The sequence below is a fragment of the Schistocerca serialis genome, chromosome 1 (genome assembly GCF_023864345.2).
Source record: "Schistocerca serialis cubense isolate TAMUIC-IGC-003099 chromosome 1, iqSchSeri2.2, whole genome shotgun sequence".
Classification (NCBI taxonomy): domain Eukaryota; kingdom Metazoa; phylum Arthropoda; class Insecta; order Orthoptera; family Acrididae; genus Schistocerca; species Schistocerca serialis.
The window spans coordinates 305,103,198-305,175,286 of record NC_064638.1 but is presented as its reverse complement, the minus strand read 5'-3'; positions in this window follow the sequence as shown (position 1 = coordinate 305,175,286).

Sequence of the window (72,089 nt, the reverse complement as noted above, 5' to 3'; positions counted from 1 at the left end):
TTAAGTGCACGAGTGGGCTAAGACATCAGCACAACATGATATGTGTTTTATATTTGTGGTATTTTATATTTGAGATGCTGACGTTCCTTGCTACTTTTTGTTGTAAAGTGACGCAACATCACCACGTGGTTTTCAGGTTTGTAAAGATCATATACTTCCGTTAATACGTTACAAGGTACATTCTAATGCTTCGGTAACGCACACGTTTACATGAACTCATGTATGTATTAGTCACGTTGACTTATGGTTGTTTATTGAACTTTCAGATAGGATGATGACACTACAGGTATGTCTAAAACGGTAATCAATAAAATTATTTACACGGCAGTCTTGCCGAAACTGGTTTTTTAAAGAATAATGTAACAGTTCCAATAGTCTCCAACAATTATCATCTCTGCTAGAATTTCTCAATCAGGTATCAAATCGTCTAGTTTGTCACACCTTATCGTCAAAGGGTATCCATTAACAAGCTGCTCATGAAGTTGATAGAAATTTACGGTGTAGGATGTTGCCGATGGACCGGTAGACCAGTTAATCCAGTGTCAAAATGGGAACATTTACAGAGACATCTGTGAACGTAAATCACTAATTGCAAGAGTACGGTGGCAATTCTGTTTATCGGTGGTACTTGAATCACATATCGAAAAGTTCGGAGGAAGGGCGCAAATTAATGGTTGGATACGAAACAAATGTGAAAGGAAAGAGAGCGGTCGGATAATATGTGTCAAATAGGGAAGGAACGAGAAAATTGCTCGGTCATAAGTAATGTGGATGATATTTAATGTCATCCCCTACCTCTATTGTATATAATTAATTGTAAATTTTGTATTTATTCAGTTCGACTAACGATTGTAGGCGATGTTTGTATGAACAAATTTAAATCTCTGCGTAGCAGAAGAGCATAATGTAGAGTTTAAATGTTCATATGAAAAGGTTAGAATCTGACACTGCTGGACGTGGCTGAAACTATAGCAGATACATTATATGGAGGAGGTAATACGGTTTCCAAATTCGTTTTAAAAAGCAACTATGAGCTGAATTTAAAGGTAATATTGATTACAAACTCTAACTATATAACCGATGTGGTGTTGATCTTATGTAGGCTCCACGTCGACATTTTATCTATACTCTCCAAATCACTGTGAAAAGCAGCCATCAGCTGCGTCATCGAAGGAGAAAGCGCTGCACGTTTTAAACACTTAAGCTTCAAGTTTCGGGCTTTTTTCCTTTGTTTTCGCCAACATTTATAACTCAAAATATTTTCTTATAAAAACATGTGTCTGAGAATTGGGTAAATAAAAGAAACTGAAATATGCTAAATTATCGATTAGTGTTATCACTAAAATGTGATAATAAGATTTATTCACCAACTTTTTACGGAACTGTACTAATTAGACACATCAGTTTCTTTGATAAGGAACTCCATTCCTTCAGAGAGGTATAAATTTGTCCGAATTCCAAACCTAGCACAACCAACATGCAATTTCCTTATGTAACACTGCCAATTTCTATTAAAAAAGTTCTGCCTCTTCAGGCGTTGTTTATGGTATTACGGCGTACAGTCAAGCGCCGGCACGCCAGTCAAGAGCGATAGAGCAGAGAGAGCTGTGAGAAGACGTCAGACGATTCCACACTGACCGACCCCTCTCCAGGACGACAACGCGAAGAGGACCAGGCGAAGAGAAGCTTCAAGACCCAACAGAGCCTGTATTAGGATTGTTTGTAATGAAGAACTTTGCCTATTTTACATGTCGCCCTTTGCTTGCGACACATCTATGTATTTCACAAAGTATTGTAATTTCTTCAATTTTGTAATAAAACTCGTTAATACGATTTGTTTGAATGTTGTCTAGCTATCCTAGACACCCCATGTTTGACGAGCAGGCAGGATTTACAACTGGTCGTAAATATATCTGTTGTGGCGTAACAAGACAGCTACGCCACACTGAAGTAGCCGAAAGGCACGCGTAATCTCACGTAGGCTAGATAGAGGTCTGAAACAGGATACGTAATGAATGGTAGCAAGAAAAGTACGTAGCTGCTTTAATACTTAACTTTTAATCCTTCATGTGAATACAGCATTCCTTGATGATACAAGTGAGACTCTATCTTAAAATGGTTAATGGCGCCTTGCTAGGTCGTAGCCATTGACTTAGCTGAAGGCTATTCTAACTATCTGCTCGACTAATGAGCGATGCTTCGTCAGTGTAGTCGCTAGCAATGTCGTCCGTACAACTGGGGCGAGTGCTATTCCGTATCTCGAGACCTGCCTTGTGGTGGAGCTCGGTCTGCGATCACACAGTGGCGACACGCGGGTCCGACATGTACTAAATGGACCGCGGCCGATTTAAGCTACCACCTAGCAAGTGTGGTGTCTGGCGGTGACACCACAATATCCTCCTCTCTGTCAGACCGTACTGGTGCCAACGACCTAATGTCACTCTCAATGTCCTTGTTCCCATCACGACTTATAATTAAAGGGTATGTTGCGATGCAATCTCTGTATCTCAAGTCCACTCTTCGACGCACTATTCAATGTGAATCCTGTTGTTGTTGCTGTTGTTATTGTGGTCTTCAGTTCGAAGACTGGTTTGAAGCAGCTCCGCACGCTAGTCTATGCTGTGCAAGTCTGTTATTTTCTGAATAACATCTGCAACCTACTGTACATCCATGTGAACTGTATTCATGCTGAGGCCTCTGTACATAATTTTTACCCTTTATTTGATTCTCTCTTGCTTCAAAATGTAATGCTTCATGATGGTGAACTTGAGCCGAGGATAGATCAAGTTTAAGAGAGGGGGGATGAGACGTGTCGAAGGATCGACCTCGCTAGATCGGGGTCGAGCCATAGTTTTATGGTAGTTTTTCGGAGGGAAAAGCTAAGCAGCTGGTCTGTATAATCTATATGTGAATGTTGTAGAGGAGAAGCAAAGGGAGCTGATTTGGGGAGCGGAGTTGCGGATAGAATGGCGAGCACGAGCGTGACTTGACTGCCTGCAGGTAACTGTGGTTACCAGGAGACGGCTCACCGAGCTGGGCAGTACTAAAGCTCTGTATAGGGAAAGTATGGCCAACTTGCCAGTGGCGGCCATTTTGGGTCCGCTGCGCCGCTGGTGATACATTGACTTCTGCAGCATATTTAGCTGTGTGTGTTGAAGAAGTGCACTGAACTGTCTAATGCACTGCTAAAACTGATCAGAGTCTTCAAACGGAACATGTCGGGTATTTAGCAACAAAAAATGTCCACACATTTAAGCTAAATGCGTCGAAAAGCATTTTTTGTGGGGAGCATGACACAGTTTTTTCCTTGCTATCCTTTATTAATAGTGAAAGCAGATTTCACAGTTCTTATTGCGATATCGAGTTTGAACACCTGTTTTCGTAATTAGCGTTAAATTGATCCTATCCAATAGTCAGCAGCACAAAATGGAACCAATATTAGCTCGCTAGTGCAAGGAAAAATCCATCGCTAATTTAAAGCTCTACATCGACTCACTTTTCTTTCTGCTACTCGGTACTACGAAAATTCGCCATATGTCTCTTTTGTTATACGACATAAAGCATTGGATTCAAATATATATGCACTGTACCTTAGTAAATAGAGTTGATAAACGTGCCTATATGATTACACATGCTTTATATTTTTGTCAGATCTGTCCCATAAAGTTTTGTCTGCGGATTACGAAAGTACAAAAAAATGGTTCAAATGGCTCTGAGCACTATGGGACTTAACTTCTAAGGTCATCAGTCCCCTAGAACTTAGAACTACTTAAACCTAACTAACCTAAGGACATCACACACATCTATGCCCGAGGCAGGATTCGAACCTGCGACCGTAGCGGTCGCGCGGTTCGAGACTGTAGCGCCTTTAACCGCTTGGCCACCCCGGCCGGCTACGAAAGTACAAGAGAATACAATTTTTTTAAAACGTGTTCTAATAATACAAAGTCCACGATCAAAAGTAGGCTGTAGGAAACAGTAACAACTATATTCGTGTTAACACAATATAGATTAGTGGCCAGGTTGCACCGTAGTGATAGTCTCCTGGTAACGTTACTGGTTATTGAATGAAAGGTCGTTGATTTGGTACACGCATAGTGCAACTTCTTTTTCATTTTGTACCTTATACTGTGTGGAACAAAGTACACTGCTGGCCACCGTAAATGCAACACCAAGAAAGACAAGAGGTAGCACAACAAAATTTATTTTGTAGATAACATGTTGACCAAGTATCAAATGATTACGTTTACAGATGTCTGTGACATGTGGTTCCTGCCAGAATCAGTAGCCAGAGTAGCCGCCATTGTTGGAGATCACCACTGCCACACGTCTCGGCATTGAATCAAAGAGACGTTGGATGTGTTCCTGGGGTACAGCAGCCCAAGCAGCTTCCACACGTTGCCAAAGATCATCTGGTGTGGCAGCTGGGGATGTAATCTGGGTCACTCGTTGAGCAACCATGGACAACATGTTTTCTATTGGCGAAAGATCCGGAGAGCGAGCCGGCCAGGGAAGCAATTCAATCTGGTTATTGACGAAGAACCTTTGGACAATGCGTGCCACGTGTGGTCGCGCATTATCCTGTTGAAATATGGCTGTGGCCGAGCCCTGAAGGTAAGGAAGGACAACTGGCTCCAGCACCTCGGATATGTAGCGCCGGCTATTTAAGGTACCGGCAATGCGTACTAGAGGCGTGCGAGAGTAATATCCCATACCGCCTCATACCATAATACCCGGTGCAAGACCAGTGTGGCGGTGTATAATGCAGCTGTCCAGCATCCTCTCTCCACGGCGTCTCCACACTTGAATCCTACCATCGTGGTGCTGCAGACAGAAGCGTGCCTCGTCAGTAAAGACAACGTCATTCCATTCTGCCGTCCACATCCATCTGTCATCACACCATTGGCGACGGAGACGTCTGCGGTTCTGCGTCAATGGTAGACGAAGCAATGGACGTCTTGCGGACAGACCACTCTGCTGTAAACGGCGTCGAATGGTACGCGCAGACACTGGATGATGCATTACAGACGCAATGTGTTGTACTATGGTTCGGGATGTCACTGAGCGATCCGTCACTGCCATGCGCACAATTTGCCTATCAGCACGTGCAGTGGTGCACCGCGGTGAATGCGATCGACCACGTCGGTCCGTCGTACCCACCTGCATCCAACGGTCACATATCCGCATTACAGTTGTTTGGTTTCGTCCAACACGACTAGCGATTTCTCTGTATGATAATCCACAATCTCGGTAAGCCACTATCCTTCCTCTGTCGAACTCGGATACTTGATCAAACGATGTTGGCTGTTGTCTACGAGGCATAACTGATCGTCTTGTGAAACAACCACAAGGTAAACACACCTGCCGAACGTACACTCGTCGAAATCGCCAAGCCTTAAATGGCGCTATGAGGTGGCGCCACAGGCGCGCGTGATGTGCGTCTGCGCTGAAATTCTAATCAGTTGCACATCTCATCGCTGCAAACCCATGGTGTAGTAAATTTCACTTGATTCGGATGCTTCCTTCAGGGTGTTGCATTTACGGTGGCCAGCAGTGTACAATCTATTATTGTGTGCATCCTAATATAAGTTTAAACCATATTGTACAGTCAATCCGGGCAAATTTTTCACCCGTCATGATAACGTTGTAGGTACCACTCACTATTTTTTGTTTTATTTACTCACAGTGACAGTTTTATCTCTAAGATTTCTATTTTTAATTCAATTACCATTAAACCATCCTAAGCCGGCCGAGCGGTTCTAGGCGCTTCAGTCTAGAACAGCGCGACCGCTACGATCGCAGGTTCGAATCTTGCCTCGGGCATGCATGTGTGTGATGTCCTTAGGTTAGTTAGGTTTAAGTTGTTCTAGGTTATAGGGGACTGATGACCTCCGATGTTAAGTCCCATAGTGCTCAGAGCCATTTGAACCAAAACCATCCTATTAGCTCTCCTGACCTTTTCTGCTGTTCGAATGGATTGAAAATTACGTAAGAGAAATGTAAAAAGGAGACAAAGACAAAAGGCCAGAAATGAGTAAATTTAACTGAGTGGGCTACATGTTGGCTCTGCTGATTTTCATCAGTATCAGCCACATTTTCCTTCTTGTTGCATCTCTCCCTTCGGAAGGAATTCTGTACAGCTTTTCTCCCTTTTCGCCTCGAAACGAACAGCCAAAAGCACAGCACTGAGACATTATTTGCTTAAAACTTCGAAAATTCACACTTCGTGTGCTTCACATGTAATGCCTGGACCCACAATGGCTGCTAAGGTCACGTTATTCGGTTTCAGCCAATGCTGAACTGCGGACGGCGGCAAACGCTGGGGAATAGAAGGCCATACTTTCCTTTATACAGAGCTTTAAGCAGTACGCTATCCCCGGCAGCTGACACAAGGCAGCTTGCAGAACGGTGTACTCGGCAGCCGGTGGCGATGTGAACAACGGGGGGACGGAAGTTTTATCCGTTAGCTGCTACTAGACTATCCTTCATCACCGTACGTGGATTGGCAGCAGCAAGGACAGAGGAACGTGCAGCTGATGTTCGACTGCGAGCTGAGACAGATAGTACGTGAATCTGGGAAATCGGCAGATTTAATAAGCAGTGAAGCGACGTTTTTGCCACGCGATTGTGCTAATAACATAATGAAAGTGTGTTACAGTTCTGTTTAATACAGGTAGAATCCGTCTGTGAAGGAAGTAGGACTCTTGCCTTACTACAGCTGACAATTGTCAATTTGATAAACAATGTTTAAGTTTGTAGTTGATGTAAAGTCAGAGAGAAAGAGTAACGTCTGAAGTCTTGAGAAACAGACGAGTCAAAGGAGTGGGTAGCGCTTAAGAAGTTTGAAGTTGAATGTTGAGTGAATATTTTATGTGGTTTTTAAATGAGTGAATACGCATGCTGATGACAAGAAAAGCTTTATAAATTTTCTGCCTTATCGTAAAACTAATGTGTTTAGAGTGTAGTTGTTCAAAGCACAGAGTGTTCTGTAAAAGCCTAGTAAGACAGTTAACAGTATATGAAGTTTCCATTTTATGAAATTGTATTTTTTTAAACTGATGTTCAACATAAAATTGAAAAGAGCATTTACTTGTGTAGACAATATTTCTAGAGTTAGTCTTATTGCTAAGAACTGAGTAATACGATAGAACATGGTACAACTCAAATAAATGTTTTTAAAAGTTTCTCTTGATATTCAGTAAACCTCCAATATGTTCCACTTCCGTAAATTCGTGTCCCGTTATAGTTCAATTCTTACACCAAGTGTTAGCGATTATTAAATTATGTTCTGTGCAAAACTCTGTCATGCCCCTTCCTCTCCCATTCCTTTTCCACACTCCATGTTCACCTACTATTTTTCCTTGTATACGTTTTCCTAATATCGAATTTCAATCCCCCATCACAACCAAATTTTCGTCTCCCGGAATAACACCTTTTATCAGATCACACATTCTTTCAGTCTCTTTAGCATCTGCGGAGCTGGATGACACATAAACATGTACTGCTGTAGTGGGTATTGGCTCTGTGTCTATCTTGGCTACGAAAATGCGTTCACTACGCTGTTCATAGTAGGTTACCCACATCCTATTTTCTTGTTCATTATTAGTCCAATTCCTGCATTACTCTCCATCGATTTTGAGTTGATAACCTTGTAGTAATCTGACCAGAAGTCCTGTTCCTTCTATCACCGAACTTTGCCAATTCCTACTATATCTCAATTCGCCTTGCCCATTTCCCTTTTTAAATTCACAATCAAGTGCTCTACACCTACCCTCGAAAGGTAAAGATCCTAATTTCGAATATCGGACCGGCACACGGTTTTAATCTGCCAGGATTCCCGCATCTCGTGGTCGTGCGGTAGCGTTCTCGCTTCCCACGCCCGGGTTCCCGGGTTCGATTCCCGGCGGGGTCAGGGATTTTCTCTGCCTCGTGATGGCTGGGTGTTGTGTGCTGTCTTTAGGTTAGTTAGGTTTAAGTAGTTCTAAGTTCTAGGGAACTGATGACCATAGATGTTAAGTCCCATAGTGCTCAGAGCCATTTGAACCATTTGCCAGGATGTTTCATATCAGTGCACACTCCGCTGCAGAGTGAGAATTTCATTCTGGCGTTTTCTTTTTATTGGTAACGACGTCCTCCTGAGTAGTCCCCGGCCGGAGATCCGAATGCGGGACTGTATTACCTTCGGAATATTTTACCCAAGAGGATTCCATCATCACTAACCCATACATCAATGCCACATGCCTTCGGGGGAAAAATTAACGACTGTAGTTTCCCCTTGCTTCCAGCTCCTCGCAGTATCAGCACAGGAAGGCCATATTGGCTTATGTTATAAGGCAAGATATGTCAATCATCCAGACTGTTGCCCCTGCAACTACTGAAAAGGCTGCTGCCTCTCTTCAGGAACGACACTTTGTCTTTTCTATTTACAGATACTCGTTTGTTACAGTTGCACCTATAGTATGGCTATCTGTATCGCTGACACGCCCAAGCTACTGCACCTCGTCAAGGTCCAGGATTCAATGGGGTTGGGCAAATAATGTACCTCTATTAAAATTGTTGACAAGTGTTCTAATGTGCTCGTCCTCTTTGGTGATAAGTGTCCCGGCTGCCTTACGGATGTTCTGAAACTGTTTGCTCAAACAAGATTTTGTGCTTATTTGTAAGGCTATGTTTAGGAATAGCAGGTTGTTCTAGGTTCCTGTACTTGATGTTCGACTAATATTCGGCACAGCGCAGGGGAACGGTTCGACTAGACCGTCTCACGTAGATAGTGTCACACTCAGACTGAATGCGATAAATCTCAGTGAGACCGGCCATGACTACCTTTTACAGAGCACAACATCTGATTTCCTTAGGAGGCCCAAAGTCAGTTTCAATCCCATATCTGTTTAAGATTCGTCCAGTTTCCCTTGATTTTGCTCCGCAGAACGGATGGAACGTCGAGTGTTATCTTGTTGTTTTGATTGGCTGTACTTGGATTTTCATTTTCCGCAGAAAGCTGATTTTACTTAGTGTTCCTGATATTTCTGGACAGTTCTCTGGGTTCACCACCTGTAATTTCAGCTTCCCAATCATTTATTACTTTTCCAAACAACGTTTACTTGCAGGCCAAGTACTTAGTTATTAATATTCGTAATGTAAAACCTGGGTAAGGATACCTCACTGGGTCGGTGTACCCTCTCTCCTCCACCGTTTTTTACAATAAGTTCAAAAGAATCGTGGAACTTGATTGAGCTATTATCATATGAAGGGCTTATTTCAATAGTGGTACAAGTCCATTTTTGTTCATTGTGAGATACAGAGTCCTAAAGTTAAATGAGCGCTGAAAAATATGCAATTGAGATACCAGAAATATTCAAGTATGTGGCATCTTGCTCGACATCAACCTTTCTTTCTGTTGGTTTGGATCATTAACTCGAAAAGTGGAGGTAATGGACTTGTACCATCATTGAAATGAGCCCTTCATATCGTAGTCTCCCAGTCATTAACAGTACACATTCTTTGCAACGTGATAAATACGAGGGTTGGAACTTAAATAGTGGCAACTATTTATTCACAACAGATACAAAAGAGTTACATGTTTGCACCTGTTACTGTCCTTTAAAGTGGTCACCAGCGTTGTGTAGAACCCGTTGCAGCGATGTGGAAGGCGTAGTATACTGTTAGCAGAGCCTGCTCTGTTGATCTCTGGAACAGTTCTGAAGCGAATGCCACGAAGTGGTTCCTTCATCTTCAGAATCAAATCAAAGTCACAGGGATTTAAGTCCGGGGAGTGTGGTGGATACTACAGTACTTCCCAGTCCCATCGACCGAACAGAGCAGCCACAGGTTGCGCTGTATGCGCCCGCGCATTGTCGTGCAAAATGATGGGTGGGTTATTCCGTACGGCAATCCCGAAGTGAAGTTGGTCTGCCGTTGGCATGCTACTGTCGTGAGCACTTGAGCATCTATGGCATAAGCGTTTCGTAGCACTCCATTCAGTGGACATTGTTGACCACGGTGCTCCGTAGCTGTTCACAAGTTGACCCTCTGGCATCGTCAGTTATGACAGCAGCTGGGCACTAGATCATAGAGATTAGTCTGGGAAAGGTGTCGCTTGTCGGATTAATCACGTTTTTTGTTACACCAAGTCAATTATCGTGCCTGAATATGGCATCATCGAGGGGAACTGCTGCTCGAAATATGCCTGCCTCACAGATGGTCTACAGTGCTGGTCTTATTATGCCTGCACTACATGGGAGCTCTGATGATAATCGAAGACATCATGAAAGCCGTGAACTGCGTGACCTGTGTGCAGGTGCCTGATACCGTATACCTGCGGAAACCTACGAAGAAGTTGCAGCGGTCTGGCAGTCCAGAGGTATACGAGGTGCGACAATTAAGTAATGAGACTGATGTGAAAAAAAAAAAAAAATGTTACTTACCGTTTTAGTCAATTTTAGTGTTGTCTCCTTCAAAGTAGTTCCCTTCTGATTGCACAAACTTTTTCCAGCGCTTCTGCCATTGATGGTAACATTTCTGGAACTCATCTTCTGTAATATTCTCCAAGACCCTCGTCACAGCTTTTTGGACATCTTGTCTTGTTTGAAAATGGTGTCCCTTGACCGCCATTTTGACTCTTGGAAATAGGAAAAAGTCTCACGGGGCGATATCTGGTGAATAAGGTGGCTGTGGTAGTACTGAAATCTGTTTTGAGGTTAAAAGTTGCTGTGCTGACAGAGCAGTATGGGATGGCGCATTATCGTGATGGAGAATCCAATTATCAGCAATGTTGGCTCGGACACGAAGAACTCTTTAACGAAGTCTTTCTAAAATTTCTTTGTAGTACTATTGGTTAAGTGTTTGTCCAGGAGGCACCCACTCTTTATGAACAATTCCCTTGGAATCAAAGAAGCACACAAGCATTGCATTTCACTTTTGACTTTGACATGTGAGCTTTTTTTGGTCTGGGTAATCCCTTTGAGCACCATTGCAAACTTTGGTGTTTTGTCTTTGGATCGTACTGAAAAAGCAACTTTCAGCACCGGTGATAACACGGCTCAACAATTCTGGACTTATTTCCGTTTGCTCTAACAGATCGGCTGCCACATTTTTACATGTTTCTCGCTGTTGTGGTGTGTGATTTCTGGGGACCATTTTTGCACAAATCTTTCTCATACCAAGATCTTCAGTTATTATTAGACGAACCGTTTCTCTATTGATGTTCAGTTTTTCTGCAATCATTTTCACAGATAATCTTCGTTCATATCGTATGAGTTCACGCACCCTGTTGACATCCGTCCGTGAGGTTGATGGTCGTCCACTGCGGTCTTCATCTTCAACATTCGTTCTGCCTTCACTAAACATTTTATGCCAACGAAAAACTTGAGCTCTTGACGTAACCTCCTTTCCAAAAGCCTTCTGAAGCTTACTGTAAGTTGTCGTCGCGTTTTCACCCAATTTAACGCAAAAAGAATTGGCATACCGTTGCGCAATATTATGCGGTTCCATTTCCGTGATGAGAGACACAAACAGGTGTTAACTTATTACAGGATAACTCATGACTGAGCAGTTGCATCGATGTGCCACTTGGACTAGAAGCAGCTTATAGACCAAGGTCGATATTGTGCCTACACAAGCCTGCAGGGTTGCCACATCTTGCAAAGAAAATCAGCCTCCTTACTTTATTGTCGCACCTCGTACTTACACACTACAAAATACGAGTCAGTGTATACACAGGTGGTAGCAACAAATCTGTTCGTTCTGGGGCGATATGTATGGGCTATGCACGGCTCTTGCTCAGAAGGCACTCGTTACAAAACGAATGCGTGACGAACCGTAGGGTAGCACGACTAATGACGCCATTAGCGTTGATAGTAGTGGAAGAGCTCTGAGGCTGTAAGCAGTCACCGTACATGTTGTGTCACTAATAGGGACCAGGGTGGTCTTGTCGGATATCTGCCATCGGAGTTTATCTGTGTTATACAGTGAAGAGCCAAAGAATCTGGTACATATGCCTAATACCGTGTAGGGCCCGTCGCGAGCACGCAGAAGTATCGCAACATAACATGCCATGGACTCGACTAATTTCTGAACTCGACTGGAGGGCACTGACATCATGAATCCTGCAGGGTCATACGTAAATCCGTAAGAGTACGGGGATGCGGGGGGTGGGGGGTGGGGGGTGGAGATGTCTTCTGAACAGCAAGTTGCAAGGCATCCCAGATACCAGATATGCTCAATAACGTTCATGTCTGGGGAGTTTGATGGTCAGCGGAAGAGTTTAAACTCTTTTCCTGGAGCCACTCAGTAGCAATTCTGGACGTGTGAGGTGTCGCATTGTCCTTCCGAAATCGCCAAAGTCCGTCGGAATAAACAATGGACACCAATGGATGCAGGTGATCAGACAGGATGCTTACGTACATGTCATCTGTAAGAGTTGCATCTAGACGTATCAGGGATCCCATATCACTCCATCTGCACACGCTCTACACCATTACATTCGCTTAAACACTCCCCTGCTGACATGCAAGGTCCATGGATTCATGGGGTTCTCTCCATACCCGTACACGTCGATCCACATTATAGAATCTGAAACGAAACTCGTCCGACCAGGCAACATGTTTTCAGTCATCAACAGCCTAATGTCGGTGTTGATGGGCCCAGGCGAGGCGTAAAGCTTTGTGTCATGCAGTCATCAAGGTTACACACGTGGGCGTTCGGCTCCGAAAGCTCATATCGATGATGTTTTCATTGAATGGTTCTCATCTTGATATTTGTTGACGGCCCAGCGTTGAAATCTGCAGCAATTTACGGAAGCGTTGCACATCTGTTACGTTGAACGATTCTCTTCAGTCATTGTTGGTCCCGTTCTTGCAGGATCTTTTTCCGGTCGCAGCAATGTCAGAGATTTGATGTTTTACGGTTCAAAATGATTCGTATGGCTCTGAGCACTATGGGACTTAACTTCTGAGGTCATCAGTCCCCTATAACTTAGAACTACTTAAACCTAACTAAGGACATCACACACATCCATGCCCGATGCAGGATTCGAACCTGCGACCGTAGCGGTCGCGCGGTTCCAGACTGTAGCGCCTAGAACCGCTCGGCCACTCCGGCCGGCATGTTTTACGGGATTCCTGATATTCACAGTACGCTCGTGAAATGGTCGTACGGGAAAATTCCCACTTCATCGCTATCTAGGAGATGCTGTGTCCCATAGCTCGTGCGCTGACTGCAACACTACGTTCAAACTCACTTAAATATTGATAACCTGCCATTATAGCAGCAGTAACCTATCTAACAACTGCGCCAGACACTTGTCTTATATAGCCGTTGCTGACCGCATCGCCGTATTCTGCCTGTTTACTTATCTCTGTATTTGAATACGCATGCCTATACCAGCTTCTTTGGCACCTCAGTGCAGTACAGTGCTATTCAGTGGCGATGATATGATAATATGGGGCTGGATTTCCTAGTTTCGTTGGCGGAAGTTAGTCTTGATTTGTGTAAAAATGGAAACCGGTGTCCACGCACACATATAACTTAATACTATGCTTACTCTATGTCTCGGCAGTTACCTTCCTGAAAACAACCTTGCAGGCACAGTTTCCAAGTACGTTTTACCGGCTTTAGTTATATGTAAATCATATGCAGTGAAATTATGTAAATCGTATGCAGGCACTTTGCTACATCCACAGTCGAGATAGCTATCGTACTACGAGTAATTATCACACTGAAGCACGAAGTCTACTATTCTCGGACACATGCAGGAAGATACGAATATACTCGTAAGACGTTTCAGTGTAGTAACAAATGTCATATGTACTACACCCAACTATATGATGAATATGATCACAACTTATATAGTTATGTTGTAACCGACATCTATATTTCGACATTATGATAGGAAATGTATTTAAAGCAAAAATGGTTTGTGGAATTTTATCGTTGATATTGCTCTGCAGACTTGCCTAAAATTATTGATATAAGAAGAAACTGCTTGCTGTTTATGATGGTAATCCACCAGTCAAATAGAAAATCTGTGTTTCATATGCTGTGAATTACATGCTGGTATAAAGACGTGTAAACTTGTTTTAAAGGTTTGTGTAATTCCATCTTGTGTGAAGGACTTGAAGAGGATAAATACAAACAGCCGTAATTTTATTTTCTAGTTTTATATGATTACAAGTTTCGGTGCCTTGTTGGCACCATGTTCAGCCCCCTTATACGGAACTAGGTAAGTCATCTAGTCGTTTATATTATTATAGGGATAACTGCATCCTGCTGGTTCCCGTAGACTTCTTCTCGTTCTACGGAGAGGTGCAAAGGCACCACATCTACGGAGAATAAGTCTACGGAAACCAGTGGATATAGTGGTCCCGGCAGTAACACAAAGGACAAGATGTTTTGTACTAAAACTTGCAGTGGCTCTGAGCACTATGGGACTTAACATCTATGGTTATCAGTCCCCTAGAACTTAGAACTACTTAAACCTAACTAACCTAAGGACAGCACACAACACCCAGTCATCACGAGGCAGAGAAAATCCCTGACCCCGCCGGGAATCGAACCCGGGAACCCGGGCGTGGGAAGCGAGAACGCTACCGCACGACCACGAGCTGCGGACATAACTTGCAGTATGTCGTTTCAAGGAAACGACACTGCAGTGAATTATCACAGACACTTAATCTTATCATTAAATGTCAATTAATGACGCAATAACGATATAAACCTTCAAGACATACTATCATACCCAAAATAAAAGACGGAAATGTTATTATTGTAGCGTACCGTACTGGAGAATATCATAAATTACAACATCGAGGGAAGTAGATTCGCGTCCTGCTATATGTGATTTTTTTTCCATCTTAGCTTTCTTAATACATTCAGGGACTTCCTTGTGAATATAATACAAATACATTCTGCAATATTCAATGCTACTTATATTTCCGTGTGATTAAAAAATGATGAATGAAACAAATATTTGGCTTTTTCCTCCCGAATATGTGGCGATTTCCGAATGTGTGGTCAGGCAGGAACCTAAGAACTCAGCTTGCAAGAACATTTATATTCTTCGATTTCACAAATATTTAGAGGAGAAGAGGAGAGAGCAAACTTTGCGCATGCTCAAAGTGAGATGCATCATAATTCTGTTCAGTTTGGAGCAGATGCGTGTTGTAGGTTTAACATTTTGTGTAGATCGATGTGTTTACGGCACAAGATATTCAAACTGTCTTCTCTCTCTCACACACACACACAAGCGCACCCGCGTACCGCGACGAAAGGCTATTGCCTTCCTAAAGTAGCAGATAAAGCGTTACAGCCTCATATGGGGAAGGTATACGTGGAGCAAGACGTTGACTTTACTCACTGCCGCGCGGGGTAGCCCCGCGGTCTTAGGCGCCTTGTCACGCTTCACGTGGATCCCCCCGTCGGAGGTTTGAGTCCGCCTCCCCCCCCCCCTCGGTCATGGGTGTGTGTTGTCCTTAGCGTAGGTTAGTTTATGTTAGATTAAGTAGTGTGTAAGCTTATGGACCGATGGCTTCAGTAGTTTGATCCCATAGAACTTACCACAGATTTCCATTTTTTTTACTCACTACTCACATAAAAATATACTTTTACGTACACTAGACATAACTTTATCCCTGGGACATAATGTACCAGGTACAGAACACTTCTCGTTCGTAGGTTCTGATCAAGGTTTTAGGGATGTCTTTCCATGTTTGTAAGGCAAATGAAATTGATAAACCCCATTTATGTCCAATCCCCATGTCCCAACCAAGATTTTAGGGAGATTTTCTTTAATTATCACAAAATGTAGCTGTCTATAAACTACTAATTATCAACGTCGGTTGAGACAGATGTTTGCTTCTAGTATACTGCGATGTAGTTTCATAGTGCATACAATTGATTGATAGACTCAAGCACCGCCGTTCGTCTCCAAAAATGTGTACCACTGTCCATTAAAATTGCACCATGGAGTACGTATGCATCAAACGTCAAACTGGCCTGCTTGGTTATGCGGATGATTATCATTTCAGAGCAAGTGGACAAATTAGGTAGTAGTAATGCCATACACATTTTGTAAATGAGGAACATTAGACAGTGGTTTAGTAATTCAGCAGTAGAATTTGAGTAATGTTTGTTGTGAGAAGATCGTGTTAGCCTCCTGTGGGGAGGAACGCGGTACATCAAGACAGCGGTATGTTCTTCAGCGATACCGACGTTCGCGTTGCTCGGGATCGCACGACTTGATCCGAATGTACAAGATGTTTCAAAAATGCTCTTAGAAGCTTTGGCGACTGGTCTCTTACGCCAAAACTACAAATAAAAATAAAAATGGTTCAAATGGCTCTGAGCACTATGGGATTTAACTTCTGAGGTCATCAGTCCCCAGAACTTAGAACTACTTAAACCTAACTAACCTAAGGACATCACACACATCCATGCCCGAGGCAGGATTCGAACCTGCGACCTTAGCGGTCGCGCGGTTCCAGACTGAAGCGCCTAGAACAGCTCCAGACTGAAGCGCCTAGAACCGCTCGGCCACAACGGCCGGCACAGAAAAATAGTTCATATGAACATGTGGTGCAGTCTGAAGAGCGAGGTGCCAAAGCAAGGTTGGTGCTTCACAAAGCAACAAGAAACAATAGTCGCTGCAAGAAGTATCGACCAGTGAGCGACACTAGCTTAGCCATCCACGAGTTTCGCTACGCCGCCGCAACGGATCATCCACTTAACGACCAAACACAGCTGTGTTCACCGCAGTATGCGAACTTCGAGTTGACAGCAACGTCTTCTAGTAGGCTAGCAGTGTAATCAGTGTCTTAGACAGAACTATAAGTTGAAAGTTATTGTTAAATATACTCTGCATCAAGTGATATGTCAGGGTTCAGAGAAGTTGTAAATACTCATGACGTTGAGGTAGAAATGGATCGTACAAAGTTAAGTAACTCTTCTTCTCCATACTGTAATAAAATGAACTAATAATCAGTGTTTTACAATATCCATTCGGTGGCCTCCAAGAGCAAACCAAAGAACCCACCGTCGTATCGGCGACAGATTTTTCTCCGGTATAAGAAAAAGCATATCCAAAACCCCTTAATCTTCGAGTTATTAATGAAAGCTTACAATATACTCGACTGGAACTCAACAACACATAAACTAGTTGTAAATCCTCGAAATGTCGTCCTCTTGCTTGTAAACATGCATGCACTCATCGAATCATGGACTGACGCACCCTTCCAAATACTCCCTGTAGGTTTCGCAGGCTTCCGCGACACGTTGGTAAAGAGTTTTTGCATCCTACTGGTCTGCTGCATTGATCGAGTGTTTAAGATGCCCCCAGAGGTAATAATCCGAAGGACTGAGGTCGGGGTAACGGGCAGGTCATGGAACTGATGCTCCTCTACCTGTCCATTTCTCACGGTACATAATAGCCAGGGCACCTCGAACAGTAAGACTGAAACGTGCTGGAGATCCTTCATGCATAAACCACATGTTTCATCTTCTAGTAGTTCTTGGAGGATGGAATAAAGTCCCTGCAGACAGCATCTATAAGATCTGTAAGACTTGCACAGAGAATGTATCTCCCTACCAGTCACCTGCAATTCTAGCCCACACATTAATTTTGAATTAATGATTATGGCTGGCACTGAGCACTATGGGACTCAACTTCTGAGGTCATTAGTCCCCTAAAACTTAGAACTAGTTAAACCGGACTAACCTAAGGACATCACAAGCATCCATGCCCGAGGCAGGATTCGAACCTGCGACCGTAGCGGTCTCGCGGTTCCAGACTGCAGCCCCTCGAACCGCACGGCCACTTCGGCCGGCTGATGATTAGCGTGTACTGTAACATGAAGTTTGAATCCGGCCATATGTGGTGCTTGAGGAAATTTGTTATTTCATCTCTTCCAGTCTTACCGTCTGTAAACAAAACTGAAAAGACTAACAACGGATCGGCAGCTCGTACAACAAACCGTTGGCAAAAGTTGTCCCTTGGTGGGTGTTCGGCGGGTGTATGGCGCTGCACACGTTGAAGGTCAAACGGATACGTGAGTAGCTCGTAAAGTATTGTGGATGCCGAACTTGGAGGCGTTCGACATGCCAGGGCCGCTAGTCTTGCGCTGATCTCTTGCTCTTTCTCGACACGCGGTAGGGCGTGCTCTTCCTGGTAAGGCGTATGAACGACGCGCGGTCTTCTTCAGTGACGCATCCTGTCTCAGCTACACGACGATACATACCATGAAAGGTTGGATGACTCGACTGTATTTGGTCTGGAAACGCCGTCTGACACAGCCGTGCAGCCTCGCGTACATTATCATTCGCGTGGCCGTACAAAGAAATTACGTGTGTCTGCTCACGAAATGGACATTCTGCTTAGTCTGAACGGGCAGTTTCAGTTACTCACTACCTGTAGTAAAGGTACACAATGGGCACACTGAAGAGACGAATAACGAGTGTAAACAAGTCTCCTGCCAAAACAATGTCATCTAGGGTACAGTGAGTCAAACGGATGCGCAGATAAGTCTACATCTACATCTACATCTACATGGTTATTCTGCAATTCATACTAAAGTGACTGGCAGAAGGTTCATCGAACCATGTTCATACTACTTCTCTACCATTCCACTCGAATGGCGCGTGGGAAAAAGGAATTAAATCTTTCCGTTCGAGCTCTGATTTCTCTTATTTTATTATGATAATCATTTCTCCCTACGCAGGTGGGTGTCAACAAAATATTTTCGCATCCGGAGAGAAAGTTGGTGATTGAAGTTTCGTAAATAGATCTCGCCGCAAAGAAAACCGCCTTTGTTTCAGTGACCACCCCAACTCGCGTATCATATCACTGACACTCTCACCCCTATTGCGCGATAACACGAAACTAGCTGCCCTTCTTTGCACTTTTTCGATGTCCTCCGTCAATCCTACCTGGTAAGGATCCCATACCGCGCAGCAATATTCCAGCAGAGGACGGACAAGTGTAATGTAGGCTGTCTCTTTAGTGGGTTTTTCGCATCTTCTAAGTGTTCTGTCAACAAAGCGCAGTCTTTGTTTCGCCTTATCTATGTGGTCTCTCCAATTTAAGTTGTTCGTAATTGTAATTCCTAGGTATTTAGTCGAATTGACAACCCTTAGATTGTGTGATTTATCGTGTACCAAAATTTATCGGTTTTCTTTCAGCACCCATGTGGATGACCTCGCACTTTTCTTTGTTTAGTACTAATTGTCACTTTTCGCTCCATACAGAAGTTCTCTCAAGATCATTTTGTAATTGCAATTGATCGTCCAATGATTTTAGTAGACGGTAAATTACAGCGTCATCTGCAAACAATCTAAGGGGGCTGCTCAGATTATCACCTAGATCATTTATATAAATCAGGAACAGCAGAGGGTCTATGACTCTACCTTGCGGAACGCCAGATATCACTTCTGTTCTACTCGATGATTTACCGTCTATCACTACGAACTGTGACCTCTCTGAGAGGAAATCAGGAATCTAGTCACACAACTGAGACGATACTCCATATGCACGCAATTTGATTAATAGTCGCTTGTGAGGAACGGTATCTAAAGCCTTCTGGAAATCTACGAAAATGGAATCAATCTGAGATCCCTTGTCGACAGCACTCATTACTTCATGGGAATAAAGAGCTGGCTGTGTTACACAAGAACGATATTTTCTGAATCAGTGTTGGTTATGTATCAATAAGTCATTTTCTTCAAGGTGATTCATAATCTTCGAGTACAGTATATGCTCCAAAATCCTACTGCAAATTGAAGTCAGTGATATGGGTCTGTAATTCAATGGGTTACTCCTATTTCCTTTCTTGACCTGTGCTACTTTCCAGTCTTTAGGAACAGACCTTTCGTCAAGTGAGTGGTTTTATATGATTGCTAAGAAAGGCGCTATTGTGTCTGCATACTCTGAAAGGAACCTGATTGGTGTACCATCTGGACCGGAAGACTTTCCTTTCTTAAGTGCTTTGAGTTGTTTCGCAACACGTAAGATATCTACTTTTATGTCACTCATGCTAACAGCTGTTCTGGTTTCAAATTCTGGAATATTTACTTCGTCTTCTTTCGTGAAGGAATTAAGGAAAACTGTATTTAGTAACTCTGCTTTTGTGGCACCATCATCGGTAACATTTCCATCGCTTTAGCTCAGTGACAGTATTGACTGTTTTTTGCCCCTGGTGTGCTTTACATACGACCAGAATTTCTTAGGGTTTTCTACCATATTTTCAGACAATATTTCATCGTGGAAGCTATTAAAAGCATCTCGCATTGACGTCCGCACTAAATTTCGAGCTTCCGTGTAACTCAGCCAGTCAATCGAACCTACTTTTATATGAGCTTTTTCGTTGTTTTCGTGCAAGGAACCAGTCCCCAATGTTTGTAAAAGCATTTTTGAAACACACGACAGAATCCATAGGTTCAGGAGGGCAACACTGAACACCATGCAGGATCTTAGCGGCCCCACACGACTAATGCCCGAGAGGTCACACAAATTGTTCTCTCGGCGGTGCAGGACCATTGATCCACATCGCCCACCTTTAGCTAGAAAATAACGTCTTTTGCACCAAGACAAGATTAGATTAGATTAGATTTACTTTCATTCCAATTGATCCGTAGTGAGGAGGTCCTCCAGGATGTAGAACATGTCAGAAAACCAACAATACATGACAAATATTTACAACTCAAACAAATAAGCTAATGTACCATTCCACAGGTCCCAAGTGGAATGATCGTCATTTTTAATGAACACTAAATGAAAGGATCATTTTACAAATACTAATGCACTGAATTTAAAATAAAAAAAGTTAAATGTGTAATACAACTACTTTAATACTTATTTACAATGAACACATAACTGCACTGAAATGGTGCAGAAGTTAGATTGTACTTACACACACACACACACACACACACACACACACACACAAACACACACACACTTATTTACAATGAACACACTACTGCACTGAAATTGTGCAGAAGTTATAATGTACTTATATGTATATTTATCAGTTGGTAGTACTGAGAAATTAATCAATTGAGTAGAAGGAGTTGGCCACCAATAAACTCTTAGGGTTATCTTAAACTGAATTTCATTGGCTGTTAAGCTTTTTATCGCTGCTGGCAAGTCATTGAAAATGTGTGTTCCTGAATAATGCACACCTTTTTGTACAAGACTAAGTGACTTTAAATCCTTGTGAAGATTATTCTTATTTCTAGTATTGATTCCATGAATTGAGCTGTTGACTTGAAAAAATGATATATTTTTAATGACAAATTTCATTAAAGAATAAACATATTGGGAAGTAGTAGTTAGTATCCCTAGTTCCCTAAACAGGTTTCTGCAGGACGTTCTTGAGTTCACATATAACTCTTACTGCACGTTTTTGTGCCCGGAAAACCTTAGCTTGGCTTGATGAATTACCCCAAAAAATAATCCCATATAACATTATGGAATGAAAGTAAGCATAGTATGCCAGCTTTTTCATTTTTATATCCCCTGTGTCTGACACAATTCGCATTGCAAATAGAGATTTGTTAAGACGCTTCAGCAGTTCTGTGGTATGCTTTTGCCAGTTGAATTTATTATCAAGCTGTAATCCCAAGAATTTAACAAGTTTCCAAGCATACAATGCTACGTCGTCTGGAGCGCCACGGACCGTCAGCATGGCGCCTGTTGTTGCCATCTCCCTAGAGGCGGCAGCAAAGAGGCACGCTGACAGTGGTGGGCCCAACAATATCTCTGGACACAGGAGAGGCACCACGTCGTCTTTTCATACGGGTCCTGGTTCTGTATGTAGCACCACAACTGAAACAAATATAAATGTGGGCACCGAGGAGACTGAACACTGCCATATTACTCACGTCACTGTCATGTGGGCCCAGCACGGGGTGTGATGGTATGAAGCGTCATTCACTTCTCAACACGACCACCTCTGCTTCGCATAGCCGGTAATTTCGAAATCAACGTTACATTTCTGACATGTTAGGCCATTTGCTGTTCCATTTCTCTGAAGTCTCTGCAAGATTATCTTTCAACAACATAACGCAAGAGTGCATTTTGCCCGTGATGTCCTGACCAACATTGACACGGAGGGCTGTTGCTCCAGCCAGCGTGTTCTCCAGATCTCTCACCCATTCAAGACATCTGGTCATGGGTTGCCAAGAGACTGACACACCTCTACTCGCCAGACATGACGACTGACGAGCTATGGCATAGAGTGAAAACACTATGGAATGACGTACACGTTTTTTCCACCTAAGTTCAGTTCGTAATGTTTCCATAAGGTGAGGTTCAACGGCCGTGAAGTATTTCATAAAAGGCATTTCAACCATTTTGTCCCGTTAGTCGTCTACCGGTTTCATCCTGGATGATGGTTAACAACCGAAACCAGCAGATGAAAAATCGGACAAATAAACATCTGATGGTTAAAAAACATTTTATGAAAAAAAGAAAAAAAACTAAATAAATAGTTCAGTTCTACTCCATGTCCATTGCATTGCCATGTTGCCATTGTCTGCTAGCAAGGCGGCAGCTCTGAGTAGAAAATTTCGCTCGTGGTCTACCCTCAAAATCACATACGAATTAATCGTTTATTCATTCTACTATGCTGTATATGCGCAATAAGTAAAATTTCGTTATTCTCTATTCCTCCTGGTGATTTAAGTTTAATAACTACCAGTGCAAGCAGAGGTTATCGTTTGAAAGCTGCTGTCACAATGTCAAATTTAAAAACTATTGTTTTTCGATCTGCTAGCGGAGAAACTCGGCATTGTTATTAACAGTGGACGTATTTATAACTGTGTGTATACGCCGGTACCACGCAGCGTCTGGCCTTGTGCTAAATGTTTGTCATATCTCCTGAATTGTGTGTGGTACTACGACATAATTTTGTAGGTACATTCAGTGGCGTATGTGGATACTGTCTACAAAATGGAGTAAGTAGCAACGAAATACTAAATTTATTTGTCGTACACGATGCGGCCGTTTTTCAGGTATCTCACTGGTTATGATGTCACTCTACTGACCTATGCGTGATACAACGATATAATATTGTAGGTGTATTCAGCGACATATGTGGATACTGTCTGCGAAGTTTATTGCTAGTAGAATTAATACCAAAGAAGTAATGAACTTAAACGTCATGCACGATGCTGTGGTTTTTCATGCATCTCAGTGTTTATGACGTCGTATCTGCTGAGGTAAGTGTCGTACAATGATATAATTTTGCACTTACATTCAGTGGTATATTTTCATAGTGTCCGTAAAATGTGTCGTGAATACAGCTGGTAGTAAAGAAGTAATAAATTATAATGTCATGCCTCAGGTGATACTTTTGCTGCATGAACGGCCGGAAAGTAGTAAATGATAAACATTTTTTCCTTTCACTGTTTTGTAGGGATTGTCAGCGAGAAAAAATTTCGTTAAGGTTTGAAATTATGTGTAACGTTAGCTGCAAGTCGCTAAGTGCCCACATTTTCAAATACAGTATGGGTGAAGTCTGCTAATTCAGGGTCGTGGGCTACGCTTCTTTTTCACCTCCATGCCTTTGACTGGTAGGCGGTTATTACCACCACAGCGATTGTCGCCTGACAGTAACTTATATGTATACCAAGTCTGATTGAAATCGGTTCAGTGGTTTTGGAGGAGACGTGGAACAAACAGACACATACACACACACGTACCTTGTAATACATGTGGAATCTGGATCGTAAGTATGTTGTTGTTGTGGTCTTCAGTCCTGAGACTGGTTTGATGCAGCTCTCCATGCTACTCTATCCTGTGCAAGCTTCTTTATCTCCCAGTACCTACTGCAACCTACATCCTTCTGAATCTGCTTAGTGTATTGATCTCTTGGTCTCCCTCTACGATTTTTACCCTCCACGCTGCCCTCCAGTGCTAAATTTGTGATCCCTTGATGCCTCAAAACATGTCCTACCAACCGATCCCTTCTTCTAGTCAAGTTGTGCCACAAACTTCTCTTCTCCCCAATCCTATTCAATACCTCCTCATTAGTTACGTGATCTACCCATCTTATCTTCAGCATTCTTCTGTAGCACCACATTTCGAAAGCTTCTATTCTCTTCTTGTCCAAACTGGTTATCGTCCATGTTTCACTTCCATACATGGCTACACTCCATACAAATACTTTCAGAAACGACTTCCTGACAGTTAAATCTATACTCGATGTTAGCAAATTTCTCTTCTTCAGAAACGATTTCCTTGCCATTGGCAGTCTACATTTTATATCCTCTCTACATCGACCATCATCCGTTATTGTACTCCCTAAATAGCAAAACTCCTTTACTACTTTAAGTGTCTCATTATCTAATCTAATCCCCTCAGCATCACCCGATTTAATTTGACTACATTCCATTATCCTCGTTTTGCTTTTGTTGATGTTCATCTTATATCCTCCTTTCAAGACACTGTCCATTCCGTTCAACTGCTCTTCCAAGTCCTTTGCTGTCTCTGACAGAATTACAATGTCATCGGCAAACCTCAAAGTTTTTACTTCTTCTCCATGAATTTTAATACCTACTCCGAATTTTTCTTTTGTTTCCTTTACTGCTTGCTCAATATACAGATTGAATAACATCGGGGAGAGGCTACAACCCTGTCTCACTCCTTTCCCAACCACTGCTTCCCTTTCATGCCCCTCGACTCTTATAACTGCCATCTGGTTTCTGTACAAATTGTAAATAGCCTTTCGCTCCCTGTATTTTACCCCTGCCACCTTCAGAATTTGAAAGAGAGTATTCCAGTTAACGTTGTCAAAAGCTTTCTCTAAGTCTACAAATGCTAGAAACGTAGGTTTGCCTTTTCTTAATCTTTCTTCTAAGATAAGTCGTAAGGTTAGTATTGCCTCACGTGTTCCAACATTTCTACGGAATCCAAACTGATCTTCCCCGAGGTCCGCTTCTACTAGTTTTTCCATTTGTCTGTAAAGAATTCGCGTTAGTATTTTGCAGCTGTGACTTATTAAACTGATAGTTCGGTAATTTTCACATCTGTCAACACCTGCTTTCTTTGGGATTGGAATTATTATATTCTTCTTGAAGTCTGTGGGTATTTCGCCTGTCTCATACATCTTGCTCACCAGATGGTAGAGTTTTGTCATGACTGGCTCTCCCAAGGCCATCAGTAGTTCTAATGGAATGTTGTCTACTCCCGGGGCCTTGTTTCGACTCAGGTCTTTCAGCGCTCTGTCAAACTCTTCACGCAGTATCTTATCTCCCATTTCATCTTCATCTACATCCTCTTCGATTTCCATAATATTGTCCTCAAGTACATCGCCCTTGTATAAACCCTCTATATACTCCTTCCACCTTTCTGCCTTCCCTTGTTTGCTTAGAACTGGGTTGCCATCTGAGCTCTTGATATTCATACAAATGATTCTCTTCTCTCCAAAGGTCTCTTTAATTTTCCTGTAGGCAGTATCTATCTTACCTCTAGTGAGACAAGCCTCTACATCCTTACATTTGTCCTCTAGCCATCCCTGCTTAGCCATTTTGCACGTCCTGTCGATCTCATTTTTGAGACGTTTGTATTCCTTTTTGCCTGCTTCATTTACTGCATTTTTATATTTTCTCCTTTCATCAATTAAATTCCATATTTCTTCTGTTACCCAAGGATTTCTATTAGCCCTCGTCTTTTTACCTACTTGATCCTCTGCTGCCTTCACTACTTCATCCCTCAGACCTACCCATTCTTCTTCTACTGTGTTTCTTTCCCCCATTCCTGTCAATTGTTCCCTTATGCTCTCCCTGAAACTCTCTACAACCTCTGGTTCTTTCAGTTTATCCAGGTCCCATCTCCTTAAATTCCCACCTTTTTGCAGTTTCTTCAGTTTCAATCTGCAGTTCATAACCAATATATTGTGGTCAGAATCCACATCTGCCCCTGGAAATGTCTTACAGTTTAAAACCTGGTTCCTAAATCTCTGTCTTACCATTATATAATCTATCTGATACCTTTTACTATCTCCAGGATTCTTCCAGGTATACAACCTTCTTTCATGATTCTTGAACGAAGTGTTAGCTATGATTAAGTTATGCTCTGTGCAAAATTCTACAAGGCGGCTTCCTCTTTCATTTCTTCCCCCCAATCCATATTCACCTACTATGTTTCCTTCTCTCCCTTTTCCTACTGACGAATTCCAGTCACCCATGACTATTAAATTTTCGTCTCCCTTCACTACCTGAATAATTTCTTTTATCTCGTCATACATTTCATCAATTTCTTCATCATCTGCAGAGCTAGTTGGCATATAAACTTGTACTACTGTAGTAGGCATGGGCTTTGTGTCTATCTTGGCCACAATAATGCGTTCACTATGCTGTTTGTAGTAGCTAACCTTTTTTTTATTCATTATTAAACCTACTCCTGCATTACCCCTATTTGATTTTGTATTTATAACCCTGTAATCACCTGACCAAAAGTCTTGTTCCTCCTGCCACCGAACTTCACTAATTCCCACTATATCTAACTTTAACCTATCCATTTCCCTTTTTAAATTTTCTAACCTACCTGCCCGATTAAGGGATCTGACATTCCACGCTCCGATCCGTAGAACGCCAGTTTTCTTTCTCCTGATAACGACGTCCTCTTGAGTAGTCCCCGCCCGGAGATCCGAATGAGGGACTATTTTACCTCCGGAATATTTTACCCAACAGGATGCCATCATCATTTAATCATACAGTAAAGCTGCATGCCCTCGGGAAAAATTACGGCTGTAGTTTCCCCTTGCTTTCAGCCGTTCGCAGTACCAGCACAGCAAGGCCGTTTTGGTTAATGTTACAAGGCCAGATCAGTCAATCATCCAGACTGTTGCCCCTGCAACTACTGAAAAGGCTGCTGCCCCTCTTCAGGAACCACATGTTTGTCTGGCCTCTCAACAGATACCCCTCCGTTGTGGTTGTACCTACGGTACGGCCATCTGTATCGCTGAGGCACGCAAGCCTCCCCACCAACGGCAAGGTCCATGGTTCATGGGGGGGATCGTAAGTATACAGCAGAAATATTCTGTATCCAACAGACTTAAGGTATCAAAATCTTTGGTTAGCTGAGAAGGGATATCCGAAGTCGAGTCGGTTGGTTCAAATGGCTCTGAGCACTATGGGATTCAACATCTGAGGTCATCAGTCCCCTAGACTTAGAAATATTTAAACCTAACTAACCAAAGGAAATCATACACACCCATTTCCGAGGCAGGATTCGTACCTGCGACCGTAGCAGCAGCGAGCGTGACCATGTGCCCTCAGTATATTTGCCCATTTATTATACAAAGGGGTCTAGTGGAGTCTCATCTGGTTGTTTTCCTGTCGGCGTTTCTGGGTGGTCACCTGCCGCAATTCTGCTGTGGACGAGCGATGCCTTTAACTCGCTTTGAAATTGCTTGCTGTTGGTCATTCTCATGCAACGAGTTACAAAGTATGGCTAGCATTGCGCAACTTGAGGTAGTAGTGTTTGCAACATTTTCAGATGTTTAAATTTCACTTACTTATATTAAAATTTAGCGTTCATTGTTCAGTGAGGAGGTTAGTTTCGAGACACCTGATAAAAAATCGGTCTTTCATTGATCTATCGGAATAACAAGCTATGGGACTTTACGTCAATCTAGTTTTGTTAAATGTATCGGCATTTTCCAGTGGGTACAGTATTGCTTGTTGTTCAGTTCTTTCTTTTGTGGTGACACAGTATGCCACGTTTTTCGCATGTGGACGATTTTATTCATTCTTGTATCAATGATTATGTTTTGAGACGAAATTATAAGTGTAACTTAATGAGCTTCTCTGTGGATTTACTCTACATTCCCGTATTTGTGATAACATTCATATTGAAGGAGTCTGTGACTTTTGTGGTACTGTGTGTGTATTGCAACATGCAACTAACTACATTTTCTACCTTTTATATGCTCTCTCCCTTCAGCAGGAATGCTTGTGAAAGTGAGCCGCAATTGCAATCAATATTCACATTTTTACAAACTGCAGTCAGCAGAACGCTTTTTCTATACTTTGCGTTCCTCAAAGGTCAGAAGGTAAGTGACAGTGTGGAGATTCGGTGAGTTCGGTATGCTTATCGTATCACGTTAGAGGTGATTGTCTTCCAAAATATGTGTTTCAAGTTTCCAGGTAGAAAAATGTTAAGTTACCTGACTCAGCCAAATATGCTCATTGGTAAAACTCGTCTACAAGTTGGGTTATCAGCACAGTCTCGAAATCAGACTATGAAATTTTAAGAAATACACTGAAGAGCCTAATATCGTGTAGGGCCCCCGCGAGCACGCAGAAGTGCCGCAACACGACGTGGCACGGACTCGACCAATATCTGAAGTAGTGCTGAAGGGATCTGACACCATAAAACCTCCAGGGCTGTCCATAAACCCGTAAGAGTACGAGGGGGTTCTGTTCTGACCAGGAAGTTGCAAGGCATCCCAGATGGGCTCAATAATGTTTATGTCTGGGGAGTCTGGTGGCCAGCGGAAGTGTTTAAACTTAGAAGAGTGTTCATGGAGCCACTCTGTAGCAATTCTGGACATGTGGGCTCTCGCATTGTCCTGCTGGAATTGCCCAAGTCTGTCGGAATTCACAATGGACATGAATGGATACAGGTGATAAGACAAAATGCTTACGTATGAGTCACCTGTCAGAGCCGTATCAGGGGTCCCAACTGCACACGCCCCACACCATTACAGTGCCTCCACTAGCTTTAACAGTTCCCTGCTGACATGCAGAGTTCACGGATTCATGAGATTGTCTCCATAAGCGTACACCTCCTTCCGCCCGATACAATTTTAAACCAGACTCGTCTGTCCACGCAACATGTTTCCAGTCACCAACAGCCCAATGTCGGTGTTGACAGGCCCGGGCGAGGCTAAAGCTTTGAGTCTTGCAGTCATCAAGGATACACGAGTCTGCTTTCGGGTCAGAAAGCCCATATCGACGATGTTTCGTTGAATGATTCGCACGCTGGCCCTTATTGATGGCCCAGTACTGAAATCTGCAGCAATTTGCGGAAGAGTTGCATTTCTGTCAGTTGAGCGATTCTCTTCAGTCGTCGTTGGTCCCGTGCTTACAGGATCTTTTTCCAGCCGCACAGATGTCGGAGATTTGATGTTTCACCGGATTCCTGATATTCATGGTAGAATCGTGAAATGGGTTATAGGAAAATCCCCACTTCATCGTTACCTCGGACATGCTGTGTCCCATCGCTCGTGCGCCGACTATTACACTACGTTAAAACTCTCTTAAATCTTTATAACCTGCCATTATAGCAGCAGTAACCTATCCAACAACTGCGCCAGACACTTGATAGGCGTTTCCGATCGCAGGATCATATTCTACCTGTTTACATATCTCTGTATTTGAATACTCATGCCTATACCAGTTTCTTTGGCGCTTCAGTGTAATTGAGATGTAAAATTAACCTAAATATTCATTTACGTCACGTCGTCTTTTCGTTGCTCAAAGTAAGAACTAACTACTATTAAATGCATTGCTTTTCAGGTGGTTTCGTGCCTCACCCTGTATATACGGAGCTCTTACAGGACCGATTTGTTGTCTGTCCATCCCTCTTTCTGTCTGTCTGACCGTATTTCAAGGCTCCGTTTAATAACGAATCGGTTGACGTATCAAATTCTAATTTACGTCAGAAATTTAAGATTGTAAGTCAATGCAGTCAAAAGATTCCGTAATTTATGTCACATAATTTGATACTCGCAAACTCACTCATCCAAGCTTGTAAGATATTTCCCGTTGACCTAAAATCATGAAATTTGGGAAGAAGCAAGGTTTCAGAGTACAAATAAAGTAAAAAAAATATGCAACTTGTTTAATTGTGTTTGTTCTTGTTGTGGTCTTCAGTCCAGAGACTGGTTTGATGCAGCTCTCCATGCTACTCTATCCTGTGCAGGCTTCTTCATCTTCCAGTACCTACTGCAACCTACATTCTTCTGAATCTGCTTAGTGTATTCATCTCTTGGTCTCCCTCTATGATTTTTACCCTCCACGCTGCCCCCCAGTACTAAATTGGTGATCCCTTGATGCCTCAGAATATGTCCTACCAATCGATCCCTTCTTCTAGTCAAGTTGTGCCACAAATTTCTCTTCTCTCCAGTTCTATTCAATACCTCCTTATTAGTTATGTGATTTACCCATCCAATCTTCAGCTTCTTCTGTAGCACCACATATCGAAAGCTTCTATTCTCTTCTTATCCAAACTATTTATCGTCCACGTTTCACTTCCATACATGACCACACTCCATACAAATACTTTCAGAAACGACTTCCTGACACTTAAATCTATACTCGATGTTAACAAATTTGTCTTCTTCAGAAACGCTTTCCTTGCCATTGCCAGTTAAATTGTGTTTATGTCACATAAAAAAAAAAAAATATTCTGCCAGTTTGTAAAACTTCTGGCTTTAGAGTCGTCATATTCAACTACAAGAAACTCTTCTTAGAGCAGTTGAGAAGGCAGCAGTGGGAAGACGACGTAGTGTTGTGTAAGATACAGGTTACGGATCGTTTCTTGGGTACGAGTATCGTGAGGGGGACCACTTAAACTGTTGTGCTTCTCCGCGTTTGGCTGCTGCGTTCGGAATTCAAATGGCTCTAAACACTTTGGGACTTAACATCTGATGTCATCAGACTCTTAGACTTAGAACTATTTAAACCTAACTAACCTAAGGACATCACACACATCCATGCCCGAGGCACGATTCGAACCTGCGACCGTAGGAGCCGCGTGGTTCCAGGCTGAAGCGCCTTGAACCGCTCAGCCATAAGGGTTGGCCGTTCGGAATTAGCGCGCCAAAATGATAAATTTATGTTATTAATATTTAAAAAAATAAAACAGTGTATTTACTTTCCTTTGATACAAAAGCACCTCTTAATAGCAGGCTTTCTTTTCATTAATTCAATAGTGTTAATTTCGGGTAGAATAATAAACGGCTTCTAAACGCAACGACAGACGAAGCACTTCCGAGATCTTCGGATCGCGCTTAACTTGGGTGACGGGCGAAGTGGTTCGGCTGTAAGATCAGCGCTGGTGCGGCAGCCTCGGAGAACAGACATGTTGTCTGCCTTGGTCGGCATCGGTTAATAACTTAATTAGCAATCTCTGGTTATTTTGATATGTAATTGGGAACAGTTTGATAGTAATAACGCAAATACGCAGTTCATTATTTTATTTGTTTTCTATGTAAGTGAGAAAAATGGAAATTATTTGTGATTCTCATAAAGTGGAATATAATTGTGCAGTTCCTCATATTCTGCTAATAGAAAGCGAGTAGCATCCCGTATAAACAAACGAATTGAAAATTTAATTTTTCATTCAATACCCGTTCCTCGTTAAGAGTTTATTACAGCCTCAAGATACGGACTCACGACCTACGTGCTGTTTTCTGCGCAGAGGACAACAACTATAGAAGACTGCATGTTGGTGAACATTACCCAGAACTTACACATTCCACACAGGGCGATGGAAGGAACTAGGCACCTCGCACAAATGAGATCGGTAAATTTTGGAAAATTGAGGTGAGTTCCTATGGGACCAAACTGCTAAGGTCATCAATCCCTAGGCTTACACACTACTTAATCTAACTTAAATTAGCTTAGGACAACACACACACCCATGCCCGAGGGAGGACTCGAACCTCCGACGGGGACTGCCGCGCCGACCGCACGTCTACCTCCCGCGGTAATGAGACCGGTGACAAGTCATCTGTGGTAATACAGAGAAGGTATGAAGCAGGGAAATTTTCAAGGAAAGGGATTTACCATACATACGAAACTCCATCTCGCATCTCTCTCTCTCTCTCTCTCTCTCTCTCTCTCTCTTCCACTTTCCACTTCCTGTGTGTTGAACATACAAGCATATACACTACTGACCATTAAAATTGCTACACCACGAAGATGACGTGCTACAGACGTGAAATTTAACTGACAGGAAGAAGATGCTGTGATATGCAAATGACTGGCTTTTCATAGCATTCACACAAGGTTGGCGCCGGTGGCGACACCTACAATGTGCTGACATGAGGAAAGTTTCCAACCGATTTCTCATACACATAAAGCAGTTGACGGGCGTTGCCTGTGAAACGTTGTTGTGATGCCTCGTGTAACGAGGAGAATGCGTACCATAACGATTCCGCCTTTGATAAAGGTCGGATTGTAGCCTATAGCGATTGCGGTTTATCGTATCGTGACATTGCTGCTCGCATTGGTCGAGATCTAATGACTGTTAGCAGAATATGCAATCAGTGGGTTCAGGAGGGTAATACGGAACGCTGTGCAGGATCCCAACGGCCTCGTATCACTAGCAGTCGGGATGACAGCCATCTTATCCGCATGGCTGTAACGGATCGTGCAGCCACGTCTCGATCCATGAGTCAACAGATGGGGATGTTTGCAAGACAACAACCATCTGCACTAACGGTTGGACGACGTTTGCAGCAGCATGGACTATCAGCTCGGAGACCATGTCTGCGGTTTCCCTCGACACTTCATCACAGAGAGGAGCTCGTGTGATGGTGTGCTCAACGACGAACCTGGGTGCACGAATGGCAAAACGTCATTTTTTCGGATGAATCCAGGTTCTCTTTACAGCATCATGGTGGTCACATCCGTGTTTGGTAACATCGCGGTGAACGCACATTGGAAGCGTGTATTCGTCATCGCCATACTGGCGTATCACCCGGTGATGGTATGAGGTGCCATTGGTTACACCTCTCGGTCACCGCTTGTTCGCATTGACGGCACTTTGAACAGTGGACGTTACATTTCAGATGTGTTACGACCCGTGGCTCTACCCTTCATTCGATCCCTGCGAAACCCTGCATTTCAGCAGGATAATGCACGACCGCATATTGCAGGTCCTGTACGGGCCTTTCTGGATACAGAAAATGTTCGACTGCTGCTCTAGCCAGCACATTCTCCAGATCTCTCACAAACTGAAAACGTCTGGTCAATGGTGGCCGAGCAACTGGCTCGTCACAATACGCCAGTCACTACTCTTGATGAACTGTGGTATCGTGTTCAAGCAGCATGGGCAGCTGTTCCTGTACACGTCATCCACGCTCTGTTTGACTCAATGCCTAGGCGTATCAAGGCCGTTACTACGGCCAGAGGTGGTTGTTCTAGGTACTGATTTCTCAGGATCTATGCACCCAAATTGCGTGAAAATGTAATCACATGTCAGTTCTAGTATAATTTATTTGTCTGATGAATAACCGTTTTTCATCTGCATTTTTTCTTGGCGTAGAAATTTTAATGAGCAGTGGTGTAGACGATCATTACTGCACGCAAATCCAAAATGTAAGTTGTAATCATGTTTTAGTAAGAAAATAAGAAATGTTTTATTGAATCCTCTCTTTTGATATGTATAAGTTGAAGTCCCTGCTAGCTTCTTTTTCTATGTCTGGGGTTGTCTAACGAACCACTGCAGACATCTTTGAAGGGTCTTGGAATTCTCAGGACCAATATCCTGCCAGTACCGTCAAGATTCTCTCTTCCCAGGATACATAAACTGTCTGTATACGTAATTAAGTTTCAAAGGAACCCTCAGTACGCAAATCCTGTTTGCACTCGTACATTTTTTTAGAAATTTGGTCAGATTCGGCTACATACATTTCTTCCGTATAAACTTTATGTAAAGAAGAAAATTTCAGTCAGGGAATGTTTCTGAATAGATACTTTCATGTCCTCAGAGGTACAGGCGATAGAACAGTTCGCTTACAAGTTGTCTTTCGAATGCGCAGACACTCCCAACCTGGGAGAGCGGCCTGGTTTCTTGAGCACTTTCTGGAAAGCAAAGAGAGCAGAGGCTCCGTAGTTGAAGAAGCAACGGGACGGGCGTGAAAGCGGCGCGGCGGCGCACGGCGAAGCGTGTCGCAAGGCGAGTGAACCCGGCGCCGCTGGCGTCTGTTACCGACGCGGCAAATCGTCACGCTCTGGGAGGTTTATATCAGCTTCCTGCTAATTGCGCATCAGAATGCCGCTTGTAAAATCTGTGAGCACAACTTGAAGAAGAGTTTACTCCCAGCTCCCTAAAGTGTCAAATTTCACGGGGAGACTCAGTCATTTATAAGATAAAAACGTTCCTCTAGAAATTGTGATGGTAAGGAAGAAATCTACACCATTGATAGTACCTCACCTTAAACGCCTTGGATGCATTAGAGATGCAGTACAGAGGACTTATCAACGATAACTGGTCTCTCATAATCATCTCCCTTACAAGCAACTACGCAACTGAGTCAGTGAGAAATATAAAACTCAGGTATTCTCAGTCGTTAACCGAGGACTTTCACAGTCTCACCATCCTCCGTAAAATCTGCGAAGTCTAGGAACAAGCAAACTCAAATCTACAAGAGAACCTACTGTGGATCCAAATCAACGTTTTCACAGAACGACATCTTCACTTGACCAACGCACGAGGACACAAACCGTCGATTCCCTTAAAGAATCAGTAGTTGATACAAACGAAAAACTTTTTCTGCTGCTGTTAATCTATAAAGTGGTCAAGAAATCGCACGGGTTCTTTCGGCATCTGCACGGCACAATGATATTACAATACACACGATAAATTTCCTCCACTACTGCTAGAAATAACTGATATTTTTAATCATTCTCTGACCTCCCGCATCTCTCCAACAGCATGGAAGCAAGAAACCATTGAACAGTTACCCAAGAAGGAATTTTCCATAGAATCCGACATTCCGCGAGCATTATATGATGTTTTAAAGTACATAGTTCACTATCAGCTTATTTAACCTCCAGAAACCTTTCAGACCAAAACAGCAGATTTCCTCAAAAATCGCAGAACGATGACTGCTCATACAGAAATGATTGACGAAATGACACAAGCTATGAACAAATAAGGGGTAATTATTATGTGCTCCTTGGAGTTCATCAAAACTTTCGACACCGTAGACTTTGACATTACGCTTGCTAAAATCTTCTGTAAGTGCTGTTCGGTGGTTTAATTCATGTCTTACATCGTCACAACAGTATGTAATGATCGAAACAAAATGGTCACAATGGAGGAAGGTTGTACCAGGAGTCCTGCAAACATCAATGTTGGCTCCAATACTTTCCTCATTGCATATTAATGCTGTATCGACTATTCTCTTCCATTGCAAGTGTCTCTTATACATCGACGATCGTCAGTTACAACCAGCTGCATGACCAACAAACCTGTGTACAGCTATTCATGATGTACTTGCTGATGTACTTGCCGTATTAGAGTGGGCGCAGAATCTAGTTTCCAATCTTAAGCCATCTAAAATGCAAGTATATTAGTCATTCACAAAAATTTATTACTCATCACTTCATTGGTTCTGTTTTACCCGTAATCCTAAAAGGTTCAGAAATAACTTGTTCTTCGTCTGCAAAGAACTTGGGCATAATTCTGGACCATCACTTAGATTCTGCTGAACCCATAACTGGAATCTGTAAGAAGGTGTTAGCTTCGTTTCATTCACAAAAAAATTATTTTCTCTCGGTCTTAAAAAGAAATTCGTAGAGTCTCTAACACTCCTCATGTTTGATCATGGTGATATTACTCTTGAAGACGTTCCCAATTTCGACCATATCACTCCTGCCTACTAGCAATTACCATAGCTATGTGCCAGATAAGCATAGAGACTATCATACTCCGTTTTTGCTCTATCGTCTTATCAATGATTGGACTTAATCTTTTTAATCTCAACTCTTACACTTTTCTTTAGGCTTGTTCTATGTATTCTATTTCTTCCTACCATAGATCAGTTTCTATTTTTCTGAGTTCTTCTGAACAGTTCTTATCTAACGTGTCGTCTTCCAGTGAATTCCTTCGCTCTCTGCTTTTTAACAGTGATTTTCAGTTTACCGTTGGTTCGATCGGCAAGACATTGTTTATTATTGCTCGTAATCACTTTTTTCTTCCTCTATGTTGAAGTATATCTACCAACAACCTTTTGTTTTGCAATGTCTTGACATTATACTTCTGATAATTTATTTTTTATCCTTTACTCGTGCTAACTTTATTTCGAGAAACTTGTGCTGCTGGCTACCCTTTGTATTCTTACAGATTCTTCTTACATTGACAATCTGTAGTATTTCGGTAGCTCTCACTGGTTTCTTGGACCCATAGTCCATTCTATAGCCTTAATTACTAGTTATTTATTCCACTTTTCTCCCGGCAGACTATCTGTGGTACATGCGCTCAGTTTGTACCTCACTACTCCATAGAAGCAATCCCATTATTTATTAATTTGTAAATATCCTATTTCCGAGCGAGGCACGCCTCGTGTCACGTTTTATTTATTCGCTTGAATATCAGGCCACGGTTATTTTACTGCGATCCAGATCCATACCTGCAACTGCAAAGGTTTAGCAGATCAATTATTGATTATATATGATCATTGTTTAGCACCAGATTAGTTCTTATTTTCTTCGTGAGTAGCTCCACAATGAACTGTTTAATCTTGCTGCTGAATTCCAATCAACGCAATTTTGCGACTGAAGTATCTGTTAGAACATTATTACACGCCTGACGAGGAAGTTTTTTTTTCATTTTCTGCTCCACTTAATTACTGTCTATTACATTCTTTTACAGTCTACTTATAACCCTTTTCACAGTTTCCAGTTTCCTAGTATTCAATTTTTAGACTTCATTCCTTCTATGTAACCCTGCCTGAATCCTCAACTGGAATATCATTTCACCTCGCAGTTGTTTTGTAAAAGGATATTACGCGAAGAGATAAAAAGATTTAATGTCAGATACAAAACACTTTGTCTTCAATGCAGTAGTTTCTTATTGCCAGATGTGTGCCTGTGCAGTTGATCGCTGCTCTGAGTTTCACGAAAGATTATCATCTTCTGGCCGAGATTATAGTTAAGCCAATTACCAGTTTTGCGTCTTTTGATTAGGAGGCCATTGACATATCGTGAGGTATTTTTCCGTATATTAGCACTGTCATGGACTTAGCTAGCGGCCTTAATATTAAACTAACGACTCTAATTGCTAGAACAGGGTGTTCAACTCTTAAATCTGAAGATTTTTTTATGTTGCTGCAGTTTCGCTAATGTGACTTTAGATCCGTTGTTCCTGTAACTGTGGATATGGAAATTTCACAAAAAAGAGTTCATTTTCAGGATTGTCCATGTCATTGTATGTTCGCTTTTTAAGCAACGCTTCTACACGCACCATGGAGTTTCATGTGAGCCGCCCTCTGCTATCGGTTTCAACCGTCATGTTCAAAATCAAATGGTTCAGATGGCTCTGAGCACTATGGGACTTAACTGCTGTGGTCATCAGACCCCTAGAACTAAGAACTACTTAAACCTAACTAACCTAAGGACATCACACACATCCATGCCCTAGGCAGGATTTGAACCTGAGACCGCAGCGGTTGCGCGGTTCCAGACTGTAGGGCCTAGAACCGCTCGGCCACTCTGGCCGGCTCAACCGTTACGTCTCAAAGACGCTAGCAATGGCAGCCTTGTTGAAACCTCCGGCTTGCTGTACTATTGTGAAAATTCTGTCAGATAGCAAACACGAATTCTGAAAACATACCTTTCGATCTGTCCGTTAATGTTTTTACAAAAATTATTGCACCTCTCATTTGCATAAGGACTTCTCGTCAGATGAATATCAACAGCAGCCGAAAAATAGAGCAACGGGAGTAGGATTTTTTAGAAATAGATAGGAGAATAGGGCAGAGAGTAATAAATTGTGAACATTTCAGTGATAAGGTTGTTCTGATCAGAATCGATAGGTAATCAGTGCTAACAACAACAGGTATACGTACCGACATCATATGGAGAAGTTGAAGAGGCAGAAAAAGTATATAAAATATTGAACGAATTCAATATGTAAAGGGTGTTAACAATCTAATAATCATAGAGGACTAGATTGCGGTATTAGGGGAAGGAATAGCAGATAGAGTGACGGGAGAACAGGAGCTTGGTATTAGGAATGAGAGAGGAGAAGGACTAATAAGTTTCAGCTGGTGACAGAGAATAGAGAATGCGCCGTTGGAAAGTCACAATAGGAACCTGGAAAAGACCGGGCATACGAAAAGATTCCTGGTAGATTACATTACTGATTCTGAAATCGGATGATGGATTGTAAGGCGTACTTAGGAGAAAAATTAGTAACGATGAAGAGTAGACTGAAGCTTGAGGCAATCGTTGGAAAGAATGGCAAGCTATGATGAAAGACAGGTAATACACGATATGTCACTGATAAGTCAAGACATTATAACCAGTGCCCACCGAGTGTTGGGTGCCGCCTGGTGGCGTTTCGGGCACGTGACCCGGTAGCAAAAGCATGTAAGCGGAGCAGACACGGACGGGGATCACTCTAGCGAAGAAATGGGCTGCAAATGTGGAGATTCATTCAGATAAGCGACTTTGGCAAAGGTCAGATTGTTATTGCGCAGAGGCTGTGAACGAGTGTCCCGAAAGCGGCGAAGCTGGTCGAATGTTCACGTGCTACTGTCGTGTGCATCTATGGAAAGAGGCAGACAGATGGTGATTTGTGGCATCTTTGGCGAACGAAGACAATGACGGTGCACGCACAAGTGTTTCGGAGCACACCGTTAATTGTGCGTTGTTGAACACGGAGCTCCGCAGCAGACCACCCTTACGTGTTCACATGCTGACCCAATGACATCGCCAAATACGATTGCAGTGGACAGAGGACCATCGGCATTCTACCATCGATCAATGGAAACGTGTCGGCTCTTCAGGTGAATCACATTTTTGCTACACTAGGCTGATGGTCGCCTACACAACCGCCGTCATCTAGGTGAACCTGCTGCGCGAAACGTGACATTCTTGCATGGGAACTTGATAGTAATCAATGACATGACCACAGTTGCGAACCACTTGCATCCCTTCAAGCTTAGTATCTTCCACGACGGTGATGTCATCTTCCAGCAATATAGTTTTCCGTGTCTCGGAACCAGAAACGTGCTACAATGGTCTATTGAACTCAAATTCTCCTAGTGTAAATGCTATGGCAACTATGTGGGTCGCTACAGGGCGCCATCACAACGTATGCAAATGAACAGTCTATTATTTAGACAAATTACATGACCTGTTCGCAGGCATCTAATGCCGCATACCTCCAAAAACCTACCAAAAAACTGTCGGATCACCGATACGTAGTATCAGTGATGTACACTATGTGATCAAAAGTATCCGGACACCTCCATAAACATAAGTTATCCATATTAGATACATTGTACTGCCACCTACTGCCAGGTACTCCATATCAGCGACCTCAGTAGTCATTAGACGTCGTGGGAGAGCAGAATGGGGCGCTCCGCGGAACTCACGGACTTCGAACGTGGTCAGGTGATTAGGTGTCACTTGTTCATACGTTTGTACGCGAGATTTCCACACTCCTAAACATTCATAGGTCCACTGTTTCTGACGTGATAGTGAAAAGCGCAAACGTGAAGGGACACGTACAGCACAAAAGCGCACAGGCCGACCTCATCTGTCGACCGACAGAGACCGCTGACAGTTGAGGAGGGTCGTAATGTGTAATAGGCAGACATCTATATCATATATTGAATTCCAGCATTACCGATGGAGGACGCCACGAACTTGTAAGTAATTTTCATCAAGGTGTCCGGATACTTTTGATCACATAGCGTATTTCGTTCCAAAGACGGACAAACAAGCTATTAGGTAGGTGGCCATAATGTTCTGACTCATCAGTGTATAGAAACCAAGAGGAACCAATAATAGTTTTAAACATTGAAACAATGCTGTAGAGTTCATATCAGCATTGTTTAAACGTTTGAATTCAAAATAAGCGCATACCTCTTACACGACTAGATATCATAGTTAATAAATCAATAATAATGGAAGACGAAGAAAGAAGTTCTTGGATTAAAAAGGGTACAAGTCAGGAATGCAGTTTTTGGCCCCTACTGTTCAATCTATGAATCAAAGAAGCAATGACGGAAATATAGGAAACTTTCAATAGTGGGATTAACCCCTTCACTGCCCCAGGCGTATGTACACGCTAACATTTCAATGCTCCAGGCGTATATATACGATTTGCTATGAAAGATATGTACAGCGGTTTCCTGCTACAATGGTGTGGATACTAGAGTGCTGCGACGCTCAATGTTTGACCGGTCGCGGCTCGCCTGTTGACGGGGGGACCGAGCCGCTCGTGTCCGGCCCCACGACTGGGCTCGGTCACGTACTCGCCCCATGTCTGTTGTTCGGATTCCGGACACGCTGATAACCGAGCACGACCGGTCACCGCTGACGTCTCATCTCGCCTCGCCCCGGCTCGCTGCACTGTACTGTACTGTACAAATCCAACGCCTCTCTGTCTCTCTCTCTCTCTCTCTCTCTCTCTCTCTCTCTCTCACACACACACACATACACACACACACACACACAATGATGTATTTATCTCTGTCTCTCTCTCTCTCTCTCTCTTTTAATACAAAAGTAAAGTTTCCAAGAACGGGTACGTGATACAGCTAAATTCATAAAGCACTTGGAAAGTAAAATGATATTTCAATACAATCGCTGATAGAAGACGAGTCTCATTTCCAAACAGAAGATATATTTTTCCTTTCATTAATAGGAAAAATTAAATAAGTGCTGTCCCTGTAATCTAGAAGACAACCATCTTCATAAAGAAAGCATACAAAGAACATTAAACATTTACAGACGTAATTTGTCATACTTTTCACGTGTTTGCAACAGAAACAAAATTATAGTTAGACTGTTGATCAGCAGTTATTCACTAACGCGTTCGGGATTTAATTGGCTGCGGCGATTTGTTAGTAACATGCCGGCTGTACAAAAGCATCTTTCACTAGGTGTGCCTGTTGCTGGGATAAATAAAATACGTCTTGCAACTGCAGCCAGTCCTGACAGATCTGCTTCATGGCTGCTCCACCACTTTAAGATGTCATCATCATCTCTGGCATGCATTAAAATGTAGAGATCTACTTCATCTGCTGCGGATGATCTGTTGTTCCTCCATTCCTTGAAACAATCTCTGTTTCTGCGTGGTGATGACACAGTACTTGAAGGATCTATGATAATAAACAAAAGAGAGAAGTAATACAAAACTGATGTGGAAATCATCGAAACTTACCCGTAAAAACGAGGTATTTTACGCTAATGAAATATTATACGAATTATAACATTCCCATTTCTCTATAAAACACTATCCACTAACTATACAAAAACGATTATGTTAATGATTGCAAGTTGTATCTGCGTAAGTAGCACACATTTGTCGCACATTGTTAACAATTTCCTGCTTTTCATTTATTCCAAGCATATTAAGATCACGGAAAGACGGCCAAAGAAACATAGCAATTTTATGTCTGGAAGTGATCACAATCTTCTCACAAACGAAAGTCAAGGCTCGATTTTTAATCCTTTGTACCTCCTATTAAAAAATACTTATCTATTAGTACACATCAATTACGCTAGTTAATTATAAATCTATCGCGTATCATAATTAAACAGTGCTTTTAACTGCAGTAATTACTCACCTGACAGTCAGTGTCACTGACACTGCAAATTTGTTGTAGATTGTGTAACCAAAGAAGAACTAACTGGACTGTTGGTTCTTTTACGCCTTCTAATTCATCTGTGACCTCCTTAAATGGTCTCAGAAAATGCACAATTTTTCCTGCAAGCTCATTATCATATCCTTGCAATCTGTAAGCAGAGTCCTTTTCCGTCAGCAAGTCTAGATTTTTAATCCTTCGTACCTCCTGTTAAAAAATATATATCTGTTAGTGCACATCAATTACGGTAGTTAACTGTAAATCTATCGCGTATCATAATGGAACAGTGCCTTTAACTGCAGTAATTACTCACCTGACAGTCAGTGTCACTGACACAGCAAATTTGTTGCAGTTTGTGTAACCAAAGAAGAACTAATTGGACTGTTGGTTCTTTTACGCCTTCTAATTCATCTGTGGCCTCTTTAAATGGTCTCAGAAAATGCACAGTTTTTCCTGCAAGCTCATTATCATATCCTTGCAATCTGTAAGCGGAATCCTTTTCCGTCAGCAAAGCAGCAACTTCGTTGTACTAAGTGTGTAAGGATTCCAGCGTAGTGTACAAGCTGTTCCAGCGTGTGCAGACCACTTGTTTCAACGATTATTTCAAAGACGAGCAGAAGCCACTTTTCTTAATGTACCTTACAACGCATTTTGCAGTATTTATTGTTGAAGCGATGTTCGGGGCATGATTTAACAAGAAGTTATCTTCATCGAAAGTATGGCTAAGTGCTGTGTTTATACAATGAGCAGCACAAGGAATCCTTTCGTGATTTTCCAAAGCCTACATTACATTAAGTTTCCTTTAAATTCCGATATGGTGACAATTTTTTTCTGTTTAACAGATTACCGGTTTCGGTCTTTAATGACCATCATCAGATCTGTCTCATAAAATCAAAGTCCTAATGCACTGCAGTCATAGTGGCATAGTCAACTATTAAATGCGGAATCAGCACCAGCATCGTCAAATACATACAAATCACATCACATGCACATGTGATGCATTTAATAGTTGACTATGCCACTATGGCTGCAGTGCATTAGGACTTTGATTTTATGAGACAGACCTGATGATGGTCATTAAAGACCGAAATCGGTAATCTGTTAAACAGAAAAAAATTGTGACCATAGACGGAAATTAAAGGAAACGTTTTACATATATGGGTCACTGTGTTTTTTCGCGACGATGTCGCAGCTTGTGAAACTATATTACATTGGCACCCTGGTCGCAGACAAAGACAAAACTGTGCAACATGTCCGGCGAAATGTCCCAATCAGCCATCATCTCTTCAATTTCTTTCATAATATTTACTCCCGTCTTCTTAACGTCCGGGAATTTTGTTGTAAATAAAACATTGTTCACAAGAGACCAATCTATGTTAATGTAATGTGTTGTAAGCGTCGAGTAGTGCACCTGATTATGCGAATCAGTCCACATATTAACTGTCGCAGCACATGTTTTATTAATAACTTCCGCAATAACAGAAGGCATTATGCTGTTTAGTATTGCATCAGCTTGTTCTTTGACATGTCTGCTTGTAGTAGAGGGATGTGGCATGACATCTATCATGTTAACTTCTCCGTAATGCACACCTAGATGTATTAATTCTTGGCCTAGTTCTCTGAAACCTTCACCGGAAACAGCATTAAAAGGTCTCATACCTTTAGCACACATTGCAACACACTTTGCTGTAATACTATTTTTTATTACTGCCGGTATATCTGAAGGAGCTATGTCTTTGTGAGGTTTCTTGCAACTGTGTTTCTTTAAATGAGTGGTTCCCGACTGGAAACACAATAATATGGAGCAGTTTATGCACGATATGTACCCAGTAGAGGCACTGTTTTCGTCTACAACCAACAGAAATGTTCTCCATATTGGCTTTTTAGACCTTCCCGTTTCTTCAATGTCTAAACATTGGTTTCAGTTCTACGTCTTAATGCACCAGCTTCCTCGCGCTGCATGGTTACAGAGAGAGACACACCACAAATGAGAAGCCCGTACTAGCTGCACTCGCACGGATAATGACACGTGTAATATGTGGGTTATCTGCTAAAAGACACATAACAGATGATTTTAGGTGGAAAGTCTTTGATTTGGACCCCAAAGTGCATAATTTCGATAACAATCATTCTGGTTGCATAATCGTCGATTTAGATGATTAATCTACGGTATATGACTGCTTCCAAATTTTTTTAGCCTAGAAATTGTAAACTACACAACTGAGCAACGTAATTTAGATTACGAGCACCTTTGCTACTTCGCTAGTGCAAAATCTAGACTGTGACGCTACAAAAACAGAAACAGTGATGAAATATACTATTTCCTTGTCGTAAATTTTCTGATGACTAAAGTAAGAAAAAATGATATAAACAGTTACTGGACCATCAATCCGTTAGTGTCTACTCCTATGTTTGCGCAAATAAAGCCTAGAGATAGGTACCTTCTGTTATTTTATTGATAATAATGAGGACCTTGGAGATGACAAAATATGGAGAATGAGGCGAATTGTAGATCATTTAAGAAAAGCGTATCCAGTTGCTTTTCATCCTTTTAAAATCTGTGCTTTGATGAATGTTTATTTCTCTACGATGGTCGTGCCCTCTTCAAACTTGTCATTCCATCCAAACGCTATAGATTTGGCGTAAAGTTTTTGTGTTGTTTATTCATGAAACTGGATATGTTCTTGACTTTATTATTCATGTGGGCACAGCAACGGACGTAAAAAAACTGATTTTGGTTTAAATGTTGGAATACCGGAAACACTCTTCTTACTTTGCTGGGACGCTACCTTGCTAAATAAAGGTCATACACTACACGCTGGGTCAACAAATAAAAATAATTAAAGGTGTCTGCTTCCTGTAGTGGTTATAAAGATTGTGTTATCTGTTGCCTTCAAATTTTACGGGTAAGTTAAACCCACCCTCAATTTATTATTAATACCCCAGCAGTAATTCGCAGGAGCGTGTAATTTCGAGGAGCTCACGAGTTTTGTAAACCAGTACTACAAAGCATTACTTGCAGAAGCATTGGGACACGATAAGCACTGTAAACACCCTACCCGACAGAATTTTATCAGTACCATCGGTGGGCGTGTTACGTTGCAGCTGTATGTTGACAAGTAGTACACTGCGGTGGCATTATTTTCTTTTAAGCAAGACACACTGACCAATGATTGTGGAACTGTATGGAAGAACCGTAAAGCTGTGCCTGCTTTATCAAAAAGACTTGAAATTCATGATATAGAGTTTATGTAAATAAATAAACTACTTGCTCTCGAGTGTCAGGACGAGCGGGAAGTCAAGACGCTTTCAACTCTTCATAAAAGCGAAATTATAGCTATTGACAAAGTTGACAGAAATACAAATCTGAGCAAAAAGAAAACCATCTTGCATCGTAAGCTGCACATGAATGACATGATGTTAAGTTCTGTGGAATGTGTACGAAGAACTGTATGATGGTATAAAAAAGTATTTTTTTTTCATTTGGTGGATCTGTCTCTGTTGAACGGGCATGTTGCATATAAAACTCCAACGGGAAGAAATATTTCTATACCTGAGTTTCAGCAGAGACGCATCAAAAAGATCCTAGAGATTCATCAGAGATCGCAAACAGACGGCCGTCTTGGAAGGAGATCCACTTATGATGATTACGCTTTATGCCTGATCGAGTGCCACTTTATCTCGCTAGTTCCAGGAACATCAAGGAGGAGACCCCCCCCCCCCCCCCCCCCGGAGAAGGTGTATTATATGCGCAAAACACGACAAACGAAGTGACACTAGATACATTTGCATAAAATGTAATGCATGTTTATGTTTGAATTTTCGTTTCGGAAGATGCCAAACTTCGAAGTTTTACTAATGTAATAACTTACGTATTTTTTTCTTCTGATGAAGTATCTTTTTGAAAAAAAGTATTTCTCTTTTAAGATTAAAAAAACCATAATACTGCATTTTGCAGGTTAATTTTTTTCTCAGTAATAAAGCTAGACTGTTACAGTGGTGTATATACGCCCCACTTAAAAATTATGCACACACGGCAGGTGGCAGATGGGACTAAATGCGCAAGGAAAGGGTTAAAGAATCAGAGATGGCAGGATATCAATGACTAGTTTCGCTAAAGACCATGCTATCCTCAGTCGATTTGAAGAACAAGTGCAGAACGTGTTTGGAATGGACAGTCTAATGAGTATGTTCAAATGGTTCAAATGGCTCTGAGCACTATGGGACTCAACTGCTGAGGTCATTAGTCCCCTAGAACTTATAACTAGTTAAACCTAACTAACCTAAGGACAACACAAACATCCATGCCCGAGGCAGGATTCGAACCTGCGACCGGAGCGGTCTTGCGGTTCCAGACTGCAGCGCCTTTAACCGCACGGCCACTTCGGCCGGCCTAATGAGTATGTAATATGGGTAGTATTTAATATGGGTTGAGAGTAAACCGGAGGTAGACGATAGTAAGGCAGAGTAGGAGTAATAAGATTGACGACAAGCTTACTGACCACGTAGTAGTGAAGCAATTCTGCGTAGTAGTGAAGCAATTCTGCTATCTTGAATGCAAATTAACGTAGGCCGTCGAAGCAAGCAGTACAGGCAATAAGGTTATTTCTCTTTGCAAGACGTCTGCTAGTATCAACCATAGGCCTTAATTTGAGGAAGAAATTTCTGCGTAAGTACGTCTAGAGCACAGCATTGTATGGTGGTGAGTTATAGACAGTGAGAAAATCAAAAACGAGAACCGAAGTTTTGAGGTGTGGTGTTACAGAATGAAGAGAGTTGTAGGACACGTGTTGACACTTCAGCGAATAACTTAGGTGGTACTACAGAGAGCCATAGAGGCAGAAACTGAAGGAGAATACCGGTTATCCAACAAATACTCGAGGACATGGGTGCTTGTAATGTTCACTGGAAGGACTATATAATATGAGCCTGAACAACGTTGCTGGCACCTGCACGAGACGAGGTAATTTATCTCACAGTATTATCATTAAGTAGACATTCAGCCACAGGAAAGTATAAAACATCAATCTTACAACGACCAGGTGATTTCTGGGCCTTGATCGTTATCCGATAAAGAAAAAAATCGATCGTATAAATGTTAACGGAGAAACATCAAAAAGGCGTGACAATAGTTGTGGAACCGACTTTCACTGGAGACCTTATAGAACAAAGCAACTCTACGTTTCTTACAGCAAGAAATACGAGATTCTGTGATGTTTGAGAGGTGTTTCGAAGATAGCAACAGTCTTCTTAGTACATTCTCTTTGCAAATGCGGCTTAAGAAGCTCGCTCATAAGTACTCACAACTCTTACAGCTCTCCTATATCTCAGTCAGCCATCTTCTAATTGGTTTTATGAGGCCAGCCACGACTTCCTCTCTGTGCCAACCTCTTCATCTCAGAGTAGCACTTGCAACCTACGTCCTCAATTATTTGCTGTTTTCCTATACGCTTTTTACCCTCCACAGCTCCCTCTGGTACCATGGAAGTTATTACCTCACGGCTTAACAGATGCCCTAGCATCCTGTCCCTTCTTCTCGTCAGTGTTTTCCATATACTTCTTTCCTCGCCGATTCTGTGCAGAACTTCGTCATTGCGTATCTTATCAGTCCATCTAATTACGTACATTGATCTGTAGCTCTACATCTGAAATGCTTCGATTCAATTATGTTCCTGTTTTCCCACAGTCCATGTTTCACTACCATTCAATGCTGTGCTTCAAACGTACAGTCTACGAAATTTCTTCCTCAAATTAAAGCCTAAGTTTGACACTAGTAGACTTCTCTTGATCAGGAATTCCCTTTTTTGCCAGTGCTAATCTGATCTTGATGTCCTCCTTGCTCCGTCCGTTACTGTTTGTTTTGCTGTCCAGGTAGCAGATTTCCTTAACTTCATCAGTCCTGTTTTTAAGTTTCTCGGGTTCTCATTTTTGCTACTTCCCATTACTTTCGTCTTTCTTCGATTTGATCTCTGTCCATATTCTGAGCTCATTAGATCCTGTAATTCCTCCTCACTTTCTCTGAGGATAGCAATGTCATCAGTCTATCTTATCAATCATATTTTTCCACCTTGATGTTTAATTCAACTCTTGAATCTCCCTTTTACTTGCTTCATTGTTTCTTCGATGTACAGATTGAATAGTAGGGGCGAAAGACTGCTACCCGGTCTTACACACTTTTTAATCCGAGCACTTCGTCCTTGGTCTTCCACTCTTATTGTTCCCTCTTGGTTCTTGAACATGTTGTACATTACGCGTCTTCCCCTACAGCCTATGCGTATTTTTTTTCAGAATTTCGAACGTCTTGTACCCTCTGACACTGTCGAACGCTTTTTCCAGGTCGACTGATCCTACGATCATGTCTTTTTTTTCTTTAGTCTTGTTTCTATTGCAAACTGCAACATCAGAGTTGCCTCTCTCGTGCCTTTACCTTTCCTAAACCCCGGCTGATCGTTATCTAATATATCCAAAATTTTCTTTTCTATTCTTCTGTGCATTTTTCTTGTCAGAAACTTGGATACGTGAGCTATTAAGCTGATTGAGCGATAATTCTCACACTGTCAGCTTTTGGTATTTTTGGAATTGTGATGTTTTTCCAAAAGTCAAATGCTATATCTTTATATTCATACATTCTACACACCAACGTGAATAATTGTTTTGTTGCCAATTCCCTCAATGATTTAAGAATTTCTGGTGGAATGTTATCTATTCCTGCTGCCTTATTTTTTCAATTCTCATTCTCCTGTATACAGGCTCAATTGGAGGTTTTCTTGTTGCCTGCCGTTCCCCTTTCATTCCGTGTTGATAGTGTCTGGCCGTTTGTCTATTTATTTTATTCTCGAACGAATTAATACTGAGATTGCAATGCGTCTCACTGACTATATTCCTTCTCGTCGACTGGTGAGTGATAACAAAAGCATATAAAAACATTACTTCTGAAAAGCAGGAATTCGTAGAAGTAACAAAGAATTCTTGACATTCTTTACTAATAATTATCAAAAACCGACTTGCATTTGGCCACAAACGTGGTATTTTAAGTCAGTTGGAGTGTCTCAAAGTCTCTGTTTAAGAGAACGGTCTTCAAAATGGTATAAAATTTAGTACATTTGTGTAAAAGAATTGAAATACCGTCGTTTTGGAAGAACAGTGTAACTATTTTCTGTGAGGCACAAACAGTTCGATGAGATATACTGAAATTCATTTCGTAATTTATTAAAATTTAAACAGTGGAGAATCCTTTTGTTGTACTTGCGGGAAGTCATTGTCCGCCTTTTTTTTATTTTTGAAATATAATCTTTATTTCGTGCTTTTTTCACTGTAGTCACGAACGATGGCGGTCAAGTTTAGGCTTTTTCTGCGCATCTATGTCATGCATTCTCCGACAGGCAATGAGTGGTCGGAAGTGTTCTGAGCACTTTGCTATGAATGACGTAGCTAATGCGAGCATTAAAGATGATCGTAGCGAGTTGTTTAGTGAATTTCTATTCCATTTGTTACGAGTTGTCATCGCTGATGGTGGCGGTAAGTGATAAATTCTGCATAAGCAAGAGAGATACATAATTTGCAGGATATACTCTTTCTTAAATTGGAAAGGACGCGCATTCGTTTTCCGCGACTGTCGCTTTGAATCGCCAACAATGCAATCCCCGTCCGTGCCTCGACATGCGCGAACCGCCATCGTTCGTGGATCGGACTATAGTCAAAATTTTGACTTTTAGACGTTGACTATGTCATGTGTGGTTTTATCTGAAATGTGAACTAAGGGATTTTAGTGTAGTTTATACTGGCACAGAGACAAAGACCGGAATAAGGCCTGAATTTTATCACTTTAGTTATGGAATTAACGACCGTGAAAGTTGTGCCGTTACCAATACGTTCACAAGTAGCCATTAAATGGCTCTGTCTGCTCACTAATTTGTGGAAGTTAAGATATGTGATTACAGTTCTTCACTATGTTGGAGGTGGCTTAAAAATACCCAAGGGGATGAAATTAGCTAAAAGCGAAAAAGCGTGAAGTACAGTGTTTATTTCAAAACTAAAAACCGCCTATGCAGGACAGTGACTTCCTTCAAGAAATTTTCAGCGGCTGTGGAGCCATATATACAAAAGACTTTTTGTCTTATTTAGGTTTTTCCTCTTCTTCTAGGAAAAGGAGTACTGAGATAAGCTTAAGAGAATTCTCAGATTAAGTCCGTAGCATTCAACGCTTAGAAACACATGAAAAAAGTAGTTGCGGAAAAGCAAGATAACGACTTCAGGAATATATTTACAATTGGCTAATAACGGTATAAGAGTTATTGCTGTTATTGAGCTGTGCAGGTATACTAGTTGCTCCGTTTATTGTTTGACATTTTAGTAACATAACGGTAATCTGTTTCCATGTAGACGAATGATTACAGTGGAGTCATACAACAGTAACGAAAGATGTCTTTCTAACTACCGAGTTAAAAATAGTATTTTTTCATAACATGTCTATGTCATTGTTTAACTACATTATGACAGTTCCCTATGAAACTTTCGAAGCCATGTAAGTATTTAGTAAGTCGGTCAAATTAATTAATTAATAAAACAAATTAGGTAACTGCAACAGAGAGTCTTCCCTCACTTGAGTACAAATTTATTTCAGACTGAGATTTTTCCTGTCCTACTTGGGTGAGCAGAATCATGAAAATTTTCTTTTTAGTGGAAGTATAAGCCGCAGAGATGAAAAAACACTCACGGAAAATGTTGGAATAGATATTAAACATATCTTGCACCAGTGAAATATCAACACTAGGAAATAGTGACAATGAAACAGCTGGTAACCATATTACACCTTTATTCCTGCGATATGATGTTAGAGTCTCTTATAAAATTTTGGCTGATGCATGTTTCAAGCAGCCACAACTATACACAAGAATCCAGTTTAAATCTTTTAACTAAGCAGTTTCTTTTCAGCCATACTAAGTACTTATAGTACGCAGCACGAAGCTGTAATCGTGTGGAGGTACTCATGATTGCTATATTTACTTCCTAACACAGTTAACAAATTTTCCTACATATTATGGTTCAGCGCTATCATTCAGCCATCTTCAGATCAATGTGCAGCATTGTGGTCTTCGTTTCGTTGAGGGTCATGAATTTTCAGTAGTGAGTATGTATGACCCACAACCATGCTAAGACCACAATGCTGCACACTGACCTGAAGATCGGTGTATGATACGATTAAAATCGGTCATGTAAGAAAATGTATGTAATTGTGCTATCAACAAAATAAAAAATGTTATAATTAGTTACATCTCTGTATATAAACTATTTCAGATTAAATGAGGGTAGTTCTGATTCAGAAACAAAGATAATGTCTTCATTTCGTGGTAAATAATGTTGTGAAAACACGTTCATTACTACTCTGTGGTGACCAGTCATCTAGACGACAACAGACTAGCGACAGCTTTAAAGTGCTCAAGGTTATGTGGGGTGAAGGGTTTATTTGTCACGAGAACATGCTCATTAAAGAATGTCAGTGCATTTAGTTCCTGCGTGTCGTCATCATTTTAGCTTCTTCTTCATCACACTGTGTTGTTTTTAAGGCTTTGTCCTCTGGCTCTTTCTGGTGGATAGCTTTTCATTTAGGATGAGAGCTGACAGTTTTCTGTTGATTACTTGATGGTTATGTTATTACACCCTTTTCACCCTTATTTTCGCATTAATGTCCTGTTGTAGCTGCTTCTGTGTTGATATTGTGCCAACGGGCTGCCTCTCTCTGGTACTTTGAGGCAGACACGTGAGATTTTTATCAGCTATCATCCTTTTTTCCGCGTGAAGTCTCGGTGCTGAGGAACTGGTGCCACTGCTCAAAAGTTGATCGGTTTTAAGCTTTGAGCAAGAAGTCTGCACAATCAGCGCCTGATTAGTTTCTTGAACTTCAGTCGGCGTCTTACTACCTGTGCTCTCTCTGTGGCATGGCTTTTCTGTGGAAGCGACCTATTACTTTACCTAACTAGTTATATTATGGTTGACTTCCAGATTCCACAACTTGATCATGGTGTCCTGTCAGAGGTTGTGTCCCTACTGACTGACCATAGCCGGCTTTGTGTAATGCGCCGCTCTCACCTATTTGAGCCTTCTCGCGGTTGTATCGATCATCAGTAACTGACGTCACAGGTTTCACCCCTAGCATTACGAGCCGTATTACGCCAGCTCGGTCTTGTCCCACATTTAACGTGCCGTCGACTGGAAAGAGCTAACACATCTCGCAGTACAGACAGATATTTGTGCTACAATTAAATTGCATTTGTTGAAACATACGTTGTCAAGTGCGATTTGGAAAGTTTACGCCCTCCGATGAAGTACGTATGCAGTACAACTGTTTATTCACCTAAGACGAGTATTATAAGGGATAAACAATTTTAAGATTTCTCTGGAGTCCTGTCTAGCGTCTAGGAGCCTTAAATGCGGTATTTTGCGGCAGCTACGTGCGACTTTTATCACCGATCAACCATACCACATGTATCTATGATATAGTCTTGGATTAGAATTTTATTATTTAGAAATTTTTATTTTACCTTCACAAAGTATTTGATTTAACGGTTCATTTTTCGTAAGACCGTCCGCCGCTCGAGGTCTCGCGGTAGCGTCCTCGCTTCCCGAGCACGGGGTCCCCGCTTCGATTCCCGGAGGGGTCAGGGATTGTCACCTGCCTCGAGATGAATGGGTGTTGTTGTGTCCTCTTGATCATTATCATTCATCCCCATTACGGTCGGAGGAAGGCAACGGCAAACCACCTCCATTAGGACCTTGCCTAGTACGGCTGTATGCGTCTCCCGCATCGTTCCCCTACGCTCTGTCAAGAAGCACGGGACTTCATTTCAATTTTTCCATTCATAAGATCATTCGTCACCCGTTGTTCACTTAGTAACGATGAAGGGGAATGCTGTGGAATGACTTCGTCCTGGGACAGCAGCAGAAGATACACTGGTGGCGTTGACGAGATTGGTTTGCAGAATGAGATCATGTGACATTATTTCTGGTGAATCGACCACTGTAGAAGAATCTTAATCTCGACTAATCTTTGGTACTATTCATAAGGAACAGACTGTCACCCTATTTACCCTGTCCTTCCGTCAATAACGGTCTGTGGTTATACAATTTGAGAAGATGATGAAAGTAACGGTACTAATGTGCGCGATGAAAAAAAAACTACAGATAGGCAACTGATCAATACTGAGGTACCTACGAGTCAAAAACGTCATTGTTTCGAGACGTTAGGCTCTAAATTACGTTGGTCCTTCACAATTAAATGAATTTTGTGAGAAATCAGCTTGTTTTTCGCTTTATTTACAATTGAGAATGCACCATACCGAAAAATTTAATTTGTAAGCCCCATTGCGCACTGCGTGGAAAAACAGTCCCTCACAGTTACAAATGTGAAGCATGCAGGCTTCTTGTGTTGAGTGTTTGTTTCAAGGGTATTCAGTATAATCTGAGTGTTTCTATGTGAAAGTCTAAAAACCGAGATCATCTACACAAAGAGGTGGACAAGTTGTAAACTGACTGTATCGTTCGGCTATCCAGTGTTCTGACGCAGATGTCACAGAATTGCCCACACACCAGTTTCCGATAGTGATTGATGGTTGTCTGACAGGGCTAGCAAGGAAACACTGAGTGTTCTTTCGAGAAAAGGACAAGAGACTGGAGTCTATTGTCCAGACGACAACGGGTATACTGGAGGAAGGTTTGGAAAGAAATTTATCACGTACTTTCCAAAACAACCACGCCTAAATGTCCCTCAGGCGATGCAGATAAATTACGTACAGGCTAAATCTGGATGGTAGGACACAGACTTCAACTGCTGTCCTCGCGAATGCGAATCCAGTGTCTTATTACTGCAGCATTGTGCTCGGTGTGACACGGCATTAGTGTCGTGTCTGCTTTTAGGATCGAGCACGGTGACAACTGCGTCTAGAGTGTAGTATCCACCATACATGGAGGTTATGAAACCCACTCTCAGCATTTAGCCGTATGGCTGCGGGCGAACTTATTGTCGCCATCTGACGGATTAATGAGCATCTACAGCGTCACACTACGTCACTCAGGCAAGAAAATTCACTGAATCTTGAAGTGGCCTTTGTACGTAAAAGAGGCTGCTGAGTGAAGTTTTGGTGATCAGAAACTACAGGGTAGAGCGCGGTGAATTGACGATTTGGGAATGAAATTAAAAAAAAACCAAAGAAAAAAATCACATGGGGCGAAGTCCGGCGATCGTGCGAGCCCATCCGAGAGAGAAGCCATCCAGGAAACGTTTGCTTCAAGAAAGTCATGGTAATGCCCGTTTTGTGTGCAGAGCACTGTCTTGTTGATGACAGGTATCCTGTAATTGCATTGCCTCGAAAGCCTGATGGAAAAACTCTTACAGCGTAGTTAAGTAACGATCCAAATTCACAGTTACAGCACGACGTTTTTCCTGGAAAAAGTAAGGGCCAATGATGCCTACTCCTGATATGGCGCACCACACAGTGATGCCGTCTGAGCGCAGGAGTCTACGGTGAATTTGCCTGGGGTTCGTGTCGATCCAGTAGCGCATATTGTGTTTGTTTCCACACTCACTAAATGGAAATGTGCCTCATCAGAAAAGAACACATTTGCTTCACGAGGTATGGTCGTAAGCATGTCTTCAGAAGATGTTCTTCGTGTTACATAGAACCGTACTGATAATTATATTATATTTCATTATAAACAATCCGGTGAAGAGAACGTCTTGAAATGCCAAGAGCAAGTGTGTGCTTCCCAGATGAGCGTTTGGGAGATTGCGGTGCGACTGCTCTAACTCCTACTGCTGCTCTAACTCATTCGACATTTTGTGGTGTTGTAACGCTTCTCTCGGGTCCTCTTCGTATAGACGACACATCCCCTGTTGTTCTGAATGTATTTACCCAATTTAAATCTGATTGTGGTCGAGGAGTGGCAATTCTAAAAATATACTTCAACACAAAACGAGTGCTCCTCACGTGTCCACTGCATTATCGCAACTGAGCAACAACTGAATACAAACTTCCCGTCGGGCACTATAAACCACGCCCACTTTCCCCTCCATCCTACCAACAGTGCTGCCACAACGTGAATTCTAAAAAAGCAATTTACCGCGGTCCACCCTGTACTACAGTGCCCCCTTTGCTAGTCGCATCGCAGTGATGAACGATAGAACGATCTATTTCCGGGTGAAGCACCAAATGCATGCATTATCGATGGTAACGAAGAAGGGGCAACACCTACTCGTCATCACTGATTTCGTCTATATGTATGGCATGTCCACTGACTGGCCAGAAAAAAAAGTGACATAAGTCGGAGTTTCATATGACCAAATGTTTAGAAAAAAAGTAGCATTTTTGCTGTGTGCTGGATGAGGTGTGAGCCATTTATGTTAAGGTACTTTGCACGCAGCGGCTGGCGCAGCGAAAACACAAGGAGGACAATCTGGGGGTCTTGGTATCGATTCGATACGCTGAAACATTCTTTTTTTATTTTCTATTTTTATATTACTTTCACTGCCAATAAAGCGAAATGATGCTCACTATATCGTATATGAAATTATGAAAGTTTAATGCAAGATAACAAAATTTCTCCCGTTAACTGACTTTTAGTGAGAACAACAAATCAACTATTATGCGCTAAAATTTTTCAGCATGAAGGACTACGATTGCGCAGTATAAAAGTGATTCACACCCCTCCCCCCATCCAAAAAATACGCACTTCGTTAGTACAAACCTGCGATAAAGTTTTTTTATCGTCAGCTAAAAAATTTAATCAAAGAGCTTCGAAACAGATCTTATCTCGATGAGAGAGTGAAAGAAATCACATCCCTAGCTGACTGCATCAAAATACATTCCATTGCACACCACCAGCTATCCTCTCATGTATTGGTGCAATGATACATTGCGTGTTGCCAAACTGTGCGACGAGAGGGAACCTTTCATGATTGCAAACCAATTTTGTTTTTAGAATAAAATTTCCACTTTACAGTGGAGTGTGTGCTGATATGAAACCTCCTGGCAGATTATAACTCTGTGCCAGGTTGAAACTAGAATTCGGGACCTTTGTCTTTCGCGGGCAATTGCTCTATCGACTAAGCTACACAAGCACGACTCACAACCAACCCCCTCACAACTCTACTTCCACAGCTTTCACTGTAGCTCAGCGTGTCCGGTCCGAGGGCTGGCTGCGCTCTGCAATAAAAAAAAAGGCTGGGTAAAGGAATCAACGATAAAGTTGAACGTGTGTCATGATGTGACGTCCGCAAAGACGAAAATGTCACGAACGATAACGAACAAATTGAAGGGTGGGGCGGGGGTTGGGGGTGGGGGGGGGGAGGGGAGGGCATTTCCCCATCACGTCCAAATCATCAACTGTAAAATACCAAAATTATCCGATTTTATATACGAAGTTCTCGTGTACACTTCACAATCCCTTCCCGGTAAATTTACTTACAATCCCAAATTTTCCTTTGCCTATCCCTTTCGTACCTTTTCGGAAAATACTAATAAATACAACATACTGAACATTAATTCAGTGTACTTCCGTTGTAAATAACATAGGAATTGAAAATAAAAGAAAGTTTCCACTATCTCCAGATTGCTGCTCGGTACTGTTTCCGCTAGGCTGACCGCTGCGTGGAGACAACGCAAATATACTGTAAGTGGCCCATGTCTCGACCGACCTGTGCCAAAAACGATATTAATTCTAAACGCTTGCCATTCTACAGCTCCAACTTTTGTCACTTTCATTTCTGGCCTGGCTCTGGATGTATCATAAATTAGGACGAAATTGATGATGAACAGGCGGAGTCCAGTCGTAAGTGGAGAAGAGGGAGGATGGGGGTAGGAGAGGAGTTGATAGGGAGGGTGGTAGCTTAAAGGGGGTGGCCATAGCCTTTCGGGGAGATGTTGCCTTGCATCTGAAAACAATTTACATACAGCGGGGACGATAACCCCATGGACAAGCGATTCAGACTTCGTTGCCTATTTGCAGCAGAAGTTCGTATCCTATAAAATTTCTGATAGTGGATCTCCTGTTTGCCACGTCTTATAAAGGACAAGGTGTCTTATTTCTGGTTCCGTTACTCAACGCAACAAAAATTATATTTATAGGACGAAACCAAGTAGAAGGAATTTATTAATTCCTTTAGCTATGAGAACATCGACGTACTGCTTCCCGCGGAGTGCATCCTTCGTTGGGCCAAACAGATAGAAGTCGTAAGGTGCCAGATATGGGCTGCAGGATGGATAAGGAAGACATGTCCAACAAAGTTTTGTGAGCTCCTCTCGGTTGCACAGACTTGTGCGAAGCCCTGCGAAGTCAGGGAGAAGGACAAGTGCTTTTGCATTTTTGTGGTGACGAACACGCTGAAGTCGTTCCTTCAGTCCCCTAAAGGTAGCACAATACACTTGAGAGTGGATCATTGCACCAAGAGCGAGGACATGAAACAGAATAATCCCCTTAGAGTCCCAGAAGACCGTCGCCATGACATTGCCAGCTGAGGCGAGGCTTTGAATTCTTTCTTTGAAGGAGAGATGATACGCCACTCCATAGATTGGCGTGTACTTTCCGGTTCGAAGTGACGAATCCGTGTTTCATCGCATTTGACTATGGTCGGCACAAAATTGTCACAATCAACCTTGTAGCTCGCAGGCAGTCCTTCGTTGCTCTTTATGGTCTTGTGTTAGGCGGCGAGGAACGTAGCAGGCACACGTCTTTGTGTACCCCTTCTGGTTGACGAGTGTTCCAGCACTACTAATAGAGAAGTCCAGTTGTGTAGCAGGTATTTGATTGTGATCCACCTATCACTTCGATTGAGAATGTAGTCACGTTCCAACAGTGCAGGAGTCACACATGTGCGCGGTCGTCCAGCACGCGGGAGATCTGACAAGTTTGCGCGACCTAGTTGCGATGATGTCAGACACCTCTCTCAACGACCTACCGTACTTTTCTTCACTGTCAGGTCTCCGTTGACATTCAACAAGTGTATCAGAGTATATCTGCAATGTCCTGGTTTTCCCCCGAAAAAGAAACTCAACGACAGTTCCATGCTTGGAAAGAACCGTTACAAACGGCATTTTTAAGACTACGTATAGCGCCGCCGCCTATAGCAACTTTATGAAACTATAGAGGCTGTAGCAGAAATATTCCACGATATCCCACTTCAAATTCCGCATTTTCTCAGCCGAAAGCGGCAAAGAAAAGAAGTGTTTCATAAAGTATTGAACGCATCTCGTAAATCAAACAACATTGGAGCACACACACAAACACCTTTTACAGAAACCTACAAACGGCACTTGGCAACTAATCATGCCAAAGAGCATTTCTTTCAGGTGCCTGACTGGAATGGAAAAGATGGAGTGTGCATCAAGAGAAAGTAATTAACGAGATGGGTCACCTCATGAAGAACTGTTCGCATGCTCGCGCGGCTGTGTCGATGGAGACGAACCGAGAACCACTACACAAGTGACGTTTCAACAACGAAAAGTTGTTGAGATTTATCGATTGTGCAGGTCTCCTTCCACCCTGACTTGATTCAGAAAGTATTACCAATTCTTTCGACTCACTCTCAGAGTGACGACATTGCTGGAACGAGTATGCACACATAAGATGCTCACCTGGTTCTAGATCCAAAAAAGAAGTTTGACGGATTCCAACTACCGTGCCAAACCTGGTCGAAGGTGAACCGCATTAAGACGGGTCAAGAGAGGTGTGGTTACGCCTTGAATAAGTGAAGCTTCCATTCATGTGGTGTATGTGACTGCAGAGCGTAGGTGAAGGCATTGAACTCATTGTTATGGTGCGCCCACTTCGAGTATTTGATCTGAGGACTCTTCACCAAGTGATTCCGAATACCCAAACGGGGGTGACCTGAAGGCTCCATCCCAGCTCCTACTTCGCCCATTTTGCCTCACTCAGTTGGCAAGACGTGACCAGCCTGTGCCGAAAGCAGTCGACTTGCATTATGTGCTGTACCTTTGACGAAAGGCTTTCGGAATTTTGGTATCCCTCCGTCTAACGGCCAAAACTGACACTCTTGTTACCACACCAAGACTTTCGAAGCAGTTTCCTATCATTATTTGCAGCATTTCTGTTAATTTACATAACGGTGCCATCGATGTCGCACTTGTCCGCAGCTCGTGGTCGTGCGGTAGCGTTCTCGCTTCCCACGCCCGGGTTCCCGGGTTCGATTCCCGGCGGGGTCAGGGATTTTCTCTGCCTCATGATGACTGGGTGTTGTGTGCTGTCCTTAGGATAGTTAGGTTTAAGTAGTTCTAAGTTCTAGGGGACTGATGACCATAGATGTTAAGTCCCATAGTGCTCAGAGCCATTTGAACCATTTGATGTCACACTTCATGGGACGGAAGTAGAAATGATGTACAGTTTCGTGAGGTGACTAAGCTATGCTGACAGTTTAAGATTATTACGGGGGTTGGAACCTAAATAGTGGTAACTATTTATTCACAGCCTATACAAAAGAGTTACATGTTTGCACCCTTCACTGTCTTTCAAAGTAGCCACCACCGTTGTGTAGAACCAGTTGCCAGCGATGTAGAAGGCTTAGTATACCGTTAGCAGAGCCTGTTCTGTTGATGGTGCGAATGGAGCGGTTCCTTCATCTTCGGAATCAAGTCAAAGTCACAAGGATTTAAGTCCGGGGAGTATGGTGGATGTTACAGTACTTCCCAGTCCCACCGACCGAACAGAGCAGCCACAGCTTGCGCTGTATACGCCGGCGCATTGTCGTGCAAAGTGATGAGTGGGTTGCGCAGAAAGTGTCGCCGCTTCTTTCGCAAAGCTGGTCGCAGGTGATGGTGACTTTGATTTGATTCCGATGATGAAGGAACCACATGGTGGCATTCGCTTCAGAATTATTCCAGAGATTCGACAGACAGTAGACCGCTCCATTCGCATCATCAACAGAACAGGCTCTGTTAACGGTATAGTAAGCCTTCCACATCGCTGGAAACGGGTTCCACACAATGCTGATGACTACTTTGAAGGACAGTAACAGGTGCAAACATGTAACTCTTTCGTATCGGTTGTGAATAAATAGTTGTCACTATTTAAGTTCCAACCCTCGTGTGTTTAAAGGTGGTATGGGAGACGAATGCGACAGAGCAATTAAAGACCTAAGTAGAAACAAGGTTCCGGGGATAGACGAAATTCTGTCAGAACTACTGATAGCATTGGGAGAGCCAGCCACGAAGAAACTCTCCCATGTGTATGCAAGATATGCATGAGACAGGCGATATATCGTCAGACTTCAAGAAAATGTAATAAGTCAAAATCCAAAGGAAGCAGCTTCTGAAGATGTGAATATAGCCGAATTATCATTTAATAAATCATGGTTGCAAAATACTGACACGAATTCGTCACAAAAGAATGGAAAGATTGGTGATGCCGACCTCGGGGAAGATCAGTATGAATTCTTAAGAAATGTAGAAACATGCGACTTATTTCAGAAGATAGGTTAAGGAAAGTCATACCTACATCTATAATATTTGTAGACTTAGAGAAAGCTTTTGACAATGTTGAGTGGAGTACTGTCTTTGACATTATGAAGATAGCAAGTGTAAAATACAGGGAGCTAAAGACTAGCTAAAGGCTATTTACAACTTGTACAGAAACCAGATGGCAGTTATGAGTCGAGCGGCCTGAAAGAGAAGCTGTAGTTGACAAGAGAGATAGGCAGAGTTATAGCCTATCCCTGATGTTATACAATCTATATATTGAGAAAGCAGCAAAAGAAACCAAAGAAATATTTGCAGTAGGAATTAAAGTTCAGGGAGAACACTTTGAGGTTTGCAGATATCAAGGACTTGGAAGAGCAGTTGAGTGGTCAGAATCTTGAAAGGAGGATATGAGATAAACACCAGCAAAAGTAAAACAAGGAGACACTTACAAGTACAGGGTGTGGCAGCGTTCATTTGACTTGCGTATGGATGTGTGTGATGTCCTTAGGTTAGTTAGGTTTAAGTAGTTCTAAATTCTAGGGGACTGATGACCACAGCAGTTGTGTCCCATAGTGCTCAGAGCCATTTGAACCATTTTTTGACTTGCGTAGTACAATGACGTACTGCAGGAATGCTCCCCAGCTCGTGCCGCACTCGTGTACTAATGAGCTGCCATTTAGAGTGTGACAGTGATATCGAGCAGTGGAGTGCACAGCATGGTGCCTTTGCTCTTGAAAGTTATTTCAAGAATAACGACTCTGTTATTGCTACCCAGCGTCTATTTCGGCAACATTTCAACTTGGGACGTCATGGGAAAGTTCCAGATACACGGACCATTGTGAGGTGGGTACGTGAGTTTCGAACAACGGGTTCTGTTTGCAATGGCAAACCGGGAAAAAGTGAAAGAACTGTGCGGACACCAGAAGCCGTGGAAAATGTTCTTGCTGCACTATTGCGTAGCCCAAAAAGATCTACTTTTCGTCATGCGCAAACTGCGCATATGTCCGATCGATCATTCAGGAGAATATTGCACGAAGATCTCCATTTTCACCCATATAAGATGCAGATTGTTCAGGCAATTAGGCCTCGCGACTGAGTTTCACGCGAAACATTCTGCTTAACCATGTGTGATCTCCTCCACAAATGTTGCACACCATCCCGATGTCAGATGAAGCTCATTTCGAGTTATGTGGTTCAGTGAATAAACAGAATATGCGTTGTTGGAGTGATGTAAACCCACATGAACTGCACATCAAGCCTTTGCACAGTTCTTGTGTCACAGTGTGGTGTGGAGTTGCTTCCTTTGGGATTATTGGCCCTTACTTCTTTGAGGATGACAGCGGTGTGGCTGTAACTGTCACCAGTGAACACTACCTAAAGATGCTGCAAGACTTCGTTCTTCCCCAGTTAGGTATGGTCGATGTGGATGTGGAACAATTATGGTTTCAACAAGAGGGAGCGTTCTCTCATTTAGCCGGAATTTGCATGGATTTCTTCCGACAGACATTTCCCGGTAGAGCAATTTCCCGTTTTCATCACATTTCCTGGCCGCCTCTCTCACCTGACCTTTCATGTGCAGACTTTTTCCTCTGGGGCTTCCTGAGGCGAGAAGTACCACCATTTCTGAATTGAAGGATCGCATCAGAATTGCCGTCGGCAATGTCCCAGGGAATACGTTATGCCGAGTATGGAAAGCTTCCAACACCGCCTAGATGAAGGTGTTGTGCAGAGGGGACATCATTTGACAGGAGTCATATTTAAAAAGTAATCCACCCAATGGACAATGACTTACACATTAGTAAATGGCATACCTTTAACTATTAATTGACATAAGAGGTAATAAATAAACTACAGTTACTGTCTGATGGTGTGTTTTTAATACCCTACTTTGAACGCTACCGCACCCTGTAGTAGATGAGTTTTGTTATTTGCACAGTAAAATAACTGATGATGGCCGAATTAGAGAGGATATAAGTTATACACTTGTAATGGCAAGAAAAGCGTTCCTGAAAAGGGAAATTTGCTAACATCGAATATAGATTTAAGTATCAGGAAGTCTTTTCTGAAAGTATTGGTATGCAGTGTGGCTATGAATGGAAGTGAAACATAGACTTTAAACAATCTGGACAGGAAAAGAAGAGAAGAAGACTGCTGAAGATCAGATGGGTACATCACGTAACTCATGAGCTGGTACTGAATAGAATTAGGATAAAATAAATTTGTGGCACTACCTGACTAGAAGAGGTGATCGGTTGACAGGACACATACAGAGGCATCAAGGGATCATCAATTTAGTATTGGAGGGTAGTGTGAGGATAAAATTTGTAGAGTGACCGAGAGATGGATGCAGTAAGCAGAGTCAGAAGGATGTAGGTTGCAGTTGTTATTCGGAGCTGAAGAGACTTGCGCAGGGTAGAACAGAATGGAAGGCTGCATCAAACCAGTGTTCGGACTCAACATGTTTAATCGGCCGATTGAAGGTTGGTACTGCAAGGATAAGCCATTTTTAGTTAATTATTTCTCATGAATGTAGGTATTATGTGCTACCCACTCATTTCTCTAATTGGTGATACACATATCAATTTGTACATTCTCGTTATGTATTTTTAAAGACATGATGGCGGCTGCAGTTTCTCACACCTGTATTGGGAACGAAAAGCTGCATACGGTGTCAGGGGAAAAAAACGGAGCTATATGACATACAAGGCGAATAACGCAATATTGAAATCTCTGTCGCCTAAATGCTGTGCACGTGAATGAAGATGTTGAGAAACCCCACATGTCAATTTTTTGACAAAATTGAGTTAATATGATCTTGTACTGTAAACATATAGGCCAGTCTCGAATCACCAAAGATGAAGAGGAACCTCACACGTACAAAAGATATGATCGTTCTCAAAATTTTAAGTTTTCAGCACTGTTTTAAACAGAGAGAATAATCGATATTGTCTCTTAGTCTTTCGTTTAATCAATTTCCATTGTTATTGGTAATAAAATATCAGAGAGTGGTGATGCTAGTGACAAATGTCAGGAAATAATGAAAAACAGAAAGAATGTGGAGTTTCCGAAACATGCAACTATAGAACGAGGAAGAGTGAAGTACAAAGCGTATATAAATTGGATAGGGAGTAGAGTTCAGCCAAAACATATGGTTATGACAGCAGGCGAGTTCTAATCTGAAATTTGCTTCAAAATTAAAGTTTAATTATCACAGTGAACATAATAATGTAGAACATTAAATTCAATTACATATGTAATTGTTTTTTCACTGCTGGATGAAATGTATGACAAATGAGGTATCGGAGGGCATCTAGATATAATTATACACTAAATTCATTGAATTTCAGACAAAAATGAACAGGATGGATTCCTTCAAACCTCTCCGGAGTAAAAACACTGTTAAAAAAGAAGCCTAGTAACGACACGGAAGTTGGGAGGAAGAAACCAAAAGGACAGTCATATATTTATTGATTATCAGAGTCTGAATGTAAGATTCAAGTTCATAAAACTTCTTTTTAAAGTGTTTTTGGTGTTAGCAGTGACCAAATAAGACACCCGTGCAATTTGTTGAAAGATGGTAGGGGAAAACGTCTTCCTGGAAAGACAAACCCGTGGATTTAATAGTGGAAATAAAAAGTCACATCAACTCATTTCTAGTCAAGAAAGCACATTATACCAGTGAAGGGTGGAATTATCTTGGCCGTAAACTTAATTTGAAGAATACGTGGCAGGTATTCAAAGACATTAAACCGGATACTCAAGCTGACTGTCAATTTCATTTGAAAATTTCCCGTGGATATTTTAATTTAAAATTTGGGCAACATTGCACTTGTGAAGAGCTCGGCGTAAAAATCAAAAGTTCATCTCTGAATGATGCCCCTAAAAAGACAGCAACAGCTGCGTTAATAGCGCCCAAGAGGCGTGCTGGTAATTTTTTGGGGGAAATTACATGCAGTTAAAGATAAAACAGATTTTACCATTGCAGGTCTCTCGTTTTATTTTATGTAAAGCGCACAGTTGCCTCCGATACCAATAACGGACACGTTTTGCTTGAGTCAGCATTGGAATTCTTCCCCCCGCATTCACTTTAACGAAAAATCGAAAAATTAGAAGAAAAGCGGAATTACAGCATAATTTTAAGACCTGGAATGTTTTTTTTTGTATCTCCTGCAAAGTTTAGTTTTTTTGACATACGGGTTTCAAGTGGGTTCACACAGAACATCAAAAATGAACCGTAAGTGATGTGTGTACCGTAAACGTACTGGTATTTTTTTCCTGTCAGCACTTGACTCTCCTGTCGATATAGTTTTTCATCCTCTTATAGATTTGTGACACTGCTGTTCAACGTATGCGAACAGAAGACGGCCTATACGTTGGCGGTGAATAACGTAAGTATCATGCAGATTTATTGTATAAATATTGTTGCTCATTATTCTACTAGCATGGAAGGATAGAGGAGCCTTTGTCTAGAATGAAATATGAATGTTTTCTGAAAAGCAGAACATATTAGTGCATAAAGTATGGGTACCAAATACAGAAATATGTGAGTTAAGGGCCCCTTTAATTGTACTTCGTCAAAGTCTGAGCACCTAAGACAAATATCGAATACAACCATTTTCCTGTTGACACTCTAGAGAATGCTGACTTACTCAGCTCAGACAAGCTGTTCCTCGGAACAGAATGACTATTGTTTGCTAAGCTGCTCAAGCAGTTGCACAGGACTGGAGCTAATGTTTTGTCACCGGTACCCAGATCATTGCGATGTTTTCCAAATTGGTATGTTTTTACAGTGACGTAAATTCAACACGTTTCATGAAGGTGACACCTTCTGGTGCCTAACATGGAAGTAGCAGCAAACAGAAAGCGGCAAATACCGTACTCGGGAGGTGTCGCCGAGGGCAAACAGCGGTCGTGCGGCACGGCTTTAACCGCTATTATTTTAGCCATCGAATAGTCTTAATAATTTCACGCCGTTCAACCACTGACTATGTTAAGGTTTAAACAGGGATAAACCTCCAGAATTTCTGATGCAAAATAATACTTTGATTTCGATAAACAACTGGGCCACGTTAAGAAACTAAATAATACTAGCTTTCTTCATCATTGGTCCCCCGACCGGTTTAATGCTTTCCCCCATTTCGCCGGCCGGAGTGGCCGAGCGGTTCTAGGCGCTACAGTCCGGAACCGCGCGAACGCTACGGTTGCAGGTTCGAATCCTGCCTCGGGCATGGATGTGTGTGATGTCCTTAGGTTAGTTAGGTTTAAGTAGTTCTAAGTTCTAGGGGACTGATGACCTCAGCAGTTAAGTCCCATAGTGCTCAGAACCATTTGAACCATTTTTCCCCCATTTCTTTCTTATTCTAATCTTCTCAAGTCTGCATATCTGCTACAAACAAAGCCATTAATCACCTATTTTGCATACATATTGCAACCTACGTCTAGTCCTTCAACTTTAATCTTGTCCTGTGTCTTCAGTTTACTTCTGAACTCTTCTTGAACGAGTTCCGTCGTGCCCCATTGAGCCATACCTTGTTTTACTAATGGTTTTCGCTATACCACTTTCCTCGCCTGTTCTTTTACATACCCCCTCAGGCCGCACTTCATCTACTGAATGACTTCCTTAATCTATCCATTTTTCTTTTGTGTATTTTTATGTCGCACCACGATGTGTTTAGTCCAGTCTATTGTCCTTTGTTCTTTGTGCTTAATCTTAGCTTACAAGCAAATTTCCAGTTTATCGCGCAAAAAGAGAGTCGAATGACATTGTTGGCTGTGAGTCCCCAAGGGATAGATTCAGCCGCCTGATGGGAATGGGTTGTATTCCTCTATGCACAATGACCCCCTCTACATGTTGTGTGTGACATTTGTGTCTCTAGTGTACATCCTGAGTATAGGTGATCGTAAAAGATGTGTATATAGTGTCATATCATGTTTCCCTTGTGTGATGATGAGAGAAGATATAGAGTGTGTTGTGTACATAGTTCCGCGTAGTCAGCATGTACACAACTTTCCCACTAGAGCGCGCCCCGCTGAGCACAACAGCGCAGGCGCAGCGCTCGTCCGTCTCCGCACTACGAGATGGCGCCGTCTTAGAGACGGACCAAATTCTGCTTCCGCTGATCCGCGTATTAATATGTAACACAGCCAATGAGATTGCTGCTAACGTAGAACCTTTTCTCCTCGCGGATCACACTCGCGCAGTGATACCTGAACGCGCGAGGTATTATAACGAGTGTACAGACCTCCGATTAGTCAGTCTGCATTTGTCTGCACCAGTCTGTACCAGTCTGCATTAGTCTGTACCAGTCTATAGTCAAGTTTCAGTCTGCGCCTAATAAGATTATCATATTCCTGTACATAGCCATGAAGAGAAATGTATAGACACTTTGTCAAGCATCAGAGATGTGAGAATAAGATTAACGTACCAAGACCAAAGGAACTTCAGATTGTCAATTATAAATAGCATCCAGAATCAAGTTAAGTAAGGTTTATGATTGCTATTATTTTAATAAATGTGTGTGAAAATTAATCAAGTTCTGTTTAAAGTTGGTCACCGTCAATCTGCTACTCTAAGCATGCAACTGGCATTTCTATCGTCTGACCTAACGGCAGAAGATAAACACGCCACGATAAAACCACGAGACATATTGCTGACACTCGCCTACTTCAGAGCGACAAGTCAAATAATCTGATGGTGTGTGTACCAAAGGTCTTACAGTACGCACGCCACAGAGTGAAATCATTACCCACACATATTATAAAAATGAATGGATGTCTCTATGTACATACATTCAACATCTCGTCCTATATCACTGGTCCGATCTCAACCAAACTTGGTATACATGTATCTCACGTTTGTTAAGAATCGCTGTGAGGGCTAAGAACGACCTATTTACCAAAGGGGTGGCGAAAAAGCCGTGTAGCCGACAACTCGCGAATACCTCTACTTTATTCATCCAGTATTTGAGGTGGATAGCACTTGGTGACTTGCAACAAAGTTTACATACAATTTAAAACTTTTACGAAATTTTTTCTCCCTGATAACTCCAACAAAATGATGAAAGGAAAAAAGTTTATCACTTACCAAATTTTCGCTTTTTATGCAGTAAAACTGATGCTTCGGGAATTACGTTTTAATTTATTACTTCTTCATTACTAACTGTATTCGCGACACATTGTGCAGATAGTATCCACACATCACACTGGGAAGTATCAACAGAATATTATCATTTACGACACTTAGCTCGAGGAGTGAAAACGTTAAAAACACTGAGATTCCTGTAAAGTTGCCGGATCGTGCATAACGTTATAATTTAGTGCTTCTTTGCTACAAACCCTATTGGAAACACACTTTGCAGACAGCCAGTTTCCATTATGCCGCTGAATGCACCTACAAAAAGGTATATGTTTCTGCGACACATAATTCCAGAGAACTTATTACATCTTTACTACTAATTCTTTTCACAACACATTTCGCAAATTGTAGTCACACATATCACTGGATGTACCTGCAAAATTATGTCATTATATAACACTTCGTTCAGGAGATACGACGTGGTAAACATTTGAGCTGCATGAAAATGAAACTGCATGGCGAAATTCGCTAGAGATATTGGTGTAATTTGTGTACAAATACGAGTGAAGTATGCTAAATGTACTTGAAATATGTTTAACGTCTGCGTACGTGGGCAAAGCCACGGGTAAAACGATCGTCCTGAGCCCCCGGAATCATTTCAACAAAGTGCTATACACATATTACACTCCTGGAAATGGAAAAAAGAACACATTGACACCGGTGTGTCAGACCCACCATACTTGCTCTGGACACTGCGAGAGGACTGTACAAGCAATGATCACACGCACGGCACAGCGGACACACCAGGAACCGCGGTGTTGGCCGTCGAATGGCGCTAGCTGCGCAGCATTTGTGCACCACCGCCGTCAGTGTCAGCCAGTTTGCCATGGCATACGGAGCTCCATCGCAGTCTTTAACACTGGTAGCATGCCGCGACAGCGTGGACGTGAACCGTATGTGCAGTTGACGGACTTTGAGCGAGGGCGTATAGTGGGCATGCGGGAGGCCGGGTGGACGTACCGCCGAATTGCTCAACACGTGGGGCGTGAGGTCTCCACAGTACATCGATGTTGTCGCCAGTGGTCGGCGGAAGGTGCACGTGCCCGTCGACCTGGGACCGGACCGCAGCGACGCACGGATGCACGCCAAGACCGTAGGATCCTACGCAGTGCCGTAGGGGACCGCACCGCCACTTCCCAGCAAATTAGGGACACTGTTGCTCCTGGGGTATCGGCGAGGACCATTCGCAACCGTCTCCATGAAGCTGGGCTCCGGTCCCGCACACCGTTAGGCCGTCTTCCGCTCACGCCCCAACATCGTGCAGCCCGCCTCCAGTGGTGTCGCGACAGGCGTGAATGGAGGGACGAATGGAGACGTGTCGTCTTCAGCGATGATAGTCGCTTCTGCCTTGGTGCCAATGATGGTCGTATGCGTGTTTGGCGCCGTGCAGGTGAGCGCCACAATCAGGACTGCATACGACCGAGGCACACAGGGTCAACACCCGGCATCATGGTGTGGGGAGCGATCTCCTACACTGGCCGTACACCACTTGTGATCGTCGAGGGGACACTGAATAGTGAACGGTACATCCAAACCGTCATCGAACCCATCGTTCTACCATTCCTAGACCGGCAAGGGAACTTGCTGTTCCAACAGGACAATGCACGTCCGCATGTATCCCGTGCCACCCAACGTGCTCTAGAAGGTGTAAGTCAACTACCCTGGCCAGCAAGATCTCCGGATCTGTCCCCCATTGAGCATGTTTGGGACTGGATGAAGCGTCGTCTCACGCGGTCTGCACGTCCAGCACGAACGCTGGTCCAACTGAGGCGCCAGGTGGAAATGGCATGGCAAGCCGTTCCACAGGACTACATCCAGCATCTCTACGATCGTCTCTATGGGAGAATAGCAGCCTGCATTGCTGCGAAAGGTGGATATACACTGTACTAGTGCCGACATTGTGCATGCTCTGTTGCCTGTGTCTATGTGCCTGTGGTTCTGTCAGTGTGATCATGTGATGTATCTAACCCCAGGAATGTGTCAATAAAGTTTCCCCTTCCTGGGACAATGAATTCACGGTGTTCTTATTTCAATTTCCAGGAGTGTAGTTACGGTCTGGAAGGAAATACCACCAGCCTCCTGTGGGGGTGGGGATGATAACTTTTGAGAGAAGGAGGGAGGGGGAGGAGATGGACAAAGAGGGTAAAGGAGGTGATGGACACAAATAAGGGAAGGGGAGAGAAATGGACAGAGAGACGACAGAGGAGGAGATAGAGAAGGGAAAGAGATGGAGAGAGACAAGTGGAGGAGGAGGTACCAGAGAGGGGGATGAGGGATAGAGAAAGGGGACGAGGGGATAGTCAGAGGGGGTGAAGGAAGTGGACAGAGAGAGATGATGGACAGATAGAAGGAGTGGAGGGAAATGGGGGGAGGAGGAACTGAACATACATGGGAAGGAAGTAGGAAGTGAAGGCTGGAATAAATACATACCGCAGCAATGCCTTGTTCTCAGATAGTAGTAAATAAAAATGTGACGCTCTCTTTCTTTGAGCAATGAATTGGAAAGTTGCTTATAATTTAACTAGATTAAGGATAAACAAACAAATAAAAAGGACAATGGAATGGACTAAATATCTTGTGGTGTGACAAAAAGTGATTATTCACTGCCGATTTTGGCTAAGACTGCTCTTTTCGCACAGAATGTACATTTTTCAATTTATTGATATTTAAAAATGTTACGTTTTCTGTTTGGTATATTGAACAACCATTTTATTTTATCAGAGTTGTGCATCTGCTTCGGAACATAATACAATATTCTCCATCTACGTAACTGCTAAATCGCGTTCAGGAATTGGTACCGGAACCCGGCGCAAGTTGCAGCGTAGGGGCAACAAAAAATCTGTTTTCAATATTTCGCGTAATTATTGACCGAATTAAAAAATACAAAATGCTGCCATAATCTGTTCGTTAAGAGGCATAATCTTATGTTAAAAGTTCAACACAATAGGACAAGTATTGCAGTTAGAAACGGTGTGTTGAGGGGGGCCGGCCGGAGTGGCCGAGCGGTTCTAGGCGCCACAGTCTGGAACCGCGCGCCCGCTACGGTCGCAGGTTCGAATCCTGCCTCGGGCATGGTTGTGTGTGATGTCCTTAGGTTAGTTACTTTAAGTAGTTCTAAGTTCTAGGGGACTGATGACCTCAGCAGTTAAGTCCCATAGTGCTCAGAGCCATTTTTCCTTGAGGCAGCGTAACAGAGGTTGCGCAAATACATGGACTTCAACGCCAAGTATTGGATGACGAGAGCAGTTAGCGACTTCCAACAAAGATTACGCTTGATGTATAACCTTTACGAAACTTATCTCGCTGTCAACCCCCACAAAGTTCATGTACACTTCACCAACAGGAACGATACTTTAATACAATACTTTTTTACTGCTAACTCTATTCACAACACATTCTGCATGCGGTATCTAAACATATCACCTAATAGGAGGCACAGGTAGAAGTAATTCGTGTAAGCATAAATGAAATGCAGCGAAATAACAGAAAGGAAGAATTGAAACACTATTTATTTAAAATGAAAAATACAATGGAAAATATGTTTATAGAAGGCGTTGAAAGGGGCCTCCTGCAACATCAATACACAATTGCGCGCGTCTAAGCATATTCAGATCCACCCGGCGCATATCGATGGCGGCAGCTTCACGGCTGTTTTCTTTCAGCTGCTGTAATGTGTGTGGACTTCTTTCATAGACATTGTTCTTCAAGTGTACCTACAGGAAAAAGAAATTACTTGTTGCTATATCCGGCGGACCATGAGGCCATCACTTCCTCAATGAAGACATCATGGACTCGTTCCAGGGATACCTCAGGCGTATGGCATGTTCGTATCTTGCTGGAAGACGCAGTGTTGCCTTTCATATTCAGTGAGTTGAGCACACTATGTATCAGAAACTTCCATACACCGAATGCCACCCTGCTGAGGATAATCTCAAAAAATATCGGTCTAACAATGCCCGTTGCTGTTACACCGCACCACAACGCCGTTTGTTTGTGTCACGAAGTGGTTGCTGACACACAATGATAGGATTCTCCGTTGCCCGGGAACTCGTCTTCTGTGAATTCACCTGACTCGGAAGATGCAGCCATGCTTCATCACTCATGATCTAATGGAAATGTCTAACAAGTCATCGTTGATGTTATTCAAAAGCAACTTACTGTAATCTACAAGTTTCCGACTGTCATCCTCCCGCAAATGCTGGACAACCGTCACACGATTCTCCTTCAAATGAAGACTTTTTCAATATTCGTTGACAACTCCTCCTACTTACATACACCTTTTGGGTCAATTTACGTGTAAACTTTTTTGGGCTCTGAATAATTCTTCAGCGAATGTCTGCAATAAATTCTCGTATGCGAACTGAAGGAATTCTTTGTCGTTTTACATTTTGCACAGACCCGTAGCTGCTCCAGTTGTTACAGAGGCTCTTTATTGCTCTCTTTGCTGGTAGTCCTCTAGCCTGATACTTGACCCCGAATACTTCGCCAGTTTCCTTAATCGAACCCGTTTTCACATATGCTTGTACAATGTCAAGTCTTTCTTCTATCGAGAAAGCCGTTTGGCGGACCGCAGGAAGTAAATTGAACGCTGACAGAAAAATGCATAAAACTGTCTGTTGTTGTAGCTGTTTATTATATTTCAGTAATCGAAACATTGCATTCGCATTCAAAGGAGAGGGGGGGGGCAGCTTTAACTGCGCCACCCTGTATCTGCCAAATTACATCGTTCTTCGACACATGTTCCAGGAAAAAAGATACGTCAGAAAGTAGCTTTTCTTTAAAATAGGGCGCAAATTATTAAGTTTATCTTCGTCTACTGTTTCATAATGAGAGCACTTAGCGACTTCCAACAAACTTTAAGTATAATTTCAAACTATTTCTAAACTTTTTTCGTAGGCATGTTTAAAGACAAATCCTTATACCCTGATGATCCATTCCTAA